At 40.0% G+C, this 72089-nt stretch overlaps 2 protein-coding genes across 6 annotated transcripts; one reads left to right on the top strand and one right to left on the bottom strand.

Annotated features, from left to right (window-relative positions):
- Nucleotides 1-46704: 46704 nt before the first annotated feature.
- Nucleotides 46705-51234, top strand: LOC148026643 (uncharacterized). Of its 2 annotated transcripts, XM_087691109.1 has the most exons (7): nucleotides 46706-47122; nucleotides 47372-48161; nucleotides 48391-48532; nucleotides 48946-49431; nucleotides 49725-50181; nucleotides 50428-50509; nucleotides 50729-51234. In XM_087691109.1, exons 2-7 carry the CDS (start codon nucleotides 47544-47546, stop codon nucleotides 50921-50923), a joined length of 1980 nt encoding a protein of 659 aa, XP_087547235.1. In that variant the 5' UTR covers nucleotides 46706-47122; nucleotides 47372-47543; the 3' UTR covers nucleotides 50924-51234. The 2 variants fall into 2 exon arrangements, with proteins under 2 accessions (XP_087547236.1, XP_087547235.1); XM_087691110.1 differs by having other exon boundaries at nucleotides 46705-48161; nucleotides 48946-49365.
- Nucleotides 51235-52049: 815 nt separating this feature from the next.
- Nucleotides 52050-52929, bottom strand: LOC148026644 (uncharacterized). 4 transcript variants are annotated; one of them, XM_087691115.1, is made up of 4 exons: nucleotides 52860-52929; nucleotides 52635-52719; nucleotides 52284-52367; nucleotides 52050-52202 (listed from the first exon to the last, which is right to left on the bottom strand). In XM_087691115.1, exons 1-4 carry the CDS (start codon nucleotides 52917-52919, stop codon nucleotides 52186-52188), a joined length of 246 nt encoding a protein of 81 aa, XP_087547241.1. In that variant the 5' UTR covers nucleotides 52920-52929; the 3' UTR covers nucleotides 52050-52185. The 4 variants fall into 4 exon arrangements, with proteins under 4 accessions (XP_087547241.1, XP_087547239.1, XP_087547238.1 ...); XM_087691113.1 differs by having other exon boundaries at nucleotides 52284-52427; XM_087691112.1 differs by having other exon boundaries at nucleotides 52050-52367.
- Nucleotides 52930-72089: the final 19160 nt, after the last annotated feature.

Raw genomic sequence — 72089 nt, forward strand, 5'->3', positions numbered from 1 at the left:
TGAATAGAACTCATAGAATCTAAATGCAATATAGGAACCACATGAGTAATACCAAGGCCTATCACCAACAAATGGCCTAACTAGATAGACTTCTTGTAAGCCTCAGTGGTTGCAACATACATAGCCTTGATAATAGAGAGGGCCATGTATTTTTGCACCCTAGACATCAAAGAAACAATAGCTCTAGCAAAGGTAAAGACATAGCCAGCGATGGACTTCCTACTATTTGCATGTCTTGCATAATTTGAGTCAATGTACCCTACGACTCCTGCATCTTGGCCACCATAACATATACGCATAGTTGTGGTCCCCATTAGGTACTACATGATATCCTTTATGGAATCCTAATGTAGTCTACTAAGTGTATCCATATAGCACGCCACAACTCCCACTACAAATGCTATGTTAGGACAAGTGGCTATCATGGTATACATCAAACTACCCGCTGCTAATGAATAAGGGATCTTGGCCATCTCGACTCTTTGTTCACTTGCTGGCCGTGGACAATCTTCTAAATTAACCTTCACATGAGAAGATAGAGAATAGCCAATAGGTTTACCATCTTGCATATGAGACCGCTCAATGAATTTTTGAATATACTTCTTCTATGAAGACATATAAAGAAGCCTCTTAAAGAGATCACAAGTGATACACATCCCAAGAATATGTGAGGCATGTCCCATGTCCTTCATCTCAAAGCTCTTCTTAAGTTGAGTTTTCAAGGAATCAAGCCTATCATTAGTTTTCCTAGTAATAAGCATATCATCCACATAGAGTACAAAATCATAAGGCTGCCATCACGAGTCTTCTTTTTGTATAAACACATATCCATAGCACCATGCTCATATCCTTGTGAATGAATAAGAGCATCAAAATTGTGGTACCATTCCCTAGGTGCTTAGTTAAGTCCATAAAGGCTCTCAAATTGCATTGTAGGTGTTCCTTGATTTTTTCCTTAAAGCCCTTAGGTTGTTGCATATAAATCTCATCATGCAAGTCCCCATGTAGAAGAGTCATATTTACATCCATATGATAAATATTTTGAGCAACCAATGCTAGTACCAAGCATAGGTTTGACATCTTGACCACAAAAGGAAAGACTTCATCGAAGTCAACACCATGTTCCTACTTGAAACCCTTATCTACCAATCTAGCCTTATAAGTAGGCTTGGGTCATCTAGGGATACTTTTCAACTTATATACCCACTTGCAAGGCAATGACTTCTTGCCACTAGTCAAAGGAATCAAATCCCATATATGGTTGGTCCATAAGGAGCCAAACTTTGATTGCATAGCCTTATCCCATGAGTGACTATTAGCTCTATGTATGGCCTCATCATAAGAGAGAGTCTCACCTACATTTGTCAACATAACCTAATCCATGGAGGGCATAAAGCACTCAAGCTAACATCGTGCTCAAGTAGAGCATATCAAAAGAAGTTAATTCTATACAACAAGATATGGATCCTGGGCCATTGGAGCATCAACTACTATAGGCTATCTAGCTAACTATATAGGAGCATGAGGCTTTTCCTAAAATATCACCTTGTGTACCTCAACTATCTTCTTAGGTTGTTTATGCATCTTTTTCTCATGGAAAATGATATCATGGCTCTACAGAGTAACCCAGCAACCCGGTAGATTCCAAAGGCAATATCCCATCTCACTTGCATCCCCATAACCAAGAAAGATCCATTTTACAGACATAGGATCCAACTTATTGCACTTGTCCTTAGGAACATGGTAGAATGCCTCACAACTAAAAACATGCAAACAAGCATATGATGGAGGTTTCCCAATCCATACCTCCTTTGCAACCTAGCAATCAATAGCAATGCAAGGCAACATATTAATCAAGTGTACAATAGTAATAACTGACTCAGCCCAAAACTGTTGTGGTAAGCTTGCCTAGCTAAGCACACTATAAACTCTCTTGAATCATCATCTTCATGTGTTTACCAATACTATTCTAGGGAGGGATGTAAGGAGTGGTCGACTAATGTTTAATATCCTACTCATCGCAAAACTACTCAAAAGCTTTCAATACATACTCACTTCTATTATCAGACCTAAGGCATTTCAACCTATACCTATTAACAAGAGCAAGCCAATGTTGAAAGGTATTTTGCTTAATAGGATAAGCCCATACCTTATGTGAGTAATCATCAATGAAGATGACAAAGTACTTCACACCACCTAGTGATTGAGAGGGTATGGAACCACATACATCTAGATGAACAAGATCCAAAGGCTCACCATGCACTCCATACCAAAATTTTTATGCATACTATGATATGGGTTTGTCACATGACTTACACCACTTATAGTTAAGGGGCAAAAGATACTACAAACTAGTAATAATTTGTATTCCCTTCAAAGACATGTGCCTAAGGTGATGATACTAAAGAGATACATGTGAACTACGACCATTGTAGAAACATGGTCAACTGATCCAGATACAAGTGAGGGATAGAGGATACTAGACTTAGCACCATGTGCAATAATAAGATTCCGACATGTAATCTTCCATAAGGAATCACTAAAAGAGACAACATAACCTGCATCACTAAGAAGTTGGACAAGAAAAACTACCCATCATGGAAGTTTCATGTGACAAACTTTCTTATTTTCTGATAATGGTAGAGAATAGTGGAAACCCCATCACTAAGAAGTTGGACAAGAACAACTACCCATCATGAAGTTTTATGTGACAAACTTCCTTATTGGAAAATGCCTATATGAGTTTACTTCATGTAAAGAAAAGGAGCCAGAGCTAAGCACTCCAATGACTATAGAAGAATTAAAGGCATGGGAAGAATGGAACCCAAAAGGCAAAAATGTGATATATTAACAGGCTATCTACAGTCATTGATAATACTATGCTAAGATATATCAATGTAGCTTGTACAATTTTTGAGAACATGTTTTTAGTAAGTACAAAGGCACAAAAGATTCAACTCAAGCAAGAGTTGAATACTTTGAAGAAAAAAAATATGTCCATAAATGAGTATGGTTTGGATGTGAGAAGCATTGTAGATACCTTGGTAGCTATTGATGCAATGCTTGATAATGATGATTTAGTGACATATATGACATATACTTTGGATGGTCTTAATAATGAGAAAGCCTAAAAATTATTTGTCACTTATATGTATGTATGAAAGTCATTTTCAAATTCTAATGAGTTGGTTTTTCTCATTATCATAAACATGTAGAGTGAATCATCTGAAAGAAGTAGTAAATAGATCCAAGCATTTACTTAAGTTCAAGAAAAGAACGTGGCAAATTCCCTTCAAGTGGTCATGGCATGGGACATGCTTGTGATAGTAAAAAACATACTAAATTCATTAGTTTGGTGAAATGTAGGTTTCAAGTGGCCATGGTAACTTTAGAGGTAGAAGAGCTCTAGAGAAAGAGGTGGATGGAAGAACAAAGGTTTTAGAAATTCTAGTATTGTTTGTCATTATTATGAAAAGATAGGTCTTAGAGTTCTCACATAAAAGACCAATCTACATTAGTATCATCTAGTGCTCTATACCAATTAGAGGCTCTCGAATCCTAAAAAAAGAACCGTGTCACCATACACAAGTTTGGACCTCATTTTCTTAGCAAAGAACTTTTTCCACTATTTACTTAGCAAAGCCTTTTCTTTTTATATTTACTGTTTGGCTCTATTTTAGTTTGTCAAGAAACACGTCATCATGTAGTGCACTACCATGAGTGCCAATCCTATTCTACCTTGATTCTATAGATGTTTCAAACTCACAAATCTTTGGTGATTTGATCCTTGTATTATATGAAAATGTGGATCCCTTTTTATTTAATAAAATTGTTTTTAAAAACTCACGTATCAATATGTCTTTTAGTCATGATTACTCAAAAATCAAGCACGTGAACTGACAAGATATGTTTTCTTTCTTTAGAATCGTCCTTGTGTAAAACTCTATAGTGTCACGGATGCTCTAACTAACTTTGAATAATATGGTAGGATACCTATCATTTCCTCCCTAAAAGTACTTCAAGACATGACACATATATTGTTGCTCACTTAAATGTTATGTCCAAAAACTTATCATAGCATTCTTTTACATGCCATGCTTCCTTTTTTCTTTATTGTACTTTGAGTATTCAACAATGTTCAATCTGTTTTCCCTTAGAAAGCATGAAATAAATATACAAATGAATGAAAATTCCCAATTAAAATTTGAAAGCATACAAATTTAATTATATTTCTTACATGTTCAAATTTCAAACTTTCATGATGACAATGATTATATGTTGTCTTTCAAGACATGATCATATATTCTTGCTCGCTTAAAATATTATGTTCAAAAGCTTATCGTAGTATTGTTTTAGAGGCAAAACTTTTTATTGATCTTAGTGTTTATGTTCAATCCATCTTCCCTTAGCAAGCATAAAAAGAATAGACACAAAAAATCCCTATTAAGATCATCAAAACATAGAAATTTAATTATATTGCTCATATTTTCAATTTTCAAACTTACATGTTGATAATCTTTATAGGATTGGTATTTCAAGACTTTTCATTGATAGGCATATGCATATATGCATGCACATCCAAACATGGCAAGTAACAAAGTAATCAATGGGAAACAGGTCACTATTGCCTAAAAGAGAAAGTAAACTCAAATTGTTCCTCACCTCATGAGATAATGCACACACAAAGACACACATTAACACCACACCGCACATACATGCATGCACCAACATGCACAAAAATGTGTTAATTAGACCATGTTGTTCTTCATTAAGCAAGGTTAGTTTATGATAGTTTAGTTTGTGTTACATTTGAGCAAGATATTGTAACTATGTATAGAAAAAGGTTATCTAATAAAATTTCAAAGGGTCATGTGATTGTCTATTGCCTTTATAGTTGTTCAAACAATTATATTGACCAAGTAGATAGATTGCCAACATAATTTAGGAAATGTGTATATGGTCTTATATCAAAGTAAACTTTTTTGTATACATATAGACATACACCCACACACTTGTGAGCATGCCTATATATTTATATGTATTCATGTATGTATGTATGTATGTATGTATGTATACATACATACATACATGCATGCATGCATACATATGTACGTACATACGTACGTACGTACGTGCTCACACATTTGTATATGTGCCTTTATGATTGTGTCATTGTAGCATTTCTTGTGTTGCTTTAAATTATGCAACAATGATGATGAGAAAAATGGTTTTAAAGCCCAATGGGAAAATTAAAAAGCTTCAGAGATACACAAGAGAATGGGAATATCCCAACATGCTTTTTGTAGGTTAGCAGGTCGCCCTTGACCTACTCATGAGTGAACAAAAATCAAAGTGATTACTTTGGTTGTTTACAAAAAATTAATATTTAATCCTTGCATATTAGGATGGTTTACATTATACTTTTACTATGGTAGAGGTGGAAAAAGTCTTTATTTTTTAATCCTTAGCTCTTATTTTGTAAATATTATTTTGTCTCTTAGGACATTTAACTCTCAATACCAAATTTGTTAACATGTTGCAAATTACCTACCTAAATATTATTTTATATCTTAGGATGTTTACCTCTCAATACCAAATTTGTTAAACTATTGCAAATTACCTACCTAATTTATGAATAATTTGAGCAAAATCTTAAGTATTGCTTTCATTTTTGGATGCTTCATGGACCCAAATATTTCTTTATTCTGGTAGAAAGGTCTTGTGAAATTAATGTGTTTACTTCATTGGAGTTGTAACTCTTACATCCTCACTAGATCTTTTCAAACTTGAATGGACCCGTTAGAGAGGGTGTTGACCACACAAAGGTGATTAAAGGTCAGGGAAGCTTGTTTTGATGTGTGCCTTTGACATCGTACCTTGCAATTCAAAAACTTGTTTGAAAATGATCAAAGTAATTAGCGAAGAAAATACCCTCAAATGTAACTAATCTCAAGAAGTGAACCATGTGCTGCAAATGTTCTCAAGCATCCTCAATTTGTTTCACATAAATTGTAATACTAAGTTGTTAGACTTGTGAGAAGGATCAGCAAAGTCAAGTTCTAGCATTGGTTTGGGCAAAATTTTCCAGAAACTTTGTGATGCAATTAACAATGCAATTTATCATCGATAAAGGTATTGTTCCTTTTTTTGTTGTCCAAGTTGATACCCTACAAGCTCGATGTGCTGCCCTTACGTTATAAGGAAATGTCATATTATATATTCCACATGAGGTTGTGGCTTGGAGATTAAGCTTCTAGAGTTAAATGAGTTCCTAAGACATGAGCTATGAATGCACGCTTGGGGGGGGACTGCTCACTGAAGTAACGTTAGCATCATCGACATGAGTAGAAAGACCGATTGTCGTCTCAACCTTACAAAACCATCCATCGATCTGTCTACCACCTCCAGCCGCCTCATCATCATCATCCCACCACCACCGCCCATGTGATGGGACTAGAAGTCGTAGTCGATGAGCACACATAAGCTAAATCTACGCTACACAATAGCCTTAATCCAAAGGGCTAAGGGCTCGTTTTTGGGAATCATTATTCATGGACTTTCTCATACCTCCAAAGAGAAATTTTTCTCATGGATCTTCCTTAATAAAGTATATGGTCCATGGATTGGATCAACCCTTGGATGCTTATCTAGAGTCCCTAAGACCAGCTAGCTTACAAGGCACTCTCACACAATCCAAAGACTAACTTCTTGAGAATAACTACCTCACAGTGGATATCAAAGAAGACTATGATGACTCAAAAGACCATGGAAAGAGGTGCCACAAGTGCGTGAGATAGAGCACATCGAAAAGTTATGCCGTCCCAATCATCACTGATGCTTCTATTGCAATGAGCTAGGATATATCTAAGCAAATTGCACTCAGTGGATCAAGAGGAGAATCAACAAAGAAGAGAGGCCACACAAGTTCAACATTTTCCTTCTCTCAACAATTAGATAACGATGAAGGCATAGAGCCCATTGTAACCTTTGAAGATGATTAGAAGCCCTAGAAAAATCTTCATGAGACGTAATAAGCCTTATCCTTGTAATAAGCTAACTCTCGTTATGATAATTGAGCCACATCGTAATGCAATAAATCTATCTTTAATTTCTTTGAGTTGCCTCAAATTTGAGTGTTTATATGTAATCAAAATAGCATAGCAAAAGCATGGTGGGTTACACCCATCCTATAATACAACTTACCCTAGAGAACAATAACTCTAAGTTAATCTTGAGATGAGAATATCTTGATTCCTCCAATAGAGAGATGATGTAATATATCCAATCCCCTCCATACATGAATGCATGCTTATTGGGGGGTGGGATTTTGAAAGGTTAGTTTACATACATGCATACATTCATACATGCATATATATATATATATATATATATATATATATGCATGTATGCATGTATGTATGAGAATTATCATTTTATCTATTTGAGCAAAGTTTCTAGTTGATGTTTTGCTTTTGGCTTGTCAATGCCAAGTTATCATGGACTACTCACTAAAGCAAAATGCCATCGACCTCCACATTGAATGAATAAGTATAATCAACATGAGCAAAAAAAGTAAAAAATGTTATCTCCACTACTAGCTCAACCCAATAGAACCATCAATCAATCTGTCTACTACCTTGATCCATCTTAAAACAAACAAGCACCCCAGATTGCCACGCATCATCATCATCATCAGAACCCAGCACCACCACCACTCATTGATTAAATTAAGACTAATGTGACAGGAGTAGAAGTCGTAGTCGACAAGCACATAGGAAGATAAATCTAGGCTATATAATAGCCTTAATCCAAAGGGCTAAGGGCATGTTTTCGGGGATGATTTTTCATGGACATTGTCACACTAGAAAAGAGAAAAAAAATTGATGGATTTACCTTACGCAATAGTTGTCCTTATGGTCCAATAGTAGTCTTGGTGGATGTCAATTAACCATGTTTTAAGGAGGAATAATAAATAACTCCCTTGCTAGAGTATCCTCAAGGGAAGGGATAGACTAAGTCAATGTTACTTGAGTACTTGAGTGCTATTTGAAGAAAGTCACAATACGCAATTGCCTTGGAAATATGGAGTGGATTAACCATTGGCAACGAATGGTAATTCCTCCTAGAAGGATGCAAATATTAGAGACCACACTTAAGTGATATATTAGCCTCAAACTTGTAGTAATGAATTAATTGTTCGAATCATTTACCAAAGGAATGGTTAGAACATTAAAGTATTAGGAGATCATGCCCAAAGGCAAGTGGACTCATGAGCCTAAGAAAGAACCACAAGTAGAAACTTATGATTATACATCTTGTATGTCAAAGCATTAAGTATTTCTCTCCTAAGTAATTGCACTTTATAAGAATTATGTTGCAAAGTGTATCATTCCTTGTCAAATCTCCAAAGGTAACAATTTTTGGCTTGATCAAACTCTTGTAAGATATGCTTGTTGTTTGGGATGAGAAATGATAATCTAACTTAAAAATAAAGATAAGTTGTTTTGCCTTGTTTTTCTTTGAACCTTGAAAATCCACAAAGGGGGAGAGTTTACTCATTTTGAGGGTTTGATACACGGATGGATCACCTCCATGATTACATGTAGAAAAAAGATTCTAGAAAATGAAAAAGACTTGGATGCGCATTGCTCAATACACTGGCCAAAGGTTGAGTGGTGTGAAGGCCACTATGGAGCATTGGTTTGCTCATATGGCATCTTGTAGGTTAGGGAAGCTGTTGACCCCTCGGTGGGCCTAAGATGGAGTTAGAAAACCTTTGTGGTGGCCTAACATCTATGGATTATGGATTGTGTCCATAGTACTTTGACACATGGGTCCTCATGTAGTAACAGTGCCGAATTGGAATTGTACCTTAAGGAAGGTGCATATAAAAATATTATTGTTACTATCTTCTAAAGGATGTTTGATCTTCTCTTTGCATTCACGTGTAAACTATGTGAACAAACCTCATGCTAAGAGGCTAATTAAGGAATCTATCCTTACATGTCAAACACAAATAACTAAAGCACACCATCAAAGCAGGAGGGCAGAATCCCCAAAGAGTCTGTCCTATGAGACTGGGTGGTCTCAATGAGCCGAGAGTTTCCTTTAAAAGCATCAAAATTAGGAGTTATTAGGAAGGAGTTGGATGACGACTATCCTATAAACTATTCTAGACCCTAATCTCACATCATTGTTAGGACTTGAACTTCACGGTATATTTAGTACTATTTTACACATTAGTATTTGTGTGCATGTAGGCTTGAAGGTTCAGCATATGTAAAGCAGCCTTTATCTTTCATATGATGTTTCACCTGAAAGTCAGGGTGCATGTAAAAAACGTCAGGTAGTTGTATTCAAGCAGTTGCTTTTTTATCAAAAATGGAATATGACTGAGTGCAACACCCAGAACTGGCGATGGTGGCTGATGTTTGATCCCATTATCTTTCAATTGTATCTTGAGTGTTAATGTTATTCTCTTTTAAGTTGTTCAATCAATGATGGCTATGGAGATAGGAAACATTGTAATATTTGATGATCAGAAACTCTATGTTCTTGAACGTTATTAAGTGCTAATGACTATAAATGCATTCAAGAAGTTCTTTGGTGTATTGTGATGTTCTCTCAACTAGAACACTATGTTTGAATTGTTATGGTATTCTAAGAGGGTAGAACACTTTGGCGATCCCTGCCAGTTTCAGGAAAATAATTTCTTGATTTAGGAGCAAATCTAGAACCGATTCCTAAGAGATTTACGTGACAGGAATATTGATGGCATTGATCATGTACCAAGTGCCTTTTATGGGTAGCATTTATGTTAGGAAATGACCCTTATCATTCAAACCCTATCCTTACCAAGAGTAGATCACGAGAATTAAGGGAGGCATTGTTAAGGCAACAACAGTAGGAAGTTTTTCTTGATGATGTAGTGGTTGTTGCAACATTAGGCAAGTTGGATGAAGAACGTGATGTACCTAATAGTTAGGATGATCAGGATGTGGGTCCCTCTAGGGATACAACAACCGTTTATAAGAATCTTTTCCAACCCCTTCGACTCTTGAAGTTTCACATAATGTTTTGGAAGATAAGGAACTATCATTACCATTTAAAGATCAAGAAACTCCTCCTAAGTAGGCACTTGAAAGACTACAACATATAGTGCTTGGGAGATCATTTTTACTGAGAGGTACAGCTCGTCAATCTAAGAAGTCTTTAAATTTTAATCCTCCACTACCATTGTGGAGGCCTTATAAGCCAAACATAATGAATCCAAATCAAATTGTTAACCTAAAAGTTAGAGCCTCTAAGTTTTCAGGAAAGGAAAAAGAAGACCCCGATTATCATGTGGCCCAATTTGAGACAAGATGGACAGCTAATGGCTTCAACCAAATGTATGGGGACCAGGTCAAAAAGCAACAGTTTCCTACCACCTTTTAACGGAAAGCTATGGACTGGTTTGCCAGTTATGGTATGGCAGCCTTCAATTCATATGATGCTTTAAAAATAGCATTTTTAGGCAAGTTCCGTAAGGACAAAACTCCGGGAGGTATTCTAAGGAAGATCAAGAATATCAAACAAAAGGCTATGTTGGTGGAGGACTATGCCCAGAAATTCAAGAACCTGTTGAATAGGCTAGATGTTGATGATACACCTGCAGTTGAAATGTAGATTACCTATTTTATGAAGGGCCTGAGAGGTAAGATTCGGAATCCTATTGCCAATGTAGAGATGGGTCATAATGATACATTGGACACATTGATAAGGGTAGCTATGAGAGTGGAAAAAATACTTGGTACATCTAGATCGAAGAATAATAAAGATGAGGACTCTTCGAACTCCGATTCTAATGCAGATTAAGGGTCAGATTTAAACACAGACAGTGATGATGAGGATAATGATTACATATCCGATTCAAATGATGATTCAAGTGACTATAATGAGGATAACCCTAGCAAGAGGAGGCATAAGAGGAAAAAGAAGAAATCAGGATCAGCCAAGACTAAAAAGAAGAAAGCAAAGGACAAAGATAAGAGGATGTCAGAGGACAACAAGTTAGATAAAATGATAAAACAGAAGCTAAAAGGTTTGGGTATTTTTGAAAGTAAGAAGAAGGAAAAGCATTGTGAGATATGCCAGAGAAAGGGCCATGAGACTATAAGGATTACCCCAGTTGCAGCAGTCCTTATAGAGTTACCTAATCAAGATGAGAAAAGGAAATCTCCTGATGGTACAAGAACTGCTAGCTGTAAGAAAATTCAGCAAGAGAAGGTTCAAGAAGAGGCAAAGGAGGTGTCAAGTAACACTAATGCTATAAGTATGCATGTTCATTGTGATTGTTCTAATTGCATTGAAATATAGGAATGTCAAGAGGAACCAATGGTTTTAGTAGTAACAAGAAGTCAAGGTGGTATGAAGCTTGATTGGCAAGAACAAGAGAAGATAAGGAAAAAGGCAACAAAGCAGGTGAGAAAGGTGCAAAAACTTGCTAAAAAATGTGAAGCTAATCAACTTGATGATGTATGGAATTCAAGTCTTCAAAGACCTGAATTGCAGGAGCAATTTCTTGAGATTCAGGAGTATGCTCTTGAACAACAGAATCGGTCTCCTGAAGATCAAGAGCAGTTTCTTGACAGTATTTTTGCTCAAAAGTTACAGCAAGGAGGCTCGAAAGAGCTATTCCAAGCTTTAACAAAGTGCTCTCTACATTTAACTCTGGAGAAAATCTTGGATCTAGTACCGGGATTTAAGGAGAAGTTACTTCTGAAGATCAGACAGAAGAAACAAGAAGTCCTTAAAAGTGTAGTAGTTCAAGATCAAATAGTTCTTGACTGTCGAGCAGTGATACCAACCCAACAAGAAATGGTGGATTATCAAGTACCTACCATTCAGGTTGAGTATGTAGGTAGTAAGTATGATGATGTTCTATTGGATGGAGGTTCAGGAGTTAATATACTTCTTGAACATACATATTTGGCAAATAAGCAAGAAGAGTTATTGCCAGCCCCATTTCAAGTTTGGATGGCAGACCAACGGAGGTTACAACCTTTGGGTATTCTTAGAAATTAGCAAAGTCGAGTAGCTGGCCTGAAGTTTAGGGTCAATTTTGTGGTCTTGAGAATGTCAGAAATTAGGGATTCTTATACAATGCTTTTGGGGAGGCTGTGGTTTAGATTGGCCAAACTCAAGCAGGATTGGAGAAATGATTATGTGTGTATTCCAAGAGGACTTGAGGAAATCATGTTATCTACAGTGAATAAGGTTATTTTGAAGAGTTCATCTAGACTTGTCATGGCCCAAACTATTAACCTTGCAAATGAAGTAGAAGATGATGAGGAGGAATTGTTTCTTCAAGCAAATCCTTCTGTAGTTCTAGTGTTTGAGATAGATGTTGATGGTATTGAACAAGGGTATCAAGAGCGACCCAATATGGCTAGAGATGTATTTCTAGAGCAACAACCTGTTGAAACTACAGGTCAAAATCAGCCTACACAACAATCAGAAGGTTTTCTTGAAGGTTAAGAGAATCCTGAATTTTAGGACAGGTCAGGGCATGAAAGGAATAAAGTAATTCAGGATCGAGGCACCACTCATCCTGAAGTTTTGCAGCATGAAATACCTGATAAACAACAAACTGGTATGGACAATTTCATGGACAGTTCTAGTACATTGGATGAGGAAGGGCAGAAAGCTATTTTTCAGGCCGAATTAAGATATGAGCATACAATGAGAATATCGGCAAGAGTGGCTGAAGATGAGGTTCAAGAGGTTAACCTGAATGTTGAAGACCGAGCTTAAACCCATCAAGGTCGGTATTTTTCTAGACGATAATTTCAAGCAGGAGTTAATTCAGTTGTGTAGAGAGTTTCAAGATATTTTTGATTGGGATTATACAGACATGAAGGGATTCGATCCAATTGTGTGTCAACACAGGATAAACTTGAAAAAGGATGCTAAGCCTATTGTTCAAAAGAGGTATAGAATGAATCCTAATTATGCCAAATATGTCAAGGAAGAAATTGACAAGCTTTTGAGAGTTGGGTTTATCAAATCGGACTTTTCGTCATGGGCAGAGAGGTTAATGCATTAGCTCCCCCTCGTTTCTCACTCTTGTTGAACCAAGTGCGACACAAGTCTACTTTGATTCAAGTCAATTTGCACAGGCAACTGCTTGATTAACGATGCCAGACAAACCATAGGTGACCATAGTACTCATTAAGAACCTTGAATTTGACAATCCTCGTGGTATGGTATGGAGAAAAGCTTTCCCTGTAGGGTAGACTTTTAAGAGAACCTAGGCAACAATGTCTGCATATCCCAACAGAGTTTCAAACAACATTGCCTAGGGGAATCTCTTGATGGGCTACCCAAATTGTGCAATCGAGGGAGTTTTTGACAAGCATGTCACATTAAGATCCTTACTCAACCTCAATAACAAACTATATCTTGTATATCTAATCATGGCTAATACATCAAGCTTCTAAGCTCCTACTAAGATAAGAGTGCATTTTTCAAGCTTAAGCTAGGTACCTACCTCCCCATGTGCATCTACAATCATGAAACTTGTACAAGGAAACCCCAATCTCAACAATTTAAATAATATCTAAACAGCTAGCAATAGAAATATCACTACAGAAAAAAAAAATATCAAGTTACTTTTGCAACAAGAATCCATGAGATACAATTGATGATACTTCAATTCCACATGTTGTATCTCCTCTATATCCCATGAAAATTAGTACTAGAAATAATTCTTGTAACATGTTACAATTCCACCCTTCTACAAGAGACTATGTGGAGTGTGCTCAACTCTCCTCTCTCTCCCACACATGCAAAGTCATCATTACACGTCCTCTATATGCACATACTCCCATGAATCATACTAACAACAATAAGGTAAGATACAAAAATAAGTGAGCACATATGTTATGCTCATATATTAATCATTAACTCCCTCAATTTGACCATAGGTGATTAATCTTGAGAAGGAGAAAATTTTGTAACCCCTCCATGCATTCCATATTTCCCATGATTGAATACCCTACACATTTGGATAGAAGGCCATCGAAGTGAGATCATGCAAATTTCTAAGGTGTTAAGCTTTGAAACTCATTGAGGCCTCTTGCTAAGCTATGTTAATCCTCATTAACAAAGGACAAAATGGCAAGTCAAAGCTAATCAATGAAGGTCCAATGAAGTCAACACGAGATGGGATCAGAGAAAAAGTAAAAAGTAATAAAAATACAAGGCTTCCAAAAATAAAGATCCAAATTGAAGGTAAGAGTTAATGAGAATACTATTTGCATTAATTTACATTACAATATCTCTTAGATTATAAAGCAAATAATTATTGTATATGGTCCAAAAATTAATTGTAAAATGTGGGTAGTTTACTCATTTGCGTAGATTGTAAATTGATTGTGGAGTAACTTTAGTTCTAGAGTTTGGAAAATAATATCAAATCTATAAACATGTTGTAAAGGTCTACAAGTACTATAAAAGGTTAAAATTTGGGCATGAGAGAGAAATAGAGTATTGGGGTGCTTACTATCAAAACAACCATGATGTATAAAAGCTTTAAAATGAATTGGTGTTAAACCTCAATCTTAGCTTTCTTTTCTAAAGAAAAACAACTACATGCATATTTTGTTCATCACACTTGAGTGGAGGAAAAGACTATGACCCTTTTTGGATAGAGAGAGAGAAAGAGTGAGGGATATTGGATAAAACCAAAGACATTGTGATCAACATCTACATTCTTATTTTCTTCATTATCTTATTCTCTTGCTCTTGTTTAATCTCTTCCAGCGCCATAGCATGCATGAGGCCTTGGTATTAAGAGAGGAGTTTTTTCTAGCATAGCTTGAGCATTTTTTCTCTCTTTCTCACTTGCTTGATTACATGGTAGGGCTTGGAGAATCACAAGGAATTTGGAGAAATGCCCATATCTTTGTTAGATATGTTCAATGGCCCACCCTCATAAGGTGCCACCAATGATCCATGGTGCTAAAGTTATAGGGTCCCCATCATGAGGAGAAGTCATGTGTGAGACCAAAAAAATTGTGAGGTGCCTTCTCCAACAGACTCAGAGGAGTCCTCTTAGTAGTCGACTGAAATTCATATCCATGAACATCACCATCTTGTCTGACCATGGGAATCCTTGGACTTAGTTGAACATGGGAATCTCAGTTCTACTTCACAAGGGAAGCATGGACAAGTCACCCCTAACTGTAATCTAACTTCCACCTAAGAAAGACCACTTTGTAATCAATCAAAGGCAAGAGTGAGGTTAACACCGCACTTGGTTCAAAGAGAGTGAGAGAAGCAAGAGAGTGTAACTCGATCCCCCTACCCATAAGGTAAAATCTCACCTCCGGCCCCCTAAAATGGTGTTAAAATTGGTAACTAATCCTACCGATATTGGGAGGGTCATGATTTAATTAGCTCTATCTAGTGTCGGTCAACTTATCAGGTCCACCTAGCCATAGGTGTCCAATCATCAGGATCAAAGCCTCCCACTTTCCTCAATGGGGTTTTCTTAGTTTTCTAATTAGCAAAGCATACTACCACACTATTTGGACATATAAAATCACCTTCCTTTTATTACTCTGTTAAACTGGGTTCGTTAAACTCAATCTTTAGCACATAACAAACAATTTAGAAATCACATACTTTATTTCATAATAACATCCACAATCATCACTCCATAAAGTGGTACAAAATCGTGTTTCCACAAAAAGACATTGTCTAGCCTAGGATAGGACCTTCCAATCCCTCCAGACTGGGTTGTATGTGATTGCACTCCATCCACAGTCAACAGGGAATTTACTGGCTCAGAGCCCCTCTAAGCTTCCCTAAGCCTCCGGAGCCATCCTACATAAGAGGGGCACTTACCACTCGGCCCTTTGCCCTCTCAAGTTCTCGAGTGATCAAAAAGTAAAAACACCTATCTCCCTCAGGAGCATAGGACCCCCACCCACAGGTGAGTTATTCCACACTCCGCAAAGTGTTAAGGAGCATTGGGTTGTTGGGGACCCCAAAGTCCCAAATCACCATAATCCTCAACTCATCCATCTATGCAAGCACGGAATCATAAGAACCATAATTCATCATTCACAAATCCAAAAGCAGTCATAACCATGAGACATTTTAACACAGTTGGCAATGTGATGCATGCAATCTATCCCCTCCATCAATTTTTGTGTTCCTTCCTAAAAAGTAATTGATATTACTAATATGTTTTTGTAAATTTAAGTATGTTTTAACTTATCGTAATCTATGTAACAAACTAGCGTATCCCTCATTAGGAAATTGTAGAATTAATAGCTTAAAAAGTAATCCTTCTTTTATGTACTAAACCTGATTATCTCCGTTTGGCCATCCATCATGATTACGGTTTATGACCGCATCCTCGTTTCGGTACCATCCTCTCAGTCCCAAAGATCCTCAGATTTCTTTTACTATGTTAGGTATTGGCCATTCTAGGATATCTTTCACTTTGGTAGGGTCTATAGAGGTTCCATTAGCGAAAACAATGTATCCAAGATATTCAATCCTGTCAGTGAGAAATACACATTTACTCATCTTGGCATAGAGCTAATTTTCACGGAGTGTTACTAGGGCGATCTTTAAGTGACCTTCATGTTCCTCTATTGATTTGGAGTATAATAGTATATTGTCAAAGAATACTAGCACAAAATCATCTAGATATGGTCGAAATATGTCTTGCATTAGACGATTGAGTGTAGCTAGGGCATTGGTCAATCCAAATGGCATGACTAAAACTTCATAATGACCATACCTAGTCTTGAAGGTAGTCTTTGGGATATCTTGTTCCTTGATTCAAATTTGATAGCATCCGGACCTTAGATCAATCATGGGGAAAAAAAAAGCTCCATGTAGGTGATCTAAAAGTTCATCTATCCTGGGTATGGGGTATTTGTTTTTTTACCGTAACCTGATTTAGCCCTCTAAAGTCAATGCAGAGTCTAAGTGTTCCCTCCTTCTTTTTTTGGAAGAGGGCACGCACTCCCTAATGTGAGTTACTTGGGCAGATAAATCCTTGCTCTATCAGTTGCCTCAATTGTTCCTTAAGCTCAATAGCTTCAGGAATAGACATTTTGTATGGTCGTTTTGACACTGGCTCGGCTCCAGGAATCAATTTTATTTTGTGATCAACCTCATGATTTGGAGGCAGTTGAGTTAGTTCTTCTGGAAAGACATCCTCGAAGTCGTTGATCTAGGAAGGTAGAGTGACTTCATTAGTCTTTTCGACCTTATTCAACCAGATCATGTAGATTGGTTGATCTTTCTTCAATCCCTTCCCGAGTCGACTTGCCTTGGCTAGTTGGACTCTAATTCTTCCAACTTTCCCATATGCCTTTACGGTTTCTCTTTCCAAGTCTTGAAAGATTATTTCATCTTCAACACATAGAATCTGGGATTTATTCTTCTTGAGACAATCCATTCCCAGAATGCAAGCGTAGCATCCTAGTGGTAGGATTCAAAAGTCTGTTTCAGCTATATGGATATCTAACTCAAATTGAAGTTTCCCTGCAGCTTCGATTGAGGCAATTTCCTTTCCACTAGTCAATTCTACTATCATTTTCCTTGTCCCCCTACATTCTAGATGCAATCTTTTAACTGTCTTGGGTGCAAGTAAGGAATGCATGCTACCGCAATCAATTAAGATTATAAATGGCATACCCTTGTAAGTAGATGGAGATTGAATTACTGAATATTGGTGGTCTGCTCCTTTCCTTTCCACGGCAACATGAATGGATCCTCTTTCAATTTCTTCATCTAACATGCATTCCTCAGGTTGTCCAATCATGGTATTTACTTGGGCACCAGCTGTTCTTTCACATCCATGGCATGGGTTGTTGTTGTTGTTCCCTCAGTCTCTTCCACCAACCTGGTTTGGGCTAGGATTTTGAGGACGATTAGAATAATTTGCCCTTAGGTGTCCAATTCTTCCACACTTGTAGCAGTGTCTGATTCCTATCCCATTTGGTCCTTGGGTGATTGCATTAGCTCTATCATTCCCTTTGGCATTGGCCATGTCAACACCATGGTTTGGGTAGCCCCTTCCATAGTTTTTTATTGGATAGTTCCTTTGTCCATTTCGAGTGATTTCCTTGGCCATAGTTTTTGCTCGTGTAAGAGAATCTTTGAGAGTTGTCGGTCTTATTGATTCAAGGCGAGTGTCCAAAGGTGGATTTAGTCCTCGGCAAAACCTTGCAATCTATTGAGACATTGTCATTGGGGGTGCATATTTGTGCAGACTCACAAACTTAAAATAGTATCCTTCCAAGGTTAGGCTTAATTGTCGTAAGTTGTAGAATTCATTCATCTTGATTGATTCAAAAGATGGGGGAAGATAACGTCCTTTCACAGCTTCTTCGATCTCCTCCCAAGTTTGGGAAGCTTCTGTTACTCCTTTATCTCAACAAAACTATTTTCATCAAAGCTTAGCTTTGCCAGTAAGATAAAGACGAGCAGTCATGGACTGATTTGCAGTAATAGTTTCAATAGCTACAAAATAGTCGACCAAAGCCTCAATCCACGCTTCTACATCTTACTCCACCTTGGGTCCTTCACTACTAAACTTGGGTGGTGGTGTTTGCTTTAGAATAAACTTCTTCTCTTGGAGCTCCTTGTATGTTTCATCAATTGTCACTAATTGGCGATTCTGATTATCACACAAGTTGAATGTTAGATTTGATTTTCCAAGAGTTAAAGTACATACTCTCTCTTAGTCAACTATATCAATTAAGGTAATCTTTATTTATCAAAAGAGAAATACAATGGAGATTAGTCATGGATGTCGTATAATGGTACATTTACAAAATAAGGGGGTTTCTTATCTATCTCTAATGCTCTATAAACTGAGGGTAAAGGAGGGTATCCTCTAATAGAATAGCCATTTCAAGCATGTCTCCTGTGGACTATTATATGGTCAAGAGGTAAAATTTGGATGACTTGTTCATACATCCAATGATGTAATCAATCGCATAAAGTGTACTTTACCATTTATCTATCAAAGCAACTCAATTATCATCATAAGCTCATAATTCATGCTCTTCAATAATAATAACAACAAGACTTTATATTTATGAAAAGTATTTACAAAGATACATTGATCATATTTATGATCTACCAATACACCATCTCATGGATCCTTTCCTCATGAAAAGTATAAGGGTCTATGCTCTCATATCTTAGGGGTTTCTCATGTACATGGCAAACAACATAATATGGTGGTTCTTGGGGATAACCAAAACATCCCATACCAAAATAAGGCCTTCTTGGTACTACAACAACTCTCTCGTGTGGTACTATTTGTAGCACTTTTCGATATACCCACAAGGTTTCAGGTATAGGCTCATTCCCAATGTCTAGTAGTTGTTCAGCAAAGGCACTGAACAAAAGGTATATCTTAACTATCCTTAATCGTTCAACCCATCGAATCCTCCATAGTTCATAATGAAGAAGGATGTTACACCCACAATATATCCCCATATGTAACCTATTCCTTGGCTAGAAATCTCTCATGTACCGTGAGTTAGGATGAGGTTGCAATATAAATGGAGGAATAAAGATCATCTCCATTATCTCAAATATAGCCTCGTGGTATGAGAAATTATTTGACCCTAAGGCTACTTGATACATGATAAGAAAAATATCCCGCAAAGGTGTAGCTTCCTCATCGCTAAGTTCATGTGGGCACAATGTGTATACTAGTGTTAGTGCAAGATAGTTAACAACCATTTTCTTCAAACAATTGTGATTATTTTATTAATTCCTTTTATGCATTGACTACTTAACCTTACACTAAAAGCTCATTTGAAACCTAGGCTTTGATACCATGTCTGAGATGTCTCCTCCAATAGACCTCGGACGAGTCCTCTTAGTAGTTGACTGAAATTCATATCCATGCACATCACCATCTTGTCTGCCCATGGGAATCCTTGGACTTAGTTAAAAATGGGAATTTCAGTTCTACTTCACAAGGGAAGCATGGACAAGTCATCCCTAATAGCAATCTAAGGCCCACCTTAGAAAGATCACTTTGTAATCAATCAAAGACAAGAGTGAGGTTAACATTGCACTTGGTTTAAAGAGAGTGAGAGAGGGGGGAGAGTCTAACTTGATCCCCCTACCCATAAGGAAAAATCTTAGCTCCGGCCCCCTAAAACAATGTTAATCTTGGTAACTAATCCTACCGATATTGGGAGGGTCATGATTTAATCAATGAATTATTGGGCCCCACCCATCCATAGGCGTCCAATCGTCATGATTGAAGCCTCCCACTTTCCTCACTGGGGTTTTCTTAGTTTTCTAATTAGCAAAGCATACTACCACACTATTTGGACATATAAAATTAGCTTTCTTTTATTACTCCATTAAACTAGGTTCATTAAACTCAATCTTTGGCACATAACAAATAATTTGGAAAATCACATACTTTATTTCATAATAACATCCAGAATCATCACTTCGTAGAGTGGTACAAAATCGTCTTTTCACAAAAAGACATCGTCTAGCATAGGATAGGACCTTCCAATCCCTCGCGATCGGGCTGTATGTGATCACACTCCAGTCAACATGGAGTTTACTGGCTCAGAGCCCCTCTAAGCTTCCCTGAGCCTCCGGAGCTATCCTACATAACAGGAGCACTTACCACTCGGCCCTTTGCCCTCTCAGGTGCTCGAGTGATCAAAAAGTAAAAACACCTATCTCCCTTAGGAGCATAGGACCCCCCCCCCCCCCCATAGGTGAGTTATTCCACACTCCACAAAGTGTTAAGGAGCATTGGGTTGTTGGGGACCCCAAAGTCCCAAACCACCATAATCCTCAACTCATCTGTCTGTGCAAGCACAGAATCATAAGAACCATAATTCATCATTCACAAATCCAAAAGCAGTCATAACCATGAGACATTTTAACACAGTTGGCAATGTGATGCATGGAATCTATCCCCTCCATCAATTTCCGTGTTCCTTCCTAAAAAGTAATTGATATTACTAACATGTTTTTGTAAATTTAAGTATGTTTTAACTTATCATAATCTATATAACGGACTAGCTTATCCCTCATTAGTAAATTGTAGAATTAATAGCTTAAAAAGTAATCCTTCTTTTATGTACTAAGCCTGATTATCTTTGTTCGACCATCCATCATGATTACGGTTTATGGCCACATCCTCAATTTGTTGTGGGACAGCTAGTTTTTTGGTTTGAATGGGTTTGGGGTTAACCTCTGCTTACACTTCAATATCATGTTAAGTTCTCTCAGTGCAACGGCCACTTCTTCGCATTGGGGAGCTCTCTGAGCATGACCTCACTCAACATCTTGACATATCTTGAGAGCCATGGAAGAAGCTTATGGATTCCAGCAATGGTCTCGCGTAGGTATGGAGAGAGAGAGAGAGAGAGAAAGAGAGAGGTTCAAATGGTTGCAGCTGAGCTTTGTCGCATCAACCAACAGAGAGACTTCTACACGGGTCGTTGTTGTGTTTGTGAATTTCTGAGAACGTACAACCCCGATCAAGAATGCAGAACGGTGACTGTGGAAAGAGGGGAGAATGCTAAATAGGTGCATGTGCCATTGAACTAGGCCTTGGTGGAGAAGGCATTGGGGCTGGAACCTAAGGTGGAGAAGAAACATAAGAGAGATGTGTATTCTATGTGCTAAAGATAAAAAGGGAGGATGTTTTGGCAAACAACGACATCAGCATACAAGATATCCCCGATGCTGAGGCCTACATGCAGGAAAAATTGGTGGACTCACTCTTCTCCAACCAGTGCTATAACTCCCTCATGCATCGAATCAGTGTGGATGTGCTGGAGAATGTAGTAGCCCACACCTTGGATGAGGTAGACTGTAAAGGCTACGTGCAGAAGACTATAGACCAAGCAGCCAAAGTACTAGCCCTGGGCAGCAAACAAGTAGGCAGAGAGTCCCTAGCCTCTAAAAGTACCGAGAGGAAAAGACCTTCCTCGAAAGCTTCTTTGATCAGATATGGAAGTGTGCTAACAACCAAAAATCCAGGAGGGTGTAAATGAAGCTCAGCAACAAGGAGAAGAAGGAGCAGGTGAGACTCCAGATAGGTCACCAATCCACCAGGAGAAAGAGCCATTAGGCGACATGACAGAAACTGAGACAGAGAAGGAGGAACAGGAGGCTCAATCCAGAAGGAAAAAAGCAAAGAAACCCACTAAAAAGACAGATCTGAAGAAGAAACAGGATGAGGGCAAGAAGAAGGAAAAAGAAGATCTAGACAGAGCCAAAAGGGAATCCCTAAGAGAGACTGAAGAGAGGATGAAGAAAGAGAAGGCAGAAGCTAAAAATCTAGCAAAAAGAATCAAAGGAAACAGAGGAAGAGAGAGAGAGAAGAGCTGCGGAAAAGGAGGCGGAGTTGAGGAGACAGGAGGAGGAAGATATGGCCGACGAAGCAACTTGCCAGTCCATAGAACAACAAAGCAGACCCGATGATCTAGGGGCTTTAAGCCTGCCCAGGGATGAGAAACCTAGCTCAAGCTCTGATGTACCCAAAGTCATACCGCATGTGGCCATCAAGGGCAAAGGCAAGGCTCCCATTCATCCCATTCCGCCCCTCTTGCTGCCCACTAGTGAAGCAACCACTCTCACTCCAAGCATCCCGGCGAGCACCAATGTGAACAATTTTGTGGCCTGGATGCAGTACTTCATTAATAAGGAACTGGCCCAAGGAAAGAGTGTGGAGACTATGGCCACTGAGCAAAAAATACTAGCCACAAATGCCGAGTCTAGGCAGGATTTGAAACACCAAAAGGTGGAGGCTTTGACCACACCAATCCCTACTACTATGACACCACCAACAAACTATGATGAGTATGTTGATGAACTGCTCTCCCAACTAGAGAAGGCAAAGGAGAAAAGAAGGATAGCAGTGGTCAAGTTGGAAGCAGAAAAGGAGTTGGTGGAAACCTTCTAGCTTGAAAAGACGAGGCAAATAGCTATGCAGCAAAAGGACATCTTTGAGCTAAAATAGGAACTAAAGGCCAAAGATAACAAGGAGGAAAGCTGGCAGAAACGGTTCAAAGATGAAGCTCAAGAGCTAGTGAAAATGTAGAGAGAACATAAGCTTTTAATCATGCAACATGAGGAATTGGCATCAAAAACAAATCGGATCGAACAAGGCATGGAAGAGTTCGCCACAAAAGAAGAAGAAAGGAAGCAAGAAGAGGAGCAACACCGCAGAGAGATGGAAGCCATGACCGAAAAGTTGAGCCTTGGAAGAAACAAGCAGGAGAGAATGAGTAGGGAATTGGAAGACCAGGATCAAAGACCCATGGCCTTGGTACAAAGTCAAGGAGAAAGTATGGAAGAGATGAAAAAAAGAGCCGAAGATTGGGCAAGGCAAAAAGAACGAATAGTGAAGACCTTGGCGCGTCGCTTGGCTCTTGTAGAAAAAGAGAAAATCCTAGCAGAAAGTAGTGCAGAAAGCAGTGCAGAGGCAGCCCAAGTGGGCCTCAATACTCAACAACGAGCTTTCCTAAATACCATGATGGACGCCACCCACACAGAAGAAGGGGAGTCCCTTGAGGTGGTAAAGAAGAAGTTGAGCAGCATGGCTTGCAGAGCCCTACAAGCAGGGCTACACATGCCACCACAAACCGTTTTAGTTGGGGTGAGCCTTGAGGAACAACACAAACACCTATTGATGGCTGGCCTAACCCCCCATGAGATTGATGCACTGGGGTTTGTAGAGGAGGTAAAACAAGAAGATTGCCTAAGGGGTGAAGCTGAACTGCAATTTGACATGAGCAGATTCAAAGAAGAAGTAATCCCACAACCCCCTTCACCCCACCTTGAAGAACAATAGCCATCCACAAACACATCCATGAAAAGAAAAGCTGCCCTGAGGAAAAAGATAAAGAAAATGGTGGAAGAAGCCTGACATCGATTGAGGGCCAAACCTATGGCATAGTTGTATGCACCTCTTCCACCATGCACAGGTGACTTGCCGGCCAGCTTCCATGCTGAACTCATAGTCTTGACAAGCAAGAAAAAGAGAAACAACCTTTTGACTTCCGCTTCCTCCTCCCCAACGGCCTAAGCAGAGTCCTTCCTCTTAAAGTAGCGGAAGAGGTGATCGGCATTGGAAGCCAGCTAAGCAAACAATGGCTAGAAGAAAGAGAGAAGAATCCCACCCTCTGAGGCACCAAGGATGCAGAGTATTGGCAAAATAACATTTTTGAAGTGCCTCGATCTGTGCCCAGATACGAGTGCCAACGCAGTTGTGACAACAATTGTTCTCCTGGATGGCTTTTTGTACTACCCTTCCCTTTGAAAGAAACAATCCCACCTTCATGACGTATCCTCATAGGGTAGGGTAGATTTTGATACAAACATCCATGGTCACTATGACTTTCCCATCATATATAACCCCTGCACTACCACCTTAGCATAAGCCCTCACTTTCACTGTGGACAGCCTAGATGCCACCCTGATCCGCTTCATTGTTGACTTCTCCTCCTGTCTTGATCGTGCCTTCATTACCACATTCAACTACCTTAGGCTATTAAAAATCTTACTTAAGGAGGATCCCACCCTGGCAGAATGTGATCTCCCCCCACTCTTTTTTATCCTAACGCCATAGATGACTGCTCAATGACCTGCCGAATGATACAGACCAGCCTTCTACCCTCCTGCCTCAATATTCTCGAGGATATGAGTGACAGCCAATTCACCCGCTCTAACCACCCATTCCTCTCCACCACCTCTCTCCAAGTTCATTTGAACCTTAAGGGTTACATGCATAGCTGGAAATTTTTGAGTCGCTCCATTAAATCTCCTTCCCCACCACATTCTGATGATGATAACTAGCAATGACCTACTACCCAAATCATGTAACTTGGTTTTTTTTTTAAGAAGAGGAAAAGAAAAGCAAAGAAAAGGGAAGGTCAAACACAACGGCAGCAAGCAAATAACAATGAAAGGAGCACATGAGACGTCCAAACACAATTCACGGCACATAGCTCACAGTCACTTCACCTAGGGGTCCTCAAGTTAGGCATGTCCGGTGGCCACGGTTGCAGTCGGCTCTGTTCCTAACCCCCTATCCCTTTTTGACTCCCCACTTCACACTTAGGGCACCTCAAGGGCAGGACATACCTAGGGAGGTAACACTTGCCTAAGGTTAGACCTCTCACCCTCAGCTACACACACCATACCTCCCTTCACACGAACGGGGTCCTCAAGTGTGGGACATCACCGAGGCTTAAACCCAGCTCCCTGTTCCACCAGCATGAGCACAAAGCACTGCACAATGAGATAGACACTCCCCTTAGGTAGCGCACTTTCTCCTTTCAGGCACAACAAGATGCTGCAAACCACCAACTTCGGAGGCCCCCATCATCTACCCGACATACCTTGGGTTTTCCATCCAAATCATTACCAAAGCTTCCCAATCAACGGAGCCCACACATGGCCCTATCATCACCCCACCAGCCACTTGCCCAGCACCCACCCTTCCACAACAAAGAGCTCGAAGTGCCATGGGACTGGCACCCATCTTAGAGGGGGATAATGTTAACCTCAATTCGAGATGGCGGAAATATGAGGCAAAGAGTGAAAAAAGGACAGAAAAAGAGCAAAGATGCAGAGGTGGCCCCTAAAGCTGAGCTAAGGCAAAAAGTGCAATTCTAAATGGAAGGCGTCTCAAAAAACTTTAAAAAATCTTGTTAAAGAACACCAGGCTCCCTCCTGTGCCATTTGTAAAAGAATAGACGAGTGTAGGCTTAAGGTATGAGGCAAGAAGAGGGAAATAGGAAAAAGGACCTTGCTACAATGGCTAGTCATGTAAAAAGGCATGGGTGTTCATGGGATTTTAGGGCTTGTATATAAAGTTCAAAAAGTGAATGGAAGCCCATTCTTTGGTGCATAGCTAATAAGAGTCCTCTCTTCTTCTCTTCTCTTCATCTTGTGTGTGTACTCTTGAGAGAGGGAGTGTGAGAGTGTGATTGAGTAAGTGTGTGAGAATGAGGGATCAAGAGGGTGAAGCTCTTCACCATCTCCTCTTCTCTTCTTCTCTTCTATTCTCTTCTCTTGCATGCGTGCGGCTATGGTGGATGGAACTCAAGGGATGATGCTTGAGCTAGCATCTAGGATTGTGGAGCTACCGGTGTGTGCGAGGGAGGAGGCAACTCATCTCGGCATCGAGGTAAGCTCACTACACTCGTAGGTTCTAAGGCGCGTCGGCAAGGTGAGAGATAGCCATTAGAGCTCACAAATGCTTGAAGCAATAAGCGGTTAGTGGGTCTTGGTGGTTGAGCATGAGCTCCCTCTACAGTAACATTCTTCAATGAACTACCACCAATGCTTGACCCTTTGTCGCATCCCAAGAAGTTATATCAATCTTCAATCTCCAACTTAAAAAAACATGAATATCAAATGAAATTCAAACTCAAACCTGTCAATATATCTTACAAAATGAGAGATAATATTACCAATTGGTTTTCATCATGATGTAGCTTAGTTGGATTCCATAGATTAATTGATGATGATGTCTCATTGGTATCTTGTAATTCTTTAAAATAGTCTGACTATTCTCTTCCTAAATTGAAAATTACAAGTCGGTCTTGAAGACATTCAAACTTCTCCTCACTAATCCCCAACTCTTTCTCAGCATCCCTTGCCTTGTTGAAACAAAGAGAAAGGACATCCCCTGCATCAATAAACTTGTCATCTACAATTTCCATGTTCAGTTTTAAGTAACTCTTCATTGGATTCATTCTCAACATCAATTATGCCATTTACACCATCAAAATTCTTTGCAATGATTGCTAAATATTAATACTCGCTGAGATTAAAGAGCCTTTGGATATCTAATAATAGTATGTGTTTATTGTCCTTAATAGGAAAAGCTTGAAGAGAAGGAACAATATAGAAAGAAGGGGAGTAGAACACAATATCTACATTTGCATGGCTTTCTTCAATAATGGTCTCAACTCTGAATTAGGCGACATCTAGTTTGTTAGTCATATATGTTTTTTGTTGAGGGTTTGTACATTTCCTCTGCATCCTTCTCATTTTCCACCTCATCCAGCAAGCAAAAGCTATAAGATTTTGCTACCGCCAATTGTTTTTCATTAGATTTAATAGGATATTTAACAAGAATATATATAATAAATGCAGCTAATTTGATATAAGCCTACATTTTCCAGAATAAGTTGAACAAAACATGCCTGTTACCCAAAACCTGTCGAGAGAATGAGCTCCACACTTCCTAGTAAACAATGCCTTCTCTAAAGGTGAGGTCCCAATAGGTATGTGAACATATTCCTTTGTATCCTTTTCAACCACCACACTCACATTGCTAGACTTTCAAACTCAACAAAGTCCTCCACACAACTTTTTGCAAGAGTTCACCACATGGTCAATATCCCAATTAGATTTGAAAATATCCTTTGCAATTGCATAATAACATAACTCCATGCCATTCTAAATAAGAAAGTCTAAGAGCCTTTTTTAGGGAGAAACCTCTATGATTTGAGAAATCTTGGAACCCTCAATGGTGACTTACCTTTGGCTGGACATTTTCTTAGGTATTTCCACACTTTTTTGCTAAATTGAGGGAATTTCAAGAGTAAATGCAGTACAAAATGAACCCCTTGATTTAGTCATCATGCAATCGTGATTGTGCCACTTTCGGCCCCTGCCTCGAAGCTTCATCCATGATACAGTGCAATCAAGAATCCTCAACAAGACACGTCACTCTTCTTTAAAGAAATGCACTACTGTCTTTTGTGCCATATTGACTAGAGTACTTGGCCCATCCTCCATGATAGGGCACGATTCAACCTCTTCGTAGAGATGCGGTGCTACCTCTCATGCCGTATCAGCTAGCCCGTTCTCTATGATACAACACAATTCAACCTCTTCATAGAGATGACACACTACTACCTCTTGTGTTGTATCAGCTTTTGTCCATGATACAACGTGATTCAACCTCCCCACATAGATACATTGTTGCTCTTCGCACCGTATTGGCTAGTGCTTGGCCCCTCCTCCATGCTACGGTCCCCTCAATTAGATATTTTTTGTTTGTTTTTTTGTCATTTTTTATGGCAAGGACAAAGTAGACATCAAGAAAATTTTATATCGACAGCAAGGATAGTAGACAAGTGGCTAGGCCATTAGAGATTCCAAAGGTTATTGCTCCTAAGATCCCTCCTACTCTTGGTTTTGTCCAGTCTCCTACTATGCAATCAAAGAAATCGAGTGTAAAGACAGTATCTTCTCCTCCTGCTCAAGGCAAGGCCCATGTGGCTAATGAAAAACCCTATGATCTTGGTGCACAGTTCTCTCCTCCAACCCAACCTCCCCAAGGACACCTAGTCAGCCAACTGATCAAGCTAGACCCTCTTCTAAAGGAAGTGAACCTTCCAAGCCAATTAGGAGAAAGAGGAGATCTAGATTCTACTATATGCAAAAGTGTTCTAGTATGATAAGGAAGGCCTAGAGACCCACTGAGCATGTCATTCTAAAGAGAACTTTTATCAGAGTTATCAAGGATAATTCTGATAGATTATTATCAAGGGTGTCCTTTGAATCTGGTTGTTAAAAGAAATGGCAGCTTGCAACTATTTTTTGTATTTAGGAGGCAGTTGAAGATTTCATTATTGATTTTATGAATTATGCTTACATTATTACTACTCATGCTCATTGGATCACCTTGATGAACAAAGATTTTAGCATGGTCAACAGAGTCATATACAAGTTCGATAAGGTATTGAGGCCCTTACCTACTACTAATAAAAAAGTCTTTGAGATCTTTAATATTTCCCAAAATCGTCTAGGAAAGTTAAAGAGCCAAAGATTAAGGATGTGACACACCTATACTCGACAAGGAATGCATCCTAGTAGGAGTTTATGTCCAAGAAGAAAAAACACAAGAGATATAAAAACCAAGCATGAGATTTGCAAGAGAAAACTCGTTTTGCTTAGTGCCATTAATAATGAGAGAATGGGTGAAGTGTATGGCCAAATGGTTGTCAATGTTTCTTGCATTTCTTATGAAGAAGAGGACTATCTTAGCATATCTCTTGAGGACAAGTCCATGCTAGTGAAAAAATATATTCAATTGTTAGACTCTATAATTTATTGTTGCATAAGGTAAGATACTTAAGTTCTCAATGTTAAGTATTTAGAATGATTGTATTGTTGATTGCAAATAACTTTCCTATGTTTTTTTTATTTGCTTTAGGGCATTGATTGGTTCTCTTATATCTCTAAAAGTATACTTATTATTGATCCATTGTTATCAGTGGAATTATGTTCAAGATCTTGTTCAAACATAGCAATGTTTTTCAAATATTTTGATTCCATCACAAACTACCATATATTTTTTCTTACGTCGAAAAGTATGCAATTTTCTAAAAGGGTTAACATATACTTCTTTATTGTTGTATTTATTTCTTACTAATGTTTTCTTTGTAGAGGGCATTGGAGTCTTGTATATGTTGATGTACTTACTAGAGAAATTATCCTCATGAACTCTCTAAGTGGTATTCATGGCCAAGCAAAAAAGTGTGCTGAATGGAATGGTGCTTGCTTTTTTGTTAATGATTTATTTTATTTGTTTATCTATTTTAGTTACCAGTGTCCATTTGTAGTGTTTGCATACTCATGACTACCTTTTTGGATACCACATATGAGAATATTGTTGATTGTGAAAAACCGTACAAATTTGTCCAACAAGAAGTACCATTGCAAAGTAATGCATCTACTTGTGGATGGATTATGATTTTAAATGTTTGTAGGATAATAGATTCAAAGATATTCAAGACAAATGAATTGAGTGTAAGTCTCTTTCATATTATTCATTTTTTGAGAGACCCTTATCAACTTACCAACTTGTTACATTTATTCTTGCAATGTTGGGATTACCCTAGCTCATATATGCAATGAATAAGGGAGCAGTGTATTGAGTTGATTTTGGATAGAGTAATCACACCAATCAATCCCGATTGTTCTCCACAGAAATCTTCAACTAAGGGCAATGGCAATGGCAATGGCAATGGCAATGGCAATGGCAATGGCAATGGCAATGGCAATGGCAATGGCAATGGCAATGGCAATGGCAAGGGCAAGTCATCTACAAAGACTAGTAAGGAAAACTCCAAAAAGAAAGGAATGCTAACACTTTCATCTATGAAGTTTGATCCATCTCCTCTTAAACTTGAAGGAAATTGAACACTTATCAAAGTCAAATTCTTTGAGCAAGCAAAGAAAAACTCCCCTGTGAAAAGACTAAAGATCTTTCTAGAAAGTGATGAAGAATTTACAATGCTAAAGAATGAGAAGCTATCGGAGACAAAAGAAACATAGATGCAAATGAAAACTTGGGAGGATGCTTCATTATTTTGCATTCTTGTATATTTTCACTTTAATTTTGTAATGCATGATGTAATGAAAAGCTTTTAATCCTATGTAAATATAATAATTTTATTTAAGAAAACTTCCTTCATAATGGCTTATACGTTTGTATTGAATGATATCCTTTAAACAATGTCACCCAACAAGATGAGATACTGCAAAGTTTTCATATTTATTACTCAAAACTTACAATTGTAGGAGGCAAACAACTCATATAAGAGAAAGAGCGTTCAACTCTTTTCCCATTTATTTTACCATTGACTTTGAGCTTATATCTAGGGGATTTATTGTCTAGCAACTCCAAGGTATCCCTTACATCCTTTAGACTCCAATAGAAGTGGCATTTACCTCATTGTCTTCTTCATGTGCTATAACTTGCACCTTAAGTTTAAAAGGCATGTGTTCTGTATCAAAATCCAAGGGAATCCAAATGCCTAGTTTAAGTTTATATTTCTTATAATCAAAGCCCAAAGCAAGAGTTTGTCGAGTAATATTTAAGATAAAGCCAAAGATTGGGAGAATATAGTATACCTCATGATATCACCCTTATGGTCATACGCTCTAGATTTTCAAAGCCTTCCTATAATGTTATCAAAATCCTCTTCTACAAAATTTCTACTTAGCCAAGATACCTTTTGTTATAAGATCTGACATACATGCTCGACTTTCTTATATACTTAAAAGATATATGGTAAATATTATGCTGGCACAGAGAGAGAACATATGAGAGAAAAGAAATATGTAGAGAGAGAGACAGATTGAGAGATTGACAACACACTAGGGACTGGAAGATGGAGCAGCCCCCCGCCCCCCTTTTGGAGTTATATTATTGACAAGGAGCAAGCTCCTCCATTACACATAAACTAGTTCTTACTCATAGATCTTGGGAACAAGATCACGGTTCCTTGCACGGTATACAACCAGCTAACACTTGCACAACATGGAAGTTGGCACCTTTTGATCCTTCTTGAGTCTCTCCTTCTTTCCTACACATATTGTGTAGGGATTTCCTAAGAGCTTGATTTTAGCAGAGCTTCCCCAGCACTTGCACATTCTCTTCTCCTCTTGGATGAATGCAAAGTGATGCTTCCTTCTGTCAACAATCGTGTGATGGGAGGATGTGCTTGAGCTGCTGCGCCAAACACACAGTGTATATAGAAGAGGAAGCTCACTCAAGAACACAAGAAGAGAGATGGAGGCCAAAACATTTTCTTGTTGGTTTCTTCTTCTTCTACACACTATACAATGTACACAAAGTATAGATAAGATACAACATAAAGGAAAGTGGCCTTCTAAGTCAAATAGTGCATAACCGACTACACTAATCGACTTTTGGCTAGGGAGAACACAGAACAAAAGTCGACAATGCTGAGCTATAGATGGTGATCTAATGTTGAGCATTGAGGTAACAAAGACAAGCTCTAGGATCAGGAGTAGAGATCTCCAGAAGGAAGCTTGTCAATATCTTATCTGTTGAAGAGATCTAAGAGATTCAAGAAGGGTAGGTGGAGGGTGGCTATGGCTACCAAGTAGAGCATGGATCATCTCCCTGCACATCCAAATCACCTAATAACTTTTGCAGTCATACCACCTCACATGCTGCCATAGCAGCACCTCTATACTCAGCCTCTGTACTTGATAAAGCAACTGTAGGTTGCTTTTTGTTGCTCCATGTAGCTGCTACACTACCAACTGAAAACATGAATCCACTTGTAGATCTTGTGTCTGGCATGCTACCAGCCCAATCTGCATCTGTGTATCTAAAGACATATACGTCCATACCTGCCTCATAAAAAAGTTCATAATGTAAAGTGGACTTCACATACCTCAATATACATCTAATTGCATCCAAATGAGGCTTTCTAGGCATCTGCATAAACTGACTAACAAGGCCAACAGCATAGCTCAAGTCATGCCTTGTGATAGTCATGTAAATCAAACTCCCTACTATCCTCCTGAATATAGTAGGGTCTTCTATCTCATCCCCAACGTCAACACTCAACTTCACATTTTGCTCCAATGGTACTGAAAGAGGCTTACATGCTATCATAACAAACTTGGATAACATATCCAAGCCATACTACCTTTGGGATAGCCATATACCATCATCACATGTGATCACCTCAATACCAAGAAAGTATCTCAGCTCACCCAAATCTTTAATCTCAAACTTCTTCTTCAAGAAGTCCTTAACTTCAGCAATCCCATTGTCACTGTCACCTGTAATAATCAAGTCATCCACATAGATGACTATGATGACCAAACCTGCATCTCCCTTTCTCACATAAAGTGAGTCACCAATATCAGAAATACAAAATCCAATATTGATAAGATGCTCTTCAATCTTGTCAGACCATGCTCTAGGTGCTTGCTTTAGCCCATAGAGTGCCTTCTATAACCTGCACAAATATATGGGATGCTCTAAATCCTCATAACCTGTTGGCTGCTCCATATACACTTCTTCTTGCAATTCACCATGCAAAAGAATGCATTCTTAACATCCATTTTTTGCAAACTCCAACCTTTGTCTTATGCCAAGGCAATCACACACCTAACAGTTGCCATCCTAGCAACTAGACTGAATGTCTCTTCATAATCTATGCCATATGTTTGAGCCATCTCCTCATCCATTGTTGCATCCCAATGAGCATGACCAACAGCATTTTCAAAACAAGTGGGCTCAACATCCTCAATTATTTTCTCCATATAAGCATAATGGTGAGCTGCATAACCTTCAAAACCAAAACTTTTAACAGGGTATCTGACCCTACTAGACCTGCGTACCACCGGATCACTCAATGGAGCCTTTACATTACTATGAGCTCTCTGTACACCTGGTGTCCTGACTGAAGGAATACCAAGTTCATCATCCAAACTCTCTCAACCACTAGAATCTCCGTCAAATCCCAAATGACTGGTAGATGCATCATTACCATCCAGCACTTTCTTCTTTTATTTGTCCTTCCTTACAACACTTATAGATCCACCTGAAGATGTGGTGCTACTCCTTAGGCTCCCAGACCAAGGCCTGACTATAGATATAGTACCAAATGATGTTTCTGGTCCACTAAGACTCCATGATTCTTGTTTTTTTTTCTGCACATAACTGTCCTAATAATTATCATCATCTAATACATCACCAACATGTGCATACCAGCTGCCCATCTCATTGAAGATATCAGCCCTGCTCACTCTAAACTCACCTGTGACAGGGTTATAACAACAATACCCTTTCTGCTCTAAAGAGTACCCAATAAAAAAATATTTTTCAACCTTTGGATCAAGCTTCTTCCATAGCTCATCTGGCACATGAACATATGCAACACATCCAAATACCTTCAAGTGCGATACATTGGGCTTCTTGCCAATAAAGCACTCTTTTCCCATGAACTGCAGTTGTGGGAGTTCTGTTCATAATGTAGACAACAGTATGGACAACCTCAAACCAAAAATGTTTGGGCATATTATTTTCAGCCATTAATGCCCATGCAACTTCTGCAATATGCCTATTTTTTCTTTCTGCAACCCCATTTTACTGTGGAGTATACCTGCAAGTGAATTGTCTCTTTATCCCATGAGTCCTCAAGAAGCTAGTAAACTCATTAGAGAGGTACTCTCCCCCTCCATCTGATCTCAAGCACTTCACTTTTAAGCCCGTTTCTGTTTCAACAGCTGCCTTAAAAGATTTTAAGTGCTCAAACACATCACTCTTTTCCTTCATGAAGTATACCCATAGCTTCCTTGAACAGTAATCAATAAATGTGATAAAGTATTTGCTGCCACTAAGAGATACATTCTGTGTAGACCCCTAAACATCTGCATGTACTACATCAAGTATATTTTTGCTCACTTCTCTATCATGCGAGAAGGGTTGTCTCGCCTGCTTACCAAACTGGCATGCTTCATAGACTTTAAGCAATTCTGCAACTCTAAAAGAAGGCAACCCTGTAACCAATCCTTTGGGGATTGCATTAATTTCAACCTTTACAATTTGCATGTCCAATACGTTTATGCCATATTTCAATATCTGCAACTACTCCTTCTCCTTTAGCATACATAGCAACATCCATTGCAGGAATTCAGCATCTAAAGTGAACATTTAGCCACAACTCTGCTTCCTTTTGTGACCAACCTGCACTTATCATTAAAGTCTTCTACAAAAGAACCTTTTGCATTGAATCGGACTTGCAACCCCTGCTTTACCATTTGGCCAACAGACACTAGATTCTTTGTAATTGATGGCACATGTAATACATCTATCAAACTCTTTGTCTGGCCATCATACAAGGACAAGGGAACCTTTCCAATGTGTGAAATTGGGTGGCATGAATCATCACCCATCTGCACATAACCTAGGTTTTGTAAGTCCTGCATCTCTCCAAACCATTCAACATGATTGGTTCATATGATTAGATGCACCTGAATCGACATACCATATCATCACGTGTTCCCTTTCCTATAACTGCATTCATCATATGATGCATAACAAACAGACACTCATTTTTGTCTTCATTCTATTGTGAAGACGATGCATAGTTTCCTTGCTACAATTTACCACTGCGAATATCATCCTTCTTAGCATAACAATTGGCTGCAATATGTCCTGTTTTGCCACAATAATGGCAAAAAATAGCAAAATTTTCAGAGCCTCTATTATGCCATCATCCACCTCTTCCTCTAGAGCTCCCCCTACCTCTAAAGTTTCCTCTGCCTCCGGAAACCTGCATTTCACCAAACTGTTGATTGAACCTGTTTTGTTGGTTATCGGTAGCACGTCCCATACCATGTCCTCTCGAAGAGGATCTACCACGTCCCCTTCTTGAAATTGAGTAAAATGCTTGGACCTGTTCACCATTTCTTTCAGATGAATCACCCTGCATATTGATCTCTTGAGTAATCATGAGAGAGATCAACTCATCAAAATTCGGAAATGGCTTTCGTACATATACTGAAGTAACAAATGATTTTCATGTCTTCTCATTATTAAGGCCACTCAGAGTGAATGAACCAAATCATCATCATCCAGCATTGCATCAATCGCTGCTAAAGCATCTGCAATGCTCCTCACCTTCAATACATACTCATTGACAGGCATCTTCCCTTTCTTCAAGGCATTCAACTCTTGCTTGAGTTGAATCTTTCGTGCCTTTGTATTTACTGTAAACATGCTCTCAAAAATTGTCCAAGCTACATGTGAAGTTTCTACATTCCTGATATGTCCCAGCATAATATTATCAATGACTGCAGATAGCCGATACATCACCTTTTTGTCTTTTGCATTCCACTTTTTCCATGCTTTTAACTCATCTGCAGTCGGAGGGATACCCAGCTCTGGCTCCTTTTCTTCACCTAAAATAAACTCATAAAGGCCATTTCCAATGAGGAAGTTCGTCACACGAAACTTCCATGAAGGTACTCAATAATGGTATTTCCACTGTTCTCTGCCATTATCATAAACAAGGATACAACACAACAAGCTAGTCTTCTGCAATCTTTCACAACACGTACACATCACTATACCAAGCAACCTTTTTCACTGATTGCTCAATAGTACATGTAATCTGCAACCTGTTTTGTAGATAAAGCTTATGTTTGCTTCCTACAAACACCTCAAAAATTACAAATTCGCAATCTGTAATCTGTGCACCCACTTTCGGTCAATGTCGTCGAAATTACAATGTATCCTAAAACTGATGTTCGCAACCTTGCAGCTCTAAAACAGGGCCTGAAATGACCTCAAACGCCCAAAATAACTACAGGAAAGCCCTGAAGGGCATATCTGCAAAATATATAGTGCTCTACTCGCACACCAAATCTCACAACAATCTGAGATTTTTGCTCGATCTTGCTTCCGATGCCTCCATAGTCTGCCTCCACAAGCACTATCCAAGAGAAAGAGTGGAAGAATGGGAGAGATTCTTACCCATTGCTTGCTTTCTCGAACCTTGCTTCTTCTCATTCACTTCAGCCTTCAAAATCAGCCTCTCTCAGTGGCACAGCTCTGATACCATGTCAAGAATCATGTAATGGGGGGATATGCTTGAGCTGTTGCGCCAAACACACACTATATACACAAGAGGAAGCTCACTCAAGAACACAAGAAGAGAGATGGAGGCCAAAATGTTTTCTTACTGGTTTCTTCTTCTTCTACACACTATACAATATACACAAAGTATAGACAAGATACAATATAAAGGAAAGTGGCCTTCTAAGTCAAATAGTGCAATGGATAAAGTGAGCTTGCTTACTGAATCTATCAATGATAGTCCAGATTGCATCATTGCCTGCTTGTGTGCGAGGAAACTCCATGATAAAGTCCATGGCTATACTTTTCCAAGGCTCATTGGGAATAGGTAATGACTTCAATAGACCAGGTGGTTTATGCCTGTCATACTTTACTTTTTGGCATATCTTGCACTCGCGGACATATCTTTCAATGTCAACTCTAAGAGTGGGCCAAAAGAAATATATTTCCAATGCTTGAATAGTAGTTAGAATACCCCTATGTCCAGCATATGGAGATGCATGTGCTTCATTCATTACCTTGTGTCGCAATGGTAATGCTACACAAATTGCTTGATGATGATATAAATAACCATCTCGAATCAAGTAAGGTGTAATCGACTGACCTAAGTTGAGCTGATCCCATATGGTTGAGAAGTCGGAATTAGTTGCATACATTTTGGGTAAATCCATGAACTCGTTATGGTAAACAATTGTGATTGCATTCACTCGAGGTCACCGTGATAGAGCATCTGCTACCACATTCTTAGTTCCAGATGTGTGAAGGATTTGAAAATGAAACGTAGATAATAAATTTTCCCAACGCATATGTTTCTTTGAGAGCTTCTTCTAAGTGAGAAAGTATCTTAGACTTTGGTGATCTGTTTTAATAACAAAATTTGCACCAAGTAAATAGTGTTTCCATACTTGAAGAGCATGTACCACTGCCATAAGCTCTTTCTCATATACTGAAGCATGTAGCTCATGATCCTTGAGGTGTCGGCTCTCAAATGCTACCACATGATGCTCCTAGTTAAGCACAGCTCCAATACAATCCCTAGAAGCATCACAGTGAACTTCAAAAGATTTTTGAAGATCCAGAACTATGAGAATTGGTTCTTGAGTCACAAGAAACTTAATTCTTTTAAAGGCTTGTAGTTGCCTTGATCCCCAATGAAAAGGCATTTGCTTCTTAGTAAGGTCATGTAGAGGAGATGCAACATACGCAAAACCTCGTATAAACCTCCTATATTATGAATATAGGCCCAATAAATTTCTAACTTCATGTACAGAAGTAGGTGTAGGCCATTCATCAACAATGGCTCGAATCTTCTTAGGATCCATTCTCACCAAATTGTGAGAAATAATATGGCCCAAGTAATGAATTTCCGAAAGGAAAAATTCACTCTTCTTAGCATTGACCTATAGTCTATGCTTGCAAGGCTCTTGAAAAACAATAGATATATGTTTTCTATGCTCTTCTTGAGACCATGAAAATATTAGAATGTCATCAAAGAAGACGCCTGTGAACTTTGAGTGAGGTCTGAAAATTCTCTCCATCATTTGATTGAATGTGGCAAGTGTGTTAGTCAAACCAAATGGCATGACTAAAAACTCATATAGTCCAAACATTGTACGAAAAGCTATATTATGAACATCTTCAGGTGTTATCCGTATCTAGTGATAGCTGCTCTTGACATCAATGCGACTAAAGACACTAGCCCCTTGTAACTTATCCAAGATATCATCTATCCTTGGGATGATAGGAAAACGATTCTTGATTGTCACCTTGTTCAAAGATTTATAGTCTATGCACATATGGAAAGAACTGTCTTTCTATGGAGAAGAGCTAGGTTGAACTAACCCTTTTTCCAACAGTTCGTTTACTTGTTTTAGGATCTCTTGCTGACTTGCACTTACTCGGTAAGGCGGTTGGTTAGGTGGTGAACTGTCTAGGATAAGATCAATTGTGTGATCTTCCAGGTGCTTAGGAGGCTCAGGGAGGTCAGTTATAAATATATGTATGTATCACATGGGTTCAACATAAGGGATTTTTAAAATAAAATTTTTACACATTTTTTACAAATAGAAGGGTCCCATATAAAGGGGTTACTTACAAATTGAATAGAAAAGGGTTATGTTTTATTAAGGAAAATTTTATAGATAAAGATATGTATAAATAGGCCTTAAATGCACGTGATATAGAGGGTATACATATAGTGAACTACCCGGGTTAGGAGGTAACACTCCTGGGAGTGAATCACTAAAACAATCTTCATATTGTTAACAAAATCATGTCTGGCTTGATCAATTAAAGATAGGGATTCTTTTAAAGTCTAAGACTTAGAAGAATTAGTTGGTATTGTGTGTTCATTAGAGACATCAACTGCCCTTGAATCATTAGCTTCTTTTGACTCTCTCACAAAAATCATGTACGCAAAAATAGCTTTCTTCATTTCTTTAGAAATACTACCATGACTAACCATTAGCATAGGAAAATCTCTAGCGTCAGCAACGCATACTATGTTATGACCCTTAAATTGAAATGCAAGGGTCTTCTTAACAAAATAGGGAAGAGGTGTAATCTTGTAATGCCAAGGCATGCCTAAGATAACATCATAGTTACCAATGGGTGCAAGTAGAAAATATTCTTGGTCGCGGTAAAATCCCCAATTCTAAGATTCAACTTCCCTTGGATAGGAGTAGAATTGGTTGTAAGTCCTTCAAATGCCAAACCTAATCCAATTGGTGTTCCCAATCGATCCAGTGGAATTTGTAGCCTTTCAATAGTATCTGTTGACACAAAATTATTTGTGGACCTTGGATCAAAGAGTATCAAAACTCATTGATTATTGAGTATCCCCCAACCCTTTAAGAGTTGTCTTTTATTCTCATTTGAATGAGTGTTATCTTGCACATCCGGAATAGAATTTGAGGATGGCGGAGGAGGATCTTTAACCACATTTTCTTCCTTCCTTTTGTAAGTAAAATAAGGCTTCATATGCTCTAACTCACTACAAATAAAGCACCTTCCTTCCTCTTTGTACTTTTGTATCTCAAAGGGTGAGAGATACTTACGCTTCTTCTTGTTACCCTCTGGCTTTGAATATTGGTCATGGGTGGAGGTAGGTCTTCTTCAATTAGTCATGTCTCTTGGTTGATCATAGAGCTGCTCTTGTCTAGCTCTATAAGAACTCATCTCCAGCTTTCGAGATGTACCAGGTGTATGCAAACTCTCAACTATGATGGAAGACTCCATCATACGTGATAAGATTTCATGTGGATACACCTTCATGGTTCTCTGTAAATGAGAGAGTAGGCTAGCTTCAAACTTCCTTTTCTTCTCTTCATCTTGCTGATCTCCATGAAAGGAGTAACCTTGAGAAGAGTAGACCAAAACTTGTCCACATAACTAGTGACCTTCTCTTGCTCTTTTTGGCCTAGCTAATCCCACTCCTTCTTAACATCATTCTCAAAATCAGGAGGTAAGAATTGAGTATAAAACTTCTTCTTAAACTTTTTCCAAGTTGTAGATTTCCTTCCCTCCAAAATGAGAGTCAACCACACCAATTGCTAGCGGTGTCTTTCAAGTGCGTGCCTACATACGTGAGCTTGGACTTTTCTGAGAAATTACTATTAAAAAAAGAAACTTCAAATTTCCTGACAAAGGCTAATGCCTTAGCAGGATCTCTCTTACTGGAGTAAGAGTCTAACTTTATGTCCTTATCCCCAGACTTGAAAGTCTTAGTATTCTTAAGCTTGCACCTCTTAGGTCCCTCTTTGTCCGTTTGCGGATTGCACGAGACTTAGAACCAAGAGAGTAGGAACTAGAAGATGAGGAGAAGGAGGAGGAACTAGAGTAATCAGGGGAGTAGCTAGTTGCTGAGGGAGATGACTCCCTCCTTATCCACCTCACTCGAGGTGAGGTTTTTTTACTCTTCTTAACCCAATATTCATTCTTGTAGGGATCTCCTTGGGGCTTGATTTTAGCAGAGCTTCCGCAACACTTGCACCTTCTCTTCTTCCCTTGGAACTTGATTTCAGTAGAGCTTCCGTAGCACTTGCACCTTCTCTTCTCCTCTTGAATGCATGCAAAGTGAGGCTTCCTTCACCTCCCCCACACCCAAGGAGAGCCTCCTCTTTTATAGGCTTCAAGAGCTTCTCTTCTTGGAGAGAGACTTGAGCGCCAAGATTGGGAAGGTTGATCTTCATGCAAGATGTGGTTGTTCTAGGACTGACTCTGCAGCACCAATTTCAAGCTATCTTTCTGTGCATTGCTTGGATGGAAAAAACGTCCAACACAAAAGTTGTAGATCTCGTCGTTTTTGATAACTCATGAGGGCCATTTCCATAGATCGGATTTTTATCAGGAGATATTTTTAAAAATGGATTCAACTTGTCTATTTTAAGAAAAATAACTTTTTAAACTCCACTCTTAACTTATGGTCCATGCAACCACCTTGAGCCATAGGTAAGGAGAGTTCATTAAATTTCCTTGGGCCTCAACCTTAATATTGTCTTCCACACAAAAGCTTGTGTCATCTTAGACCTTAGAAAGAGAAAAATCACTTCTCTCCTCACTTCCAAAGGATCACATCTTTTGTCTTTCTTAGTGAGAGAATTACCTCTTTCATCTTTCTTAATGAAAAAAATGACCTTAAACCTTAACTTGTAAGGGAAAGTACGATCCCAAATGAATGCAATGTTCATTACACACAAGTAAACATTCCCAGGCGTCCCCAGATGCACACATTAATACATATTCACAATGCTAATGTACTTTCTCTTCTTAGAACTCAATCCATCTTCATTTATGTGTAACTCCTTAATTCTTGTGTACACTCTTACACTTGGCATACACTTCCTTTCTCCTTCATAACTTATACTACATGTATCAGATATCCCCATCATAGTGCTCTGATCACCCCATTAAGTGATGCACTAAGAATATTGGTCTCTAAATGGTCTCATGGCCATACTAGATCATCATCAACACTTGAAGAAAAGTGAGTCATTAGTTTCTTGATATAAATTTACTAAATAGAGAATACATAATAAGCAATCAATTTTTAGGCATATTCTTGTTGAGATCCTTCTAGCCATCATGAACTTTTGAATATCCTAAGATATTTTGAATTGAAAATTTTGCATCATTGCCTTATTAAGAATATCACATTTTAGAAATGAAAGACTTGGCTATGTAAAATTCTCATTATGCCCATATATATCTACTATAGAGGGAACCACATACTGTGCATAATATATAAAAACCCTACCCTCACTAAAAAAACATACGGTCTAATCAGTATAGATAATGTCTGTTGCAAACACCTTATGAATTGTATGAAAGGTTCCACTCAAGATTTCCATAGGTTTTCATTTAATACTTGTTGATGAAAATATGTCTACAATGAATAATTCATTATTAGTACTTAAATAAAAAAATATATTACATACATTATCAACTAAAGACTTACAATGTGTTTGTTGAAAAACACATTCGTTTGGAGGCAAGTGCATATCTTTGGCCATGTAAACATGTTACACTTTGACAAACCACCCTTCAATCATAATTTTGAAGGCAATGATATATCCCTTCCAATGATATTTTATATCTTCTCATTTTCGTCTTTTCACCTTGTGAAAGCCCTTACAAGAGGGCAACATGGTAACCCAATCATTTACACCAAAGGTTCTGCACTCCCAATTTCCATTGGCTCCCTCGCTATAAACGGTGTAAGAGTTTAAGAAATGAGAAGAGGGCCTTGTGGATGCCATAAAAAGAATGAATTTTCAAAGAAAGAAGCTCAGCGAGAAATATAAATGAACTAAAAAGAAATACTAATAAGACTAATGAAAATATATTAGGTACCAAAAAGAAAAGTGAAAGTTCTCAACTTTCATAAAAATCATTTCTTAACTTCAAAGCATATTTATCGTGTCCTTTGTCAAATTTATAAGTAAATAAGAACTTTAGGACTACCAAAACATGTTAAACTTTTGAGATTTTGGCTAAGAAGGAGAGAATCACGAAGTGGACTCTACTATGTCCAAAAAAGAGGAGACAAAAACACCATATCCTTGCACACATTGCAAACTCTCTTTGGCCTTTTTCTTAATCCCCTGATTAACAAAAGTGTATTTTTTGGATCATTTTTTACCCTCATGTGCTCCTCCAAATTCCATTTCCAACGATATCTTGCTCTATTCCAACTTGTAGATACCTCACACTTCTTCTAGATAACCATCTAACTCTATACAAGCTTATACATGCTACAATAGAAGAGATAATGATATATTATATCAAACAATCTACATGCTCCACGATTATATAACAATGCTTCTCTCTTGTAAAGGTCCTCATAAGGGCAAGATGTGGTGGTGAGAAGCTCAATCATCATCAAATTTTCCAATCTTTTAAGCTAGAATTAATTGCATGATACTATCAACACTTCACAAGTGAATGCATGATAAAATAGATAGCAAGCATTAACAACTCAAAGCTTGAAGACAACATCAATAGTAGAATCTCTCCCTAAAAAGATCCTAAGATATCAAAACATCAAGAAACAAAACTAATTACTCAAATAAGAATCCATGACACACAAGTTTTAACTTTTTCAAAAAAAAACACCCTTTAACATATGACCTCACTTCTTTAGCTTCAATATGATTTACATCAATAATAAAGCATTGTGCTCCAAGTATCCGAGTTTAGTATTCTTTGCATGGATTTGAGTATATCAACCATTCTAAAATTAGGTTTATTATTTTTCATTAGCATATTAATTTATTATACTATCAACTCAATCTATGTAAGGTCAAAAGCTTGATTGTATCGCATTGCACTTATTCAAAAAAAGAAGAGAAAAAGAGAAAATAAAAGAAATATGGACCCACAAGTACTACACAACACCTAAGGAAGAAGAGTATGTCACATTGCAACCCATTGTTATGATAAAAAGGATAGTATTCACAATGGTAAATTACAATAAGGAAATTATGCATCATCTTCAAGGATGAATGATGATAAAAGTGGGCATTTGTTTGTTGTGCAACATATGATAAATGTCGTTCCAAGAAAGAGTACAAGTGATCATGTATGGTATGTTGATTCAAGTGTATCATATAACTAGCCATGCTAGATAGTTTAGAGAGATGCAAGATTCATAGAGTCCATGTTCATTATGTATTCTACTAAGCAAAAAAGATATCGTTCTATTATAACCATGTTGAATGGTGAGTTTAATGTGAGAAAGAATGTTACTTTGGATTATATGATTATATGAGTAGTAGAGATGCGTTCGATGTTGATGATGATGATCCTAATAGTCATGTGCATGTCAAAAAGTAAATATCATGGATTCCTAGTGGACTAAATATGTCATCTAGTAGTAGATCTATAATCATTACTTGGTTTAGGAGACTAAGGAGTAACCCCACATTTTCAAGTGCATCTAGTAGTATTGTAGATAATGACAAAGGGAAGAAGAAAGTATCACATAGTAATGATGTATCTACTAGTCATTTAGTTCTAATGGAGACTCTAGTGGATGGTAGAGTTTGGATGATGAGCTTAGTACTCCTTCAATGAAGACACAATGTATATAGAGAGAACATAGTGATAATACATAGGTCTAGTAGAGTGATGGAGCTCACCATTATGCTTATATGGTGAAGGTAGTTGAGAATATTAATGCCGCTTGTCATGAGGAGACTATTAGTCATGTTCATTGGGATGCAACAGTGGATGAGGAGATGGCTACATTAGAGGCTAACAAGACTTGGAATCTAATACCATTACCTAAGGGCAAGAAAGCTATTGGTTGTAAGTAGGATTATAAGTTAAGCATAATGCAAATGATTATCATAGTAAGTATAAAGCCAAGCTAGTTGCGAAAGGCTATGCACACACATATATCCTAGATTATAAAGAGATATTTAATCATGTTTCTAAGATACCAAATATTAGATGTTTCAAATGAAATATCTGGGTGAGATCAAGTTTTTTCTTGGTATTTAGGTGATTAGATGTGTTCATGGTATATGGCTATACCAAAGACAATATGGCTTGGGTATAATATTTAAGTATAGTATGACATTATATAATCCTCTTTCAGTACCATTGGAAAAGAATGTAGAGTTGAATGCCTATGTTGGAGACAAGATAGAAGACCCTACAAAATGTCAAGTTGAGTGCTCATATTAGAGATGAGATAGAATACCCAACTATATATAGATGAATAGTAGGGAGCTTGATTTTTCTAACTATCACAAGGCCAGAATTGAGTTATGTTATTGGACTTGAGTCAATTTATGTAAATACCTAAAAAGCCTCATTTAGATGCACTTAGACATACATTGGGATATATAAAGTTGTTTGAATTATGGATTTTTTAATGAGATACATAAGAATATATAGGTATTTGGGTACACATGCATTTTGGACTGATAGTATATCTAACAAAAGAATCATTAGTAGATTCATGTTTTCTCTTAGCAGTGCACCAATTCCTTGGAATAGTAAAAAGTAGCCTATAGTTGCATTGAGTATAGAGATTGAGTACAAAGATGTTGCTATGGCAGTATGTGAAGTGGTATGATTGCAAAATTTATTGGTTGATTTGCATGTGCAAGTAGATGGTCCAGCTGTCGCATTGTGACAACATGAGTAGCATACAATTGGCTAGGAACCCTGTGTTCCATGCTAGGACAAAACATATTAACATGCATTACCATTTTATTAGGAGAGATCAACTTGGTATATGTCAAGATATAGATTCAAGTAGCTAACATTTTCATGACAGCATTGGATACAAAGAAGCTTCAAAGATTTTGAAGCTTACGTGAAGCTACAGAGATGCAATTGAGCTTGAGAGGGAGTGTTGACATGGCATGCTCAACATGTATGGACATATGTACTTAGCATGTCAGTGGTTATTATGATCGTTACATTTTGAGTCAAATGAATGAAATGCAAGATCTTCTCTTTTCCATTTCTAAACTTTGATCTCTCGTTATTCCTAGAGAAATGGTGAGTAGATTCTCTTGGGAGAAGGAAGAGGAAACGAATACTCAATGCCTGATGAGTAAATATGATTTTTTGAGTACTCTAAAATTACATTGATCTATTCTATTCAATCATATGGAAAGTTGCATCCAAAAAAGTGTGCAATTTGAAGGGAGTTCTAGCCCACTAACTCATCCCTTATTGTATTTGGATAGTTACATCTACCAAGAACTGGCATAGTTACAATGAGAATCGATTAGGATAATCCATTCTGCATTGTTTGACTAAGTAGGCCACTTTTCTTTATGTTGTATCCTATCTACACTTTGTACACTATTGTATTGTGAGAGAAAGAAAAAAGAAAAATTAGCAAGGAAACTTTTTGGCCTCCATCTTTGCTCTTGTGCTCTTAAGTGATCTTCTCCTTACATGTCTTATTTGTGTTCTTAATGCAATAGTTGGAGCAAATCCCTCCATCACCGATTCTTAACATTCATTTTGTTTCAAATAAATATACACAATGGTTTTGAGGGCAATGACAATTATGTTGATAGCTATAGTAAATGGTCTACATGGGGATGCACCTCTACATATTGGGATAGATGTCAAATAAGCCAAGTGTCAAAAACGATTTTTGGTCTTATGTTAAAGTTAAGTGGATCCAATTTGACAACTTGGGATAAATGTTAAATAAGCCAAGTGTTAAGGGGACTTCTAGCCTCTGCATGATCAGTTCCTTTCAATATAAAAGTTTATTATCGATACATTTGTTAAAAGATTATACATTTTTAAATGAAAGGTTAAGCTGGGGGGATGGCAACCTCTAGGGGTATGTGGCCAAGCTCTGTCCACTAAACTTTAAAGAGCCTTGGAATGTATTCTATCTTTTAATTTCCTGCCTTTTCACCCGAAAAAGAAAAGATAACATTAACAGAGAATAAGGGTGCGTTATCCATTGAAATGAGCTGGAACTTGCAGATTCTGAACGCGCCTGGTGGGCCACACTTAAGAGACGCAATCCCGCGTGATGAGGTGTCGACTTGAAAGGCCATCCGAACATACGTGGAAAGAGCTCGGCAGACTTAGTCGGACCCGCCTTGACACGTCACAGACAATGAGAGATGCCGCACCCGGACGCGCGGTCACGAGACGACACGTGGCAGAAGATTTTTAGAGGTCACAGTCGGTGGAGGATCGTTTACTTGGGTTTCTTTGTTCTTTCTTTTTTGCCTTTTGCGCATTTTTTAGAGCAAATTAAATTCTCGATCTCTCGTAGCTTGCCAGAGTGCAGACGCAATATTTTAGACGAGAAAGGTTGTCTCCTTAAGGCACGCCTCTTCAGAATCAGAATCATCGTAACCTTTAGCAGCCCTTCCACTCAGCTTCCTCATCACAACTCAGCTGTGTTTCCCTACAAGGAATCAGGCTTTCTGAGCCTCCACAAGCATCATCAGCCTACTAGCTTTGTGTGTAGTCTCTCTCAAGAATCAGGATAACTGAGCTTCCATATCTCAATCTCAGGTGTTAGACAGGAATTAGGATCACTGAGCTTCCATATCTCATTTCAGATTTGTCTTCCTGTCAGGAATCAGGATAACTGAGCTTCCACAAGTATCATTAGCCTAATAGATGTGTGTAATTACTCTCTGGAATCAGGATACGTGAGCTTCTCATACCTCAATTCAGGTGTGTTTTCTGTCAGGGATCAGAGTAACTGAACTTCCTCAAGCATCATCAGCCTAGTAGCTGTGTGTAATTTCCCTTGGGAATCAGGATATCTGAGCTACCTGAGCTTCCATACCTCAATTCAAGCGTGTTTGCTATCAGCAATCAGGATAACTGAGCACAAGCATCATCAGCATAATAGGGTTGTGTCATCTCTCTCGATAATTACCTGAGCTTCCGTATCTCAATTCTGGTGTTTTTGTGTATCAGGGATCAGAATAACTCAGCCCATATCTCAATTCAAGTGTAACACAGCTCCGTATCTCAGATTGGGTGTGTTTTCCTATCACAAATTAGGATACCTGTTGGTCCATTTCCATTGAAACCATAGGAATTCAAGACACTGCAGTTCTTTCTCTCGTCCAAAGGCTACTCCCTTAACATGTCCAGCTGGAAGCAGAACTCTATGCACAGCCATGGCATCATCCCCGACCAGAGCCACTACCACAAGCAAGACCTCCCCCTTCGAATGAATTTCCGATCTCGTGATAGCACAAGAGCAGCTATGCAGGATGTGGAGCCAGCCTTTAACAATCAGAAAGTCAAGTGGCGATTGGATCAGAATTACATCATCAATCAGGATCCAATCTCTACAGCTCCACCTGCAGCTGGGGTTGATCATCATTCTGCAAACAAGGAGAATGTGAAGACATGGCTTAACCAGTCTAGCACGACCAGTCCCACTTCTGTGATTCAACAGGCACACAGAGTAATCTTGGGACATGAGACTACAGACCCCCCTAGTCCGTCTCCTATTTGCAGCCCTTCCCCTTCCTCACCCATATCCTCTCCCAGGCCATCTGTCTCAATGGAATTGCAAAAGCCCTCCGAAAACTCTTCCCAGAATCGAGATATTGATGGAGCTAATAATATGGAGACAAACAATTCTAGGACAAGCACCCCAGACACTGCAGAAGCTAGCTCGAGTTACAGTGGAAACAAGAGGAAAGATCATGGAATTCGCATGGACGATTTGCATTGGACAAGCAGAAGACATGGGGTAATTATTTCCTCATTGATATGTTTATTGTAGGTCCAGCCGTGAGAAACATCAAAATCATATAAAATGTAATTACATCAAACACAAATACTTTCTTGTCATTAAACGTGTAGATTGTCTTTGATTGCCTAAATTCAGGCTGTCAGTCAAAAGAATTAAAAGTGTTTTTGCAGTTAATGCACCCATTAAATCAGTTCATGACTTAGAGTGACCTCACTTAACTGTGCAGAAAGATATTGCTTCAGATGCTCCCCCAGATAGCCCCACAGGAAGCTCCTATTCATCCACTTCTGAGGGCGGCCTTCTAGCTCTTCTTGCAAGCAAATTGTTCTCGTATAGAGAGGGAAGAGGATCATCACGCTATGCAAGAGGTGTGCTCCTTATATAAGCACTGCTTTGTTGCTTATTGTGATCCCCTGATCCATGTGAAGTATAAGTCTTTGCAATCCCAGTCAAATATGGTCCGAGAGCTTTCATGTGTCTGAGAAATCATTACCTGCATGGTGCCTCATTGTGCATCGGTCAATTCATAGTCTTGTGTTAAAAGAGAGTGATGACTGTAGCTTTGTAAGAAAGACACAGTAATGGGAAGTACATCTACCTATAACTTAGCAGAACTGAAGGATATTCAGGTGCTGTATAGTATGGATGGTAACATATATGTCTCACTGTTCTATGTAAACAAGATATTTGCGAATGGTGGGTTCATGGTATCATATGTAGAAGTGGTGGGGTGTTTCAAGGTTTATAACTGACTTTGGATGGTTTATGTGCTTTTAAACAGAAAGGTCTGGACCCATTGATGAGAAGCATGTCATGGAAGACAGACGACAGAAGCCACCAGTGGAAGAAATTTTTGTGCAACCTGTTCCTGATCATCCTCAGCCTGATCAAACCTCTGACTACACCACCAGTGCTGGCTCTCTTTACAGGACAGCTTCAGAAGCAGCATCTGAACTGTCTTTGGGGTCTGCAAATGATAGGACATTGAGTATGGAATTTGATGCCATGTTAGCAGCAGCAGTTGTGGCAGGCGTTAATAGAGCCAACACCTCAGACAACACACCCGAAGGATCTACAAGGGAGCAGCATTCATTGCCAGAAATTCAAGAAGACAGCTCCCTAGGCAGCAGCTTTGCAGCAGATCAACAACGTAATAGTTTGAGCAGTCAAGATGGCCATGCCATCAGTAGCTGGAGGACAGGTACAACGTCTGACAGGCCAACGCAGCCAGGGTGCTTTGCATCTGCATTAACCGTGATGCGCCAAGGTGCGATAGTGAAAGTGAACACCTCACTGTCTTAGAAGTGTGGTTGACCAATCTTAAAGAGATATTAATGTGTTCCTAATAGATTATATCAGGTGAAGGGGTGCAATGGGATTGTTATGAGAGAAGGAAATGACCTCTGATTGGATTCAGAACTGTAGCCTAACAAACATGTTCAGAGCAAGGGCAGAGGGAACATCAGGAGAGAGGAAGCTTAAGCCATAGAACTGTAACATAATAAGCATGTAAAGGATTATGATAAGTCCATCTAACATGACAGGTTCTGTTTTGGGCAGGTAGGGGTAGTGATGATTTGGATTCAACTAGTGTTTCTGAGATGCATCTGCCATCATCTAGAAGTTCAAGCCATGGAAGCAGATCAAGAGCCGACTCAGAATCCCATCTGCAAATAGTTCCTACAACTACTCTAAACTCGACACAATCAATGGATGACTCTGACAATATTGGCAACAATAGCGTCCTTGGTTCCAACAGTAAACTCACGCATGCAGCTTCATCTGGGTCCCCTAGTGCCTTAGGAGCATACAACAGAGATAGCCTTGCTTTGGTCTTGGTGGATAGCCAACCCTCTCAAACAAGCTCTTACAGACAGGTTCCTTCACAGTTGCATACAACTAATGAAAACATCTCTTCCAATTCAGCAAGATGTGCTTTGGAGAAAGTGAGAAGGAACAAAGTTCATGCCCAAGCACTGGCTTATCAGAATGCAAAAAATTCAAAATATAACAATCGGTAAGCTATCTGAAATCCTGAGTTTTAAGCAAGAATGTGTTTCTTGTCTGATTTGAAACAGCCCTGATTGTTGTATGTTAATCTGCAGACATAAAAAACAATCATATTTGTAAAATGTTCTCAGTCTGTGTTTGAAAATCTTGTGTTATATGAGATATGAGTGACATACTCATTGTTCTGAGTGATGACGTTAGTAGTAGGTGGTGAAGGTTCTGCTAACACATAAGAATATGCACCAACATGCAGGTACAAGAGAGATGAGGCCAAGATAAATGCCTGGGAAAATCAGCAAAAGATCAATGCAACTATAAGCATGAAGAAAGTTGAGGTATGTGATGTATTTGATGTTACATTTTGCTGTGTCCTACCCAGTCATACCCGAGGCTATCCATTACCCTGTGGATTGCTGCTGGTTCATGTCAATATTGGGGACAGACCTGAGCTTACTGAAGCCAAAAAGGGGTTTTTTAGTGGGCACAACTTGGAAGTAGAGCAATTTTATGGTACATTAGCATCAACAAATCACTTTGTATGTATGGTTGCGCAGATGAAATTGGAAGCTAAAAGGGCCAAAGCCCTGGAGAAGATGCAGAACGAGATTGCATCTGCCCACAAGAAGGCCGAGCAGAAGAAAGCCTCTGCTGAGGCAGTGCGTGCAGCAAAATCGGCGAAAGCAGCAATAGTGGCTGAAAGTATCAAGAAGACTGGGAAGACCCCTAGTGCTGGTTGCTTCCCCTTCTGATCCAACTGCAGGGGCATCCAGCTTCACAGAACCTGAGGATGGCAGGTGCATTTAGATGCAGTATTATGTAGGCCTCAAGGGCCTCTGAGAATTATTATACCTGTATAATTTACTGAGAATGGACTTTACATGTTACGTCTGTATCTTCTTCCAATTTTCATCATTCAGATCATAGCATGAAGTAAAAAAAAAATTGTCATCCAACTTCACAAAAGTGTGAAAAGTCATGGTCATTCCTACTGGCTGTACTACTGAAGAGGGGGTGTCTTTTCTTTGTACATATTGGTTATAACTAGCAGGTATACTGGCTACACTACTGAGGAAGTCCCTTCTATGTACATATTGGTTGTAACTAGCAGGTATATCATAACGAGTTTACCAAATTACAACTGAAAATGGTTTTTTGTAATCTGGGTTTTACAGTTTGAGAGAGACTTTTCTTCAAAGAAAATGCAGAGATAGTTGCAGCTAGTCATAAAGGCTTTAGCTTCTACAATAGATCTAGGAGCGAATTCCAGCTGCAAATGCATTACACAATAAGGCTTCACCATGGTGCAGAAAGGCAAAACATTTCAAAGCATTCAATACAAAAGACCAACTAATTTTGGTCATAAGCCTTATTGAGATCCATATTGATAACCAAATGTCTACAATGCATTCCAAAGCTAGTCAATGCTAACCCATATTGCCTAGGATGAATAATTCTAGACAAAGTAAATGTAATTCTCAAAGCAAGAACCTTTGCCATAAGTTTGCAGGAGATCCTTGCTCCTCTCAGCCTTAGGGATTAAACTATCGTACCCTAAGTGAGAAACTCAGATATCATACCTGAAGTTCTGAAATGAGTTAAGCAACTTTGCATGAATTTCCATCACATGCATTCCACGTTTCCACAAAACTAGAGGAGAACTATCTAGACCTGTTGCTTTACCCTTCTTCATTTTCTTCAAGGCAAACTTCACTTTCTCCAAGTTAAGAGGGTGATCAAGTACTACATCACTATGAAGTGAGACACACAATCTCTGCAAGAAGTCAGAAGCTTTTTATGATAATCATCACAAGGCTTTGGATCATACCCAACAATAGGTACAAGGTGATTCTGGAAAAACAACAGTAATTTCTTCCCAAACAGTGTGCAAGTGGCCTTCAGCATCCCCAATCACCACTTCTTGTGTTTAGCTTTTAATGCCAAAACACACTTCCCATTCTAAATCATACCTCGAACCTAACTGAACCTTAGCACTTGAAACTCAATGATCCTCCTAATCCTTGAAGAAACCTGCAATATCATGCAGCAAATGAAATAAATACATGCCCCTAGGTTGGAGAAGAATAGCACCAAGAGGACTATTATGTCTACGTTGTGTAGCACCAGCATGCTGGCCCTGCTCCCTTGCAGCTTGACATCTTCCCACTCCATCCGTTCTTCTGATAGAGCATGCATCTGCAGCCATGTGACTTGTAACATACCAAGATAGAACTTTTCCACTCCCACTTCTTGTTTCTGTTCCCCAGAAGAGATTAGGTGCCGGAAAAGTGAAAATATCTCCCCATTGACACAGATTTTAACGACCGAGACATTGCCACAACCATCCCTTACAATCAAATGCAAAATTAAACTCTTCCTTAACCAGTAGATAACGTGCTACCTACCTTGCCCTTTGGACTATTCGTTTTTAGACTCTTCCTTAACCGGTAAATAATGTGCTACCTTGCCATCTGGACTGCGCCTGAACAAAACAACAATAGCCCTTGAAGCCCTTCTCCTCCACTGCGTCATCTCTAGTCTTAATCTCCTGCAAAGCCAAAACATTACACTCTTTCTGCCTCAGCAACATGCAAAGAAGCTTGTCTGCTCTTTTGTAGCTGAACAGAAAGCCTCGACTGTTCCAAGAAATGATGATTATCCTTCTCAAGGTTCTCTATCCATCCATACGAATAGATCATGCACCAGCAGCACGACCCTCGAGTGGTGCATACAAGGTTGCGAAGCCATGTGTTTTGCATGTCTACTTCTTAGAGGATTGCTATTCTTAGAATATTCACTCTCTTCTTCACAAGAAGTTTCAGACAAATCCCCACTATATTACAAGATCCCAAGCCTTTGCATGGAGGGACCACATACCTACCTAAATGCTAGGCCAGCAGCCCTAACTGCAGCTAGCTTGATATGCGATGCCTTTGGAGCAAAAGCTTAGGATGTTGAACACTATAGGGAAAAACAAGGGAAAATAGCCTCTTTTTTTACACAGAAAAATGTCAAAATTTTCTTTGTTTACTAAGACACACAATGTGTGTGTGTGAGGTGAAACTAGCATCAGGTTGACTATTTGTTAGCACATCGAAGTATCATACTTGACCTTACATGTACATCACATTGCTCACCACAAGAAGAGAATATTGTAGAGACCACATCTTTCTTTACGTCTTCGTGCAAGGGCTACAAAGGGCTTATAAATGCAACATTATTCTCCCAAAATTGTTGCAAGAACCTACTTTATCTAACCTTTCTAGAGGAACACAATGAATAAAAGGCAACAAATTGTTGCTTATCTTGTTATTCTATTTAGCAATTAAAATATTCAAAAGAGTTCACATGAGGGCAGTGCAATTGTTGAATGTTTTTTTCCATGATACCATGAAGTAGCATAATAGTTTTGGCGTGTGATAGTATGCACCAGAATGTGTGAAGCATTGGAGTGAGACGTAAGCAATTATCTTCGAAGCATGTCTTCTCGGCCCATTCTCCTAGCTATGTATAGCTCTTCATTTATTAGCATTTTATCAAGCAAAGGGTGTTGTAGCAACTTGCCATTTAAATGAAAATTTCAAATACCAACCTGTCAAGAATCGCGTGGTGGGGGACTTGCTTGAGCTGTTGCACCAAACACACACTGTATACACAAGAAGAAGCTCACTCAAGAACACAAGAAGAGAGATGGGAGGCCAAAACGTTTTCTTGGTGGTTTTTTCTTCTTCTTCCACACACTATACAATATACACAAAGTATAGATAAGATATAACATAAAGGAAAGTAGCCTACTAAGTCAAACAGTGCACAACTAACTACACTAATCGATTGGCACTATGTCTTTGCCAGCTGTAGGTAGGTGTAACAAACTAAATATATAGTGATAAGTCAATGGCCATGTGAGTATCATAATGACCATCAACATGCTAAGTGTAGACGTGCGGACCCATCTAGCCAGGCGGTCCATCATCAATGTCTACACATCTGGAGCTTACCACCTCAACACTCCCCCTCAAGCTCAACTCTATCTCTGTAACTCCAAGTAAGTTTCGAAACTTTCGAAGCTTCTCTACACCAAATGCCTTTGTGAAAATGTCAACTATCTAATCTTGTATGCTGACATATACCAAGTCAATCTCTCTTGCAAGTACCTTCTCTCTCACAAAGTGGTAGTACACCTCAATGTGTTTTGTCCTAGCATGGAACACTGGATTCCTAGCTAGCTGTATGCTGCTCATGTTGTCACAATGAATGACAACTGGACCATCTCCCTGCATGTCCAAATCACCTAATAACTTTTGCAGCCATACCACCTCACATGCTGCCATAGCAGCACCTCTATACGCTGATTCAGCTCCGTGCTCGATAAAGTAACTGTAGGTTGCTTTTTGCTGCTCCATGTAACTGTTGCACTACCAAGGGAAAACATGAATCCACTTGTAGATCTTCTGTCTGACAAGCTACTAGTCCAATCTGCATCTGTCTATCCAAAGACCTGTACGTCCTTACCTACCTCATAAAAAAGTCCATAATGTAAAGTGGACTTCACATACCTCAATATACGTCTAGCTGCATCCAAATGAGGCTTTCTAGGCATCTGCATAAACTGACTGACAATGCCAATAGCATAGCTTAAGTCTGGCCTTGTGATAGTCATGTAAATCAAACTCCCTACTATTCTCCTAAACATAGTAGGGTCTTCTATCTCATCCCCAACATCAGCACTCAACTTCACATTTTGCTTCAATAGTACTGAAAGAGGCTTACATGCTGTCATACCATACTTGGATAACATATCCAAGCCTTACTGCCTTTGGGATAGCCATATACCATCATCACATCTGATCACCTCAATACCAAGAAAGTATCTCAGCTCACCCAAATCTTTCATCTCAAACTTCTTTTTCAAGAAGTCCTTAACTTCAGCAATCCCATTGTCACTATCACTTGTAATAATCAAGTCATCCACATAGATGACTATGATGACCAAACCTGCATCTCCCTTTCTCACATAAAGTGAGTGATCAGCATCAAAAATACAAAATCCAATATTGACAAGATACTCTCCAATCTTGTCAAACCATATTCTAGGTGCTTGCTTCAGCCGATAGAGCGCTTTCTTTAACCTGCACACATATGTGGGATGCTCTAAATCCTCATAACCTGCTGGCTGCTCCATATACACTTCTTTTTGCAATTCACCATGCAAGAAGGCATTCTTAACATCCATTTGCTGCAAAATCCAACCTTTGGCTGCTGCCAAGATAATCACACACCTAACAGTTGCCATCCTAGCAACTGGATTGAATGTCTCTTCATAATCTATGCCATATGTTTGAGCATAGCCTTTTGCAACCAGCCTAGCCTTATACCTGCTAACTGAACCGTTTGCATTATGCTTGACTTTGTAAATCCACTTACAACCAATAGCTTTCTTACCCTTAGGTAAGGGTACCAAATCCCAAGTCTTATTGGCTTCTAATGTAGCCATCTCCTCATCCATTGCTGCATCCCAATGAGCATGACTAACAGCATCCTCAAAACAAGTGGGCTCAACATCCTCAACTAGTTTCACCATATAAGCATAATGGTGAGCTGCATAACCTTCAAAACCAAATCTTTTAACAGGGTATCTGACCTTACTAGATCTGCATACCACCAGATCACTCAATTGAGTCTTTACATTACTATGAGCTCTCTGTACACCTGGTGTCCTGACTGAAGGAATGCCAAGCTCATCATCCAAACTCTCTGAACCACTAGAATCTCCATTAAATCCCAAATGATTGGTAGATACATCATTACCATCCAGCACTTTCTTCTTTCCTTTGTCCTTTCCTGCAACACTTATAGATCCACCTGAAGATGTGGGGCTACTCCTTAGTCTCCCAGACCAAGGGCTCACTGTAGGTATAGTACTAGATGATGTTTTTGGTCCACTAAGACTCCGTGATTCTTGTTTATCTTTCTGCACATAGCTGTCCTGATCATTATCATCATCCAAAACATCACTAGCAGGTGTATACCAACTTCCCATCTCATCAAAGATAACATCCCTTCTCACTCTAAACTCACCTGTGATGACAGGGTTATAATAGCAATATCCTTTCTGCTCTAAAGAGTATCCAATAAAAACACATTTTTCTGCCTTTGAATCAAGCTTCTTCCGTAGCTCATCTGGCACATGAATATATGCAACACATCCAAATACCTTCAAGTGCGATACATCTGGCTTCTTGCCAGTAAAGCATTCTTCAGGAGTCATCCCATGAACTGCAACTGTGGGAGTTCTGTTCATAATGTAAACAGCAGTATGGACAGCCTCAGACCGAAAATGTTTGGGCATATTCTTTTCAGCCATTAATGCCCATGCTTGTTTTTTTATTTCTGTAATATGCCTGTTTTTTCTTTCTACAACACCATTTTGTTGTGGGGTATACCTACAAGTAAATTGCCTCTTTATCCCATAAGTCCTCAAGAAGCCACTGAACTCATTAGAGAGGTACTCTCCCCCTCCATCTGATCTCAAGCACTTTACTTTTAAGCATGTTTCTGTTTCAATAGCTGCCTTAAAAGATTTGAAGTGCTCAAACACATCACTTTTTTCCTTCATGAAGTATACCCATAACTTCCTTAAACAGTCATCAATAAATGTAACAAAGTATTTGCTGCCACCAAGAGATACATTCTGTGTAGGCGCCCAAACATCTGTATGCACTACATCAAGTATTTTTCTACTCACTTCTCTGTCATGCGTGAAGGGTTGTCTTGCTTGCTTACCAAACTGGCATGCTTCACAGACTTTATGCAATTCTGCAACTCTAAATGAAGGCAACCCTGTAACTAATCCTCTGGACTGCATTAATTTCATCCTTTGCACATTTGCAGTCCAATACGTTTATGCCATATTTCAATATCTGCAACTACTCCTTTTCCTTTAGCATACATAGCAGCATCCATTGCAGGAATTCCGGCATCTAAAGTGAACATTTGACCAACTCTACTTCCTTTTGCGACCAACCTGCACTTATCAAGGTCTTCTACAAAACAACCTTTTGCATTGAAATAGACCTGCAACCCCTACTCTACCATTTGGCCAACAAACACTAGATTCTTTGTAATTGAAGGCACATATAATACATCTGTCAGACTCTTTGTCTGACCATCATACAAGGACAAGGGAACCTTTCCAATGTGTGAAATTGGGTGGCATGAATCATCACCCATCTGCAAATAACCTGGATTTTGTAAGTCTTGCATCTCTCTAAACCATCCAGCATGATTGGTCATATGATTAGATGCACCTAAATTGACATACCATACATCATCATGTGTCCCCTTTCCTGTAACTGCATTCATCATATGCTGCATAATAAACAGATACTCATTTTTGTCTTCATTCTGTCGTGAAGACGGTACATAGTTTCCTTGCTGCAATTTACCACTGCGAATATCATCCTTCTTTGCATAGCAATGGGCTGCAATATGGCCTGTTTTGCCACAATAATGGCAAACAATAGCAGAATTTCTAGAACCTCTATTCTGCCATCCGCCTCCTTCTCTAGAGCTCCCCCTGCCTCTAAAGTTTCCTCAGCCTCTAGAAATCTGCATTTCACTAAACTATTGATTGAACCTATTTTATTGGTTATCACCAGCACGTCTCATACCATGGCCTCTCAAAGAGGATCTACCACGTCCCCTTCTTGAACTCGAGTAAAATGCTTGGACCTGTTCACCATTTCTTTTAGACGAATCACCCTGCATATTGATCTCTTCAGTAATCATGAGAGAGATTAGCTTATCAAAATCTGGAAATGGCTTCTGTACATATACTAAAGTAACAAATGATTTCCATGCATTCTCATTGTTAAGGCCACTCAAAGTGGATGAAACCAAATCATCATCATCCGGCATTGCATCAATCGCTACTAAAGCATCTACAATGCTCCTCACCTTCAACACATACTCATTGACAAACATTTTCCATTTCTTCAAGGCATTCAACTCTTGCTTGAGTTGAATCTTTCGTGCCTTTGTATTTACTGAAAACATGCTCTCAAAAATTGTCCAAGCTGCATGAGAAGTTTCTACATTCCTGATATGTCCTAGCATAGTATTATCAATCACTACAGATAGCCAGTACATCACCTTTTTGTCTTTCACATTCCACTCTTTCCATGCTTTTAACTCATCTGCAGTCGAAGGAATACCTAGCTCTGGCTCCTTTTCTTCACCTGAAACAAATTCATAAAGGCCCTTTCCAATGAGGAAGTTTGTCACACGGAACTTCCGTGAAGGGTAGTTGTTCTTATCGAGCTTCTCAATAATGGGATTTCCACTGTTCTCTGCCATTATCACAAACAAGGATATAACACAGCAAGTTAGTCTTCTGCAATCTTCCACAACACATGCACAACAATACACCAAGTAACCTTTTTCACTGATTGCTCAATAGTACATGTAATCTACAACCTGTTTGCAAATAAACCTTATGTTTTCTTCTTGCAAACACCTCAAAAAATTACAAATTCACAATCTATAACCTGTGCACCCACTTTCGGTCAAAACAGCCAAAATCACAGTGTATCCTGAAACTGTTGTCTGCAATCTGTAACCTGTGCATCCACTTTCGGTCAAAACAGCCAAAATCACAGTGTACCCTGAAACTGATGTCCGTAACCTTGTGGCTCTAAAATGGGACCTGAAATGGCCTCAGATGCCTAAAAAAACTGTGGGAAATCCCTAAATGCCTAATCTGCATAATATAGAGTGCTCTACTCGCACACAAATTCTCATAGCAATCTGAGATTTTTGCTCAACCCTGCTTTTGGTGCCTCCACAGACATTATCCAAGAGAGAGAGTGGAAGAATGGGAGACCTTCTTACCTGTTGCTTGCTTGCTTGAACTTTGCTTCTTCTCCTTCACTTCAACCTTCAAAATCAGCCTCTCTCAGTGGCATGGCTCTGATACCATGTCAAGAATCGCGTGGTGGGGGGACTTGCTTGAGCTACTGCACGAAACACACATTGTATACACAAGAGGAAGCTCACTCAAGAACACAAGAAGAGAAATGGAGGCCAAAACGTTTTCTTGCTGGTTTTTTCTTCTTCTTCCATACACTATACAATGTACACAAAGTATAGATAAGATACAACATAAAGGAAAGTGGCCTACTAAGTCAAACAGTGCATAACTGACTACACTAATCGATTGGTGCTATGTCTTTGCCAGCTGTAGGTAGGTGTAACAAACTAAATATATAATGATAAGTCAGTGGCCATGTGAGTATCATAATGATCACCAACGTGCTAAGTCTAGACGTGCGGACCCATCTAGCCAGGCGGTCCATCATCAGTGTCCGCACGTGTTGAGCTTACCATCTCAACACGACCAATAAGGCTTAAGAGAAGTGGGTGCCATGTACATCAAATTACAATCAAAAGCCTTTATGGCTCTTCTTTCCTCAATATTAGTCATCATTGGGCAATACTAGTGCATACGAGATACATACGAGGTATCGCTCGAATGGGTTACATTCCTTTGCTTTTTTCTTTAGCTACTCCTCTAGCTTTTCAAGGAAGAGCTCTGTAGAATAATATGAAATTAACCTCATGGCCTCTATTAACCTCAACACAAAGAAAGGCGCAAGGGCAACCTTAAAAGTCCAAGGCAAATGCAAAAGGGGAAAGGTGCATTTTAAAATACAAAGGCGCACCGTGAAATCTTGTAAAAGAGTGCCATGCGGTGGAAAATCCAGAAAGCTAAAACAGAAGACAAAGACAAAGGCCAAGGCAAAGAGAAACGGAAGACAAAGGCGCACAAGGAAAAACGCAAGTCAAACTATTGTAAAAGAGCGCAAGCGCATCATGGTTTAATTCAAGGAACGTCAGGCTCTCACCTGTGCAATTTGTAAATGTAGAGGGGCAGTGGAAAGGAAGCTAGGAAGATAGAAGGACAATGGGAAAAAGGGCTTAGGCTACGGCCGGCCATGTAAAAAAGAGCGCCCAAAAGGGATTTAGGGTTTTGTATATAAAGTTGAAAAGTGAATGAGAACCTCATTCTTTGGTGTGGCAAAAAGAGTCTTCTTCTTCCTCTCTTCTTATCTCCTTCTGCTTGTATGTGCTCTTGAGAGAGGGATTGTGAGAGTGTAAGGGAGTGAGTATGTGTGGGAGTGAGGGATCAAAAGGGTGAAGCTCTTCACCATCTCCTCTTCTCTTCTCTTCTCTTCTCTTCTCTTGCGCGTGCGGCTATGGAGGATGGAGCTTGGAGATGGAGGAGGCTTGAGGATGCTTGAGCTAGCATCAAGAATCATGGAGCTACCGGAATGCAAGAGAGAGGAGGGTACTCGATCAAGCATCAAGGTAAGCTCACTACACTCGTAGGATCGACGGCGCGTCGGCTAGGTGAGAGATAGCCATTAGAGCTCACTTGGAACACTTGAAACAATAAGCGGTCCGTGGGTCTTGGTGGTTGAGTGAAAGCTATGTTAACCCCAACACGAAGAAAGGCGCAAGGGCAACCTTAAAAGTCCAAGGCAAATGCAAAAGGGAAAATGTGCATTTTAAAATACAAAGGCGCACCTTGAAATCTTGTAAAAGAGTGCCAAGTGGTGGAAAATCTGAAAAGCTAAAATAGAAGACAAAGACAAAGGCCAAGGCAAAGAGAAACGGAAAACAAAGGCGCACAAGAAAAAACGCAAGTCAAACTATTGTAAAAGAGCGCAAGCGCATCATGGTTTAATTCAAGGAACGCCGGGCTCTCACCCGTGCAATTTGTAAATGTAGATGGGCGGTGGAAAGGAAGCTAGGAAGATAGAAGGACAATGGGAAAAAGGGCCTAGGCTATGGCCGGCCATGTAAAAAAGAGAAAAAGGGGATGACCGCCCAAAAGGGATTTAGGGTTTTGTATATAAAGTTGAAAAGTGAATGAGAAGCTCATTCTTGTGTGTGGCAAAAAGTGGCTCTCCTCTTCTTCTTCTCTTCTTGTTCTTGCTTGCTTGAGCTTGTGCTTGAGAAAGGGAGTGTGAGAGTGTGAGGGAGTGAGTATGTGAGGGTGAGAGACCGAGAAGGAGAAGCTCTCCATCTTCTCCTCTCTTCTTCTCTTCTCTTCTCTTCTCTTGTCTTGCTCGCGGCAATGGAGCTTGGAGCGTGGAGCTTAAGGATGGAGCTTGCTTGAAGCTTGCACTTGGATCATGGAGCTACCGAAGTGCACGGGAGAGGAGGTAACTCGATCTGCATGGAGGTAAGCTCACTACACCCATAGGTATGGATGGCGTATCGGCTATGTGAGAGGTAGCCATTAGTGCTTGGCTTGGAACGCTTGAAGCAATAAGCGGTCCGAGGGTCTTGGTGGTTGAGCGAAAGCTCCCACATTTTGGTTCCGTTGCCGGGACCAACGGATTCAAGCCTTGAGCACTTGCGCGCTTCAAATCAAGCATTGGAGTAGGGTTTTCCCCGAACCGGTGCTTGAGGTAGATAAGTAGGAATCGAGGGAGTTTGAAGAGGTATTCGATCTCCTTAGCAAGTAGGTTTTTGGTTTTTTGGATTTGGAAAAGCATGTTGAAGTAGTGTAGGTAATTGCTTTGTGATTTGTATGAATTTAGGGTAGGAAAAAAACAAAGAAAAAGAAGCAAACACTAGGGTTTTCTGTTGTTGTATAACAGGTTGAACAGGGAAATAGGGGCACAGATCCTTGGAGTGCCATTTGATTCGAGCATCACAGTGATTCCAGGCATGTCTGGCATTTCCTTGTAGTGTTTTACACCTATTTGGAAGGCGCTAGATGATTCGGTGGAGCAAACGTTGACCTAGAGGCATCGCACGCAACTCGCGGGCCGTCGTCTGCGCCATCGGACCAGGCTGTCCGAGTCCCAGAATCGGACCAATCCAGAATCGGACCAGTCTAGAATCGGACCAGCCCCAAAATCGGACCGTCCGACTACTAGAATCGGACCACCCTATCCAATCCGACTCCCAAAATCGGACCACTCCGAAAATCGGACCACTTCGAAAATCAGACCACCCCATCCGACTGCTATAATCGGACCCAATCTCAAAATCGAACACTCGGACCTTGAAAATCGGACACACTGAAAATCGGACTTCAGAGTCGAACACACGAGAATCGGACGCAAGGAATCGAACGAGTTTATAATCGGACGCCTGTCAAAATCGGACGTGACCAAAATCGAACCATTGGGCCGATCGGACCAACCCAAAATCGGATGTCCGATTCTGATAATCGGACTCCTGAAAATCGGACGTCTGAGAATCAGACAGAAAACTGTCAAAATCGGACAGGTATCTAGAACAGAAATTTTGACACATCTAAACCCTGAAATTGACCCCAAAGGCTACGTAGAGCCAAAGGCACATCACAGGTCCATTACTGGGCTGAAACTTAGAGCAAGTAGTTCAAAATTTGACTATAAACGGTCCTCCAAATCTCGCATGGTGTTTACCATAACGGCCCTGAGGCCGGGGGGACCCCTCCCCCCCCCCCCCCCCCCCCCGAACCCCCGCAGAGGGGGCTATTCCCCCTCCGCACCTCCCCCAAGTAGGTTGAAGAGAAAACGCGCGCCATAACAGGTCCTCCAAATTGGACCCTAGTGTAGTAATGGCTCTACACGAGCATGGATTCTCACTTGGAAAAGAGCAACCAAAAGCCATACCCGAACATAGAGAAATAGAGACCCTGGAACATCAATGGGCCAATCTAGCCATCAAGGGCAAAAAGGCCACACCATGAGAACACAAAGACATCGTGCTTAGACCATGTCTAGTCAAAGCGAAATGCAACATCAGCAAACTACAAATGCCAAGATGACTAAACATAACACTCTTGACGAGAGATGTTCCTTGAGCAACACTGCACAGATGACCCAAGACATTGGTGGAGAATCCGCGTCTGGTCATGCAATTGGGGACTCAAGGGCATTTGTCAAAAGGCTTAGATTTACAAGCCAAGACCCGGAAGATGAAGACATAGTACCACTGGCTTATCTTAGGGTCAATCTCACCGCGAAAAGAGAGCAGCCTACTAGGGCACTTTTCCACTCATCTTGCCCCTTTCTCACCTGCTAGAGGCGATGAAAAGGCAAAATTTGGACTTGAAGGCCCAAAACACAGCCTTTTTCCTTCTCTAACAGCAAAAATCAGCAACAGCTTCAGCAAATCTGCTCCTTTCTCGCACGCCCACGCTCGCCTCAGCATTGTTCTAATGGGTAGTCCTCCTGCTCACCCTTGGAACCTTGTGTCACATTAAAATCTCCTCTTCAGGTAGGTCCAATCCTTCAATGCTCTGATACGATGTCAAAGTGAAGCAATATGGAAGCATATGACCAAGACAAAGAGTGAACAGAGATAGAAAAGATAGAGAAAAAGAGAGTAAAAAACTATCGATGCTCTGATTGATGAAGGAGCAGATTTTAACATCTTGACCTATGAATCAAGGACCCTACTTGACCAACCAGAGCTCACACCGACTAGTGCAACTCTTAGCCCTTATGGGGGACACCCACAAGCACTCATGGGAAAGTGCAAAATCCTTGTGACAATTGAAACGGAAAGCTTGCCTATCCTATTTCATGTTCCTCCAAATAACGCTAGCTACGGGAAAGAAACCCTCCTAGGAAGACCCTTCAAAAGGGCGACCAAGTGTGAGGCCGACTATGTAGCACAGAGGATACACCTGACACTACCGGGTGTGAGGATAGTCACAACCTTTAGCAAGGGTGACCTCATCAAACCTCGAGGGAAAGGCAAGCAAGGTGCGAACATAACAGTCAAGCTTGCTGACAAGAGCAAGGACTTGTTGGAAGAGTTAATACAAGCACAGGTCGAACAACAAGAACCAGTGAGTGAGGCCATGCCTGAAACAAGAAGTTCAAGAGATAATGCCAAGGACGGGCTTTGGACTTACAAATATCGTAGAAGACCCCAAAAGAAGCCCAAGCCTGATAGACGAAGGCATCGATAGAGGGACAGCACAACGCCGCGATGGATATCCAAAGCATTGCTACGTGCTCAAGGGTATTACGCAGGTAACCGATGGATTTGGATACCAAAATCCCCTGCTAAACCATCTCTATCAGCTGAAGGCAAGATTGCATCAAAAGCAACGATGCACAGGAGGAAATCTAAGAGAAACTCTAGGTCTCGAGACAAGAAACCAGACATGAGTGTTCGAAAGAAAGAGCCTCAGCCTAGCATGCTTAATAAGAAGATGTCATATGTAGCCATTGAGCATGCACAAAAATCATTAGTGCCCAAAGAGCCTTTGATTTCCCAAGGGGAGAACAAGCATCATAGGCACAACATTGCTCATGGCAAGGCTACTCGCTCAACAAAGCAAATGGCACAATCGTCTAATAGTCTTGAGTAAATCATTCAGCTAGTGCCACGCCCACCTATGAGTCCTAGATCTCCTAGGCCCTCTTTTCCCAAACAAACACAGGAAACACTACAGCAGTTGTCAAGGGCGACTGCTCAATTCCAATCTCTATCTCCATTTAAGCTTCCAAATTTCCAAGAGGAGGGACATGATGCCATCTGTAGCTCTCGACCCAAGGATATGCCTGAGCAACCTAATGTGACTAGATCAACTCATGCTCGATCTACACAGATGAGTGCTCAAAGGGCAACAAAAGTCACGACCACTTCCGATCGCCCCAGGGACTTGACACCGCAATCCACCAAGGGTAGCCAGCCTACTAAACTCGCTGCTACTACTTCCAATCAGGGATCACAGCAGTCACAGCCCTTAGCCATGACAATGCTCCTTGCGGAACGTGTCCTTAGCAGTTTACCTGTGGAGGAGGTGTCGCAACCAACTTCATTGACAACTCCAACACTTCCAAAGCGCCTAAAGCCTAGGCTAGAGGAGTTAAACAGAAGGGAAGAGCTAGACTCTCCAAAAAGGGACGTAGTTGTATCCTCACAACCTAGCAAGGCTATTCAGCAGGCCACGGCTATATCCCATAAGGACACACTAGAGAAAGAGAATGTTGAGGCCCAACCAAGCACATCAATGGTGGACCGAGTCCAGGGTTCTGAGTCATTGAGAGATGCACCTTCACTGACCAAGAAAAAGAGGAGAAAACAGCGAAAACAACAACAGTTTGCAGGTGGTTGTGGACCCCAAGAACATTGAGACGAAGAGCGCTGGAGAGCTGATGAATAAAGCATCGAGTCCATACACCAATGAACCCATTGACGCCTCTCCTAATAATGGTGAAACCTCAGACACATCCGTGTGCTCTGACAAATCAAAGCAGTCGTTACCATCAATGGCTGCTTTCAACACTCAATCCACAGACTCACATCGACCAATCAAGAGTGGATACAACGCTGTCACAACAGGGTGACAAATCTATACCAGTCACATCCGAGGAGAACCATGACAAAATAGCAGCAAAACCTTAGGAAAAATGCACAATCCCCGAGAGTATGAGCAAACCTAGCGTTGACCAATCTTGCTCATCTAGGCCTGAGCCCCCAGCTATGCTAAAGCTTAAGGAAACTCGTAGAACTTTGCATGAGATAGCAACCGAGCAAGCCCTCGTTGAACATAGAAGTGTCGTAGAATGCTTAACTGAGTTGGATGCTAAGCTCACGGTGTTCGCACGTGTTTACGTCCTTGCGGACATGGGCACAATCCCCAAGGAGCAGCTTGGAGATTACTTGCCCTTCCCTTTATCTTGGGAAGAGCAGGAACACCTTGATGAGCACTATAACAGGCTCCCACACGAACGCTTGCGACTCATCTCGGGCGAGGAAGCTGACGAACTGCGCTTAACTGTCATGTTCAATGAAGTGCTCTGCCAACCAAATCTCGTAGACATAGAGCAACTAAAGCGACTGTCAGCAGGCCGAAGTCTATTTGAGCAGCATTGGTGTGAAAGCCGCGTTGCAATGGCTGAAATAGGTGCTCAGATCATGACAGTCTCTGAGGAGTGATTGGCCGAATGGCGATCCCAAAGAGACCCAACCTATATTGCACCAACTTCCTTTCAAGTGCTGACTGCCATTCGGGGCAAGTACTTGGCTGAACCAAGCCAAGAAAACCCTCTGCTTGATAAGGTTCTCACTAAGGAGGATTACATGTTGCCAGTAGTCTCGGACAAGGTTCCATGCTACTGGATGTGGCGAAATATCTATCAGTATTAAGTAAGCTACCACGAGTGCTGGATGCATGTGCCACGCTCCAATACAATCCCGAGTTCTACAATTGGTTCTTATCCTTGTGAAGTGACATGGATTCATAAATATGTATATAAATAAACACTGATTTTTGTGTCACCGTGTATAGACAATAGCAACACACACAAGCAATGATAGTTAAGTGCAGGGAGAAGAGTTGGGTCTGATAGGCTAAGCTCCTCAAGTCCTCCTCTCATCATGCATTTAAAAGCCGTGTGACCATCCCCACCTCCAAGCGAAGGGCATGCAATCCATATGACCGCCATAGGAACCCTTGACCAACAACCTTGATGGTGTAGACAGGGTGCAGCCCCTTTTCTATACACCTTCTTCCCTTCACGGTCTATCCTTCCAAGGCTGAGCCCTGCCTAAATTCATGACCGCCAACAGACGTAACTCAGCATGAGCCAAGATCTACTAATGGCAGGAGGCTAAGTATATATCACGGGGGCCATCCCTCTACAACAAGCACTGCATGCCCTACCCCTCCCCTTCTCGTCCTATGCGCTTGATAACCCGCACTATAATCCCTTACATATGAATGGTCTTATCATGTAACAAATCCTAATCCTTGATTCGCATCTTACAGGTCCCCCTGCGAGGAAAGCATGGAGAACCAAGGGCAGCTAGCTTGCAAGGATGCTCTTTGCAGCCGACGGAAACATGCAGCACACGCCCCTCCGTCGATGTGCTATGTGCCCGCTCTTAAAAGGTAAGCCAAGAAACGCGGCCCCAAGTGCCACCACCCCGGACAAAGGCTGAAGAATCCGCGGGCCAGGGGAGCGGACACTCAAGGAGGCACACAAAATGTGGCAACACCAGGGGCACAAACCCCCAACGTATGCTCAGGCACCAGGTGCTCAAAGGCAAGAAAGGCAAAGCGGGACATGCAAGAATTTAATGAACTGTTCAAAGGTATTTTGGAAACAGTGGCGGGCCGAGACTACACCATTCATGTCCCAGCCGACATGTTCCCTGCCCAACCCCATGGGAGCCCCGCACCAGCAGAGCCCCAGTCGCCCGACCACCCAGACTCGCCCCGCCTCGTACAAATAGAGTAGCCCCATGTTGTATAAAGGCTTATCAAACGCTACCTGGCCAGGACTTTTTTCTTTTAAATGGTTCAGTGTCGACATGTTCCCGAATTGTACGAACTTTTCATATCTGCGTTTAATATATTTCATGTCTTTAGCAAAAGGAAAAGCTAATCAAGCGTAGGTGATAAGTATCTAAGTCAACACCATGGAATTCTGATAAGTGATGCCTCCTTGCGTTGCACTGTTTTATTATAGTTGCGGCATATACCATGCATGTACTCTCATCAAGTGACAAGTGGATGCAGGATGATACATGTCCTTGTGTGAAAGTGTTCAATGCCCGATCACCGCAAGACCATTGACCCCACAAAGAGCCGCAACAAAGCCACGCTGCCGAAAGCAAAAATCACCCTTACCAACCACCCACATCACATGGCCCAAAGTACATTCATGGGCCACGCTCTCTTTCTGGGTCAAGCTCTATAGTTGGCTCACAACAGTTGTTACCTCAATTATACCAACATTGCATCTCGCAAAGAGGTTTGTAATATCTCAAGTGTATCTCCCCATCTCAACAACTACTTCTCTAACAACGAGACTAGGGCACAATCATCACTGCAATATCCATTTCCTGAGCCTTCGAAGCTTGACAATTTCCAACCCATTGAAAGGTTGATAGCCTTAACATATTGCAATGGTTGTACTCAGGCAAGTTCGGGAAAAAAATGGAAAATCAAATTTTTTAAAAAAAAAGAAAAAAAAAAGAAAATCAAGGAATGAAAGGATAAGACGCACCCACGATCACAGCACAACACCTAGGGGTTCTCAAACTAGGTATGTCCAGTGACCTTGGTCGACTGGCTCCATCCCTAGCCCCTTCGCCCTTTACCTTCACCCACAATTGTTCAGGGCACATCAACGGCAGGACATACCTAGGGAGCTTGTCTCGCCTATGGTTAGACCTGTCACCCTGACCCACTTGCACAATTCCCTCTTGCACTCTGCCTTACTACCATTGCAATCAATTGTGGTAAGGACCGCACGATTGGCCATGAAAAGTACACCATCCTCATCAAGCAAGTCCAATAGCTTCCAGCTACCGAAAGTGCGGTGTCCCTGTGTTCAATATGCTACGTCGAGCAATCACGATGCAAAGGATGTCTCATACACCTTCACGTGTACTTCTTCTCAACATGGATACCTTTGCTTTATCCACATAATGTTACGAGAAACCAACCCGTAGTATTCTAACTACATAATATCTAAGTATGCATGAGCACTCACATAATATCTGCACCGAAATATATACACAGTTTGGGTCCTCGAGTGCAGGACAATACTCCAGGCTTGCTTAGAGTTCGACCTGTCTCCCAAACTAATCAAAATATGTCTTGTGCACGATAAAGAAGACTAGCACTACCCCTTAAGGAGAAACCACATGAGAGGTTTTCCAATTGCAGGTATTAAGACTCCAAAAGCGCTGTCACCTCTACATCAACACTCAACTCTGAACTCTTGTCCTTTACTTCATCATGCAAGACCACCAGAGAATCAACACAAGCAGAATCCACCATGAGCATCCCAAGAACACCAACACCTGTGCCAGCTATGAGTGACCATTCCCAACAAAGAGTAGCCCTATCGCCACCTATAACAATCATATCACCAGCCAATCAGAACAGCAAAGTGCCACCAATGACCTTCATCCACACCAACATCAGAACTCCTCCAAGGCAAGCTACAATAGTCCCTTCCACCCACGTCTTCGGTGCAAGCTCCGCCTACTACCTACGACGGTGAGTGCCATGGGACTGGCACTCGTATAGGAGGGGGGTAATGTTAACCCCAACATGAAGAAAGGCGCAAGGGCAACCTTAAAAGTCCAAGGCAAATGCAAAAGGGGAAATGTGCATTTTAAAATACAAAGGCGCACCCTGAAATCTTGTAAAAGAGTGCCAGGCGGCGGTGGAAAATCCAGAAAGCTAAAACAGAAGACAAAGACAAAGGCCAAGGCAAAGAGAAACGGAAGACAAAGGCGCACAAGGAAAAACGCAAGTCAAACTATTGTAAAAGAGCGCAAGTGCATCATGGTTTAATTCAAGGAATGCCGGGCTCTCACCCGTGCAATTTGTAATGTAGACGGGCGGTGGAAAGGAAGCTAGGAAGATAGAAGGACAATGGAAAAAAGGGCCTAGGCTACGACCGGCCATGTAAAAAAGAGGAAAAGGGGATGACCGCCCAAAAGGGATTTAGGGTTTTGTATATAAAGTTAAAAAGTGAATGAGAAGCTCATTCTTGTGTGTGGCAAAAAGTGGCTCTCCTCTTCTTCTTCTCTTCTTGTTCTTGCTTGCTTGAGCTTGTGCTTGAGAGAGGGAGTGTGAGAGTGTAAGGGAGTGAGTGTGTGAGGGTGAGGGACCGGGAAGGAGAAGCTCTCCATCTTCTCCTCTCTTCTTCTCTTCTCTTCTCTTCGCTTGTCTTACTCGCGGCAATGGAGCTTGGAGCATGGAGCTTGAGGATGAAACTTGCTTGAAGCTTGCACTTGGATCATGGAGCTACCGGAGTGCGCGGGAGAGGAGGTAACTCGATCGGCATGGAGGTAAGCTCACTACACCCATAGGTATGGATGGCGTATCGGCTATGTGAGAGGTAGCCATTAGTGCTCGGCTTGGAACGCTTGAAGCAATAAGCGGTCCGTGGGTCTTGGTAGTTGAGCGAAAGCTCCCACAGCCTCAGTAATGCTTTTGGAGATGAGTTGTTGAAGCTCATTAGCGACTAGTAGTGATTATCATAGATATGTTCTTATTCTTCCCATGTCCCTAGTAGTATTGTAAACATCTTTTGCTTCTCAAGTAGGACTTTGATGTTAGCTTGCTTGAAGACTTGTGCAAGAATGAGCAATGTGTCTTCAAGTTCCTTAGAGGCATGCCACAACATATTGTCCTACTTTTAGCTATCTCTTCTACTATCTCCACAATTGTTAGCTTGGATTTTGGTTTTCAGATCTAGTGGAGGCTCTAGTGGTGAGTCAAAACATGTCATGAATTCTTAGATTGAATAACCAATTGATCTCATTGACTAAGTTTGCAAATCTAGTTTTGTGGAAGTATTAGACGCTAGCTCCTTATCAAAGAATAGGAAAATGGTCATAGTTGGGGACTTGGACTATTCTTGTTCCACACTTTGATTAGTATAGTGGCTTGTCCAATGGCTATTGGTTTGACAACTATTGTGGATGACTTCATGGTGGATCCTTGACAACATTTGAAGCAATAGCTAGTGGTAGAACTTCCCTGTGGCTATGTTTGTTCAATTTTCTATTTTTGGGTTGGTGTTTTGTTGATTAACACATTTTCCATTTGATTTTGCAACTATCATGGGTGTTTCCTATCTTGACTAGAGGGTTTAGGTATCTTCTACCTATACACAACACCACGCTATTTAGCTACTAGTTTCTTAAGAGTGGCATGTTTGGGCTCCACTTTGGGTTATGCAAATAGGCTTTGCAAGTGATGTAGTTTGGCACATCTTATTTTGTGTGTGGAGTGTATCATCATAGGTCAAACTATTGAAATCGGAGCCTTCATCTATCAGGGCATTTGTAATATTTCCTCTCCTTGCAAATAGTTTGACTGTAAGGTATGTTGATGGGACTAGCTCCTCCTCTTTGGGGGTGGTTTCAATGGTTCTCACTACAACAACATTACATAGTAATATGGAGGGCTCATGTTGTGGATCTTCATGCATGTAATATTTCTTAATACAACTATAGTTAAAGTTGTTAATCTCCTCGCCTTGAATTTTATCTTTTGCTTATGTCCTTTTGGCAAGTAACACAATATCATTTTTGTTAAATTCTTTGTGTTTGACATGTTTGTCAAACCATGCCTTCCTACATATTTTTGCATGTGAAGGCATGCCTGGACAAGATTCACATGCTTGACCAATAATCTTGTTCTAGACAATCGTTTTAGTTCTTCAAGATGCTTGGTGCAAGCTTTATTTCCTTCCTACTATTCTTGTATATCTATCTCAAAGACTAGGATTAAAACCTCCATAGCTAGAATGGAAATTGTGCCATAGATATATCTAAAGGGCATATGATCTACTACAATCTTATAGGTTTTTCACTTGGCACAAAATGTTGCCATGAGTTTATTATCCTAGTCACTCCTAGAGAGTGAAATAATATTGGTGAGTGCATTGATTAGGAGTGTATTTGCTGGCTCACCTTAGTTATTTTATTGTGGATGGTAGAGTGATGACTTCTTATGAATGGCCATGAATGTTGATGATTATTTATCATTTCATTTTTGAGAAAGTTGGTTTCTTAGTCACTCACTATTTTAATGGGACAACCAAATCAAGAGATGACTTGCTTCCACAAAAACTTGGCCATTGTGTAAGCATTGTTGTTTCTTGTGGCTTTTACCTCAATCTATATTATCAAATAGTCAAATGTGACTATCATACATTTAGCTTGTGAATATTGAGTTGCAAGTCTTATAGGCCTTGTGAAGTTTATTCCCCACTTTTTGAATGGTTTATGGGCTATCCTTGGTGTTTTCTCCATTTTTTTTCTTTTTGAATTGGCACTCTTGTCTACAAACATAAATCAAAGTGCTTAATGAATGAAAGCTTGTACTTGAATAATGTGGACCAACACAATTTGGTTTGCGGC

This window comes from Lygodium microphyllum, chromosome 13 (assembly GCF_053477565.2).
Source record: "Lygodium microphyllum isolate KBCC chromosome 13, Lygodium_microphyllum_v1.1.10, whole genome shotgun sequence".
Lineage (NCBI taxonomy): Eukaryota > Viridiplantae > Streptophyta > Polypodiopsida > Schizaeales > Lygodiaceae > Lygodium > Lygodium microphyllum.

Bases quoted from the DNA above. Each gene is read 5' to 3' on its own strand.
- LOC148026643 (XM_087691109.1), top strand. From the start codon at position 47,544: ATGTCCAGCTGGAAGCAGAACTCTATGCACAGCCATGGCATCATCCCC. The intron at 48,162-48,390 runs GTAATTATTTCC...TTAACTGTGCAG, and splicing joins GGACAAGCAGAAGACATGGG to AAAGATATTGCTTCAGATGC. The intron at 48,533-48,945 runs GTGTGCTCCTTA...GCTTTTAAACAG, and splicing joins ATCATCACGCTATGCAAGAG to AAAGGTCTGGACCCATTGAT.
- LOC148026644 (XM_087691111.1), bottom strand. From the start codon at position 52,919: ATGGCTTCGCAACCTTGTATGCACCACTCGAGGGTCGTGCTGCTGGTG. The intron at 52,720-52,859 runs GTATGGATGGAT...TTGGCTTTGCAG, and splicing joins TGCTGGTGCATGATCTATTC to GAGATTAAGACTAGAGATGA. The intron at 52,428-52,634 runs GTAGCACATTAT...TCTGGGGAACAG, and splicing joins GGCGCAGTCCAGATGGCAAG to AAACAAGAAGTGGGAGTGGA.